General features: G+C 50.7%; 2 protein-coding genes and 2 non-coding genes across 7 annotated transcripts; 1 reads left to right on the forward strand and 3 right to left on the reverse strand.

The window, feature by feature from the left end:
• The first annotated feature begins 8,155 nt into the window (after positions 1 to 8,155).
• Positions 8,156 to 24,036, forward strand: B3GNT7 (UDP-GlcNAc:betaGal beta-1,3-N-acetylglucosaminyltransferase 7). The gene is made up of 2 exons (XM_044456239.1): positions 8,156 to 8,207; positions 22,771 to 24,036. Exons 1-2 carry the CDS (start codon positions 8,197 to 8,199, stop codon positions 23,960 to 23,962), a joined length of 1,203 nt encoding a protein of 400 aa, XP_044312174.1. The 5' UTR covers positions 8,156 to 8,196; the 3' UTR covers positions 23,963 to 24,036.
• Positions 24,037 to 34,823: 10,787 nt separating this feature from the next.
• On the reverse strand, positions 34,824 to 45,628 carry NCL (nucleolin). 4 transcript variants are annotated; one of them, XM_044456224.1, is made up of 15 exons: positions 45,477 to 45,628; positions 43,388 to 43,498; positions 41,694 to 41,970; positions 41,129 to 41,275; positions 40,313 to 40,510; positions 39,958 to 40,041; positions 38,957 to 39,083; positions 38,274 to 38,410; positions 37,913 to 38,036; positions 37,440 to 37,576; positions 36,964 to 37,087; positions 36,699 to 36,850; positions 36,483 to 36,609; positions 35,397 to 35,611; positions 34,824 to 35,288 (listed from the first exon to the last, which is right to left on the reverse strand). In XM_044456224.1, the coding sequence occupies exons 1-15, from the start codon at positions 45,492 to 45,494 to the stop codon at positions 35,206 to 35,208; spliced, it is 2,061 nt and encodes a 686-aa protein (XP_044312159.1). In that variant the 5' UTR covers positions 45,495 to 45,628; the 3' UTR covers positions 34,824 to 35,205. The 4 variants fall into 4 exon arrangements, with proteins under 4 accessions (XP_044312159.1, XP_044312158.1, XP_044312157.1 ...); XM_044456223.1 differs by having other exon boundaries at positions 38,957 to 39,086; XM_044456222.1 differs by having other exon boundaries at positions 39,958 to 40,044.
• Positions 40,131 to 40,211, reverse strand: LOC123036810. Its single transcript, XR_006417213.1, has one exon. It is a non-coding gene; the product is annotated as a small nucleolar RNA SNORD20 (small nucleolar RNA).
• Positions 40,787 to 40,852, reverse strand: LOC123036809. Its single transcript, XR_006417212.1, has one exon. It is a non-coding gene; the product is annotated as a small nucleolar RNA SNORD82 (small nucleolar RNA).
• Positions 45,629 to 70,080: the final 24,452 nt, after the last annotated feature.

Below are 70,080 nucleotides of genomic sequence, written 5' to 3' on the forward strand. Positions count from 1 at the left end.
GCGGCTGTGAGCGATCCAGCCAGTTGCCTGGGGTGGCCCCTGCCCCCCCCCCCCAATTGAATCTGCTTTCCCATCCTTCAGGGAAACGGCAGGCGCAGTTGAGGTGCGTCAGGGTGGCCAGTTGTCTTCTGTTGGAGAGGACTGTCCTTTGTTTGGAAGTTACCTTGTATTGGAGGAACTCTAGACCCATGGGAAGGGAGGGCAGAGAAGGGGTGTGAAGTAGCCCACCCACAACAGCTGGGCAGCCAGAGCACCTGGCTGGGTCTCCAGATCACCTGGCCTTACTATTTGCATTATAATTATCTGCAAATTTGCATCTGAATGGCGGGAAAGTGTAGCAGGGAGAGTGTCAAGCTGGGGCTCAGGAGATGCAGGTTTAAGTCTCCACCTGGCCATGGAGTCCACTGAGTGAGTCTCAGCCTGGCCTACCTTGCTGGGTGGTTGTTGTAAGTGCAAAAGGGAGGGCCACCTTGGATTCCTTCCAAGAGGAAGAAAGGCAGAGTATAAACGCCATGTAATAATAATAGTACATTCTGAGATGTCAATTTTATGCCAATCAGGGTCCTCGGTTCTGATGTCAAAAGGCCAAAATTCAGCAGGACAAACAGCTTCTGCAGCAGGATAAGTCCATGCTGGAGAAAGGTGGACCTGTTGAATTTCCACCTTGCTGTACAGCAGGCCGCGCTAGCGGTTCTCCGCTCACTGAATGCAGTGGTTTGATGCCTCCTGAACTATGCACGCGGTGAACGCCATAATCCAAAATAAGCACTTCAGAGAAGGGGCATCTGATTTGGCTAAAATAATAACCAGCCCAAACATTCCTGGCAGAATTAAGCGTCGAGCACAGAGGCTTTCTGGGCTGATAGCGATCTGTTCATTTCATCCTGGCTGACTCTCAGTTCATCCACACTGGCATGTAACTGAAGCACTTCTGGATTTTCTGCAGAGCTGAGGGGGTTGCAGAGTCCCCCTGGCTTAAGGAGAACACGGGCATTGTCCTGCCACCCCATTGCTGATGACAATTGAATATTAACAGTGTAAAAGAGCCCCGCGAGATCAGGTAAAAGAGCCACCTACCATGCAGTCTTATACATGTCTACTCAGAAGTAAGTCCCACAGGGCTTGGTGTCCGGCATCCTGTTCCCAACATTAATCCAAGGGGTGCAGACTATAAACATCCAAATAGGCAGTCAGTTCAGTTCTGAGTCAGTTCAAATCTTACCGCTTCACCACTGTCCTAAAATATTCCCATATGCTGCATCTCTTAGCGGTCAACAGTCCACATCCCCAGAGATACTGAGCTCTTAATGGCGGTAAATTATGGGTCAATTATGGGTCAATTAATTAACCTACAATTTGCAGTGGGGTGTTTTGAGCACATTCTGCAGCATGTTTTGAACATTCAACCACCATTCAAGGGCTGCCACAGAAGGACAGTGCAGGGTGATTGTGGATTCAAGACCCCACAGTCAACTTCACTACTAATGGTAGGTTAACTGTGGGTTGTTCAAGCCACAATTAACCTATAGTGTCCAGGTCCAAATGTTACGCCATATCCCAAAGGGAGGTGGACGCGCTCAATGCACACTGCCACAAATCACGGATTAGTCGCCACAATTTGCTGTCGGTTTGTGCAAAGTGTGTCACACTGGGTGCCAACAGATGTGGCTGGTTCGTTTTCTCTTCTTGGAGTGTCCTAATGAATTTGGAATTTGGCCTACTATACAAAGTTGGTCTATTCTACAAAAACGCATGAAGGATTCATGATTCTGTAGATAATATTTCTACATAAATGGACAGTATGTAATTTATTGTGTTTATGTGCCATCAAGTCATCTTCAGCTTATGGAGATCCCATGGATAGACACCCTGCGAAAGTCCCTGGCAGGGTCCCACTCAGCTCTTGTAAATTCAGGGCCGTGGCTTCCTTTGTGGACCGGATCCACCTCATGGCTGGCGGATTGTACGAGGAGCGATAAATACCAGGACCGACACCTTCTCATGTAGTTTCTCCTCGATTTGAAAGTATTCTGCTTATTTTAATACCTGATTGCTATGCATGTAAGTTTTGCATAGTTGTGTTTGACACTACTCCTGTTAGCAGTTCAGCCTGGAATGTAGCCAAAAAGGGGCCGCTGAAGCTTTGCTCCAGGTCCTGCCCTTCCACCCCCCACCTCCAGTGACCCACTGAATTGGGGTGTGTGTGATGGGAACGGTCCTGCTTTCTCACAGTTGAAAGAAAGGCACTCTGTGTAGTGTCAGGGGAACCCTTTCTCCTGTTACTTCTCAGACTAAGGGCACAATCCTATGTGAGCTTGAGAGGAAAAAGGCCTACAAATCCCAGGAATTCTTCCTCTCTAAACTTAGAAACACAGAAACAGAGCGAGTCAGAAGGGGCCTCCCGGGACATCTAGTCTGACCCCCGGCTCCAGCCAGCTCCACTCAGGACATGCCCACCATGTGCATGTCCAAACTTAACATAGGGGTGCACCCTATGGGTCTCTCCCTTGACCAATGGACATGGGAGTAGGCCCATAGTAGTCTGTGAGGCCTACTTTTGAGTAGACATGCATGGGCATGTGCTGCTAGATCCATTTTCCCATGGTATCCCATGAAGGTCTTGGGGTTCTACTTCCCATAATACAGACCGATCGGTTCTCCAGACCTTTTTGAGCTCTTCTGAGTCCTGAATTAGGCAAAGCTGCAGAAGACGCGATTGCAAGACCTCTCTGGGAGTCTGTGCCTTTAAATATGTCTTGAGAAAAACCTGCAGGAAATGCTTTTAAGGATATTGTGAGGTCTTTGATCTTCTTAATGCCACACAAGGAAAGGCACTCCCAGCTTAAGGTCATTGAAGTCCCAGCTTGAGGTAATTGAAGCTGCCTTTGTTTTGTTGTGTCATAGCATGCCAATGGTGAACTTTTCCTCACCTGCAAGGAATGGAGTCCCCCTTTGTCTGAGAAGGGATGACACAGGGCCCAGTGCATCCTGGTGCTCAACTTTAAACCAGCCGAAGGACAGGTCAGGCGGTTTATCCTGGAGAATCACCCCAAAACTTTTCCATGGATCCAAGCAGTGCGACTGCCTGCTTGCATTTCAGCCTTCCGCTCCCTGCTGACTTCCAGAGGCTCCCCAGCCCACACCGTCCTGGGGGACTAGACTATGGTGGGGCAACACATAAATCAATGTGCATTTCTCTCCACCTTTCCACCCCACTGGGGCCAGGTGACTGATGACTATCCCGTGAAAGCATGCAAGAAGTAGAAAAGAGCAGGTTAAAACATTAACCCGTTAAGATTAAAAGCATAATCTAAGAACACAAAAAGAATCAGCCCATCAGGACAAAAGCCTATTATGGAATTCACTGCTACGGGAGGTCGGGATGGCCACCCATCTAGATGGCTTTAAAAAGGGGCTGGAGAACTGCTCACCAGCAGAGATGGCCGGTGGCCACTTGCTGCCGCCTTTCCCGGGTGTGGCCTGCGGTCGCTGTGGAGCTTGGGCAGGGGGAGGTCTTGCACCCCTCCCGCTGGAGGGGCCTGTGGGCAGCCCTTGGCCTGCTCCAACTCACTTTCCTTCTTATTACTTGTCACCCTTGCATGCCACCCCCTAGTCAAAGACTCTCTGGGCAGCTCACAGTGTGCAGTATAAATATATTTAAAATACAGATAAGAATAACAATAAGAAACAAAACCATAAAATGTAGTAAAATGAAAATACATTATAAATACAACCTTATAAAGAGGAGAAACGTAAAGACAATATGGCCAAGAACAGTAACCAATAGAACAGTAAACCAGCAGCGAACCAGTGATCCAATCTGAGAACAGACACTGCATAAAAATCGACCTGAGGTTCCTCCAGAACTGGGCACACAGGTGGGCAGAGGCGCATGGGCAAATCCTTCCTCCAGGGGAGGAAGACTCTTCCAGGGCACCTGGCAGGTGTGTTTCTGAGGATTTTATTTAAAATGCCGGCTTCCCGATGGAGCCCTTCCTTGGGCAAGCGAGCGCAAGAGGGGCAGCCCTTCTGGCTGAGCAAAACCAGGGAGCCCGACTCCCGACTCCGAGGCCCAGAGAGAGATGCGAGAGAAGAGCGGAGGGCGGCTGCGTTTCCTCGCTACTTCCCCATTCATTACAGGGGCCAGCCCAGCCGGGTCCTGGTTCATAGAGTTGTTTTAATGCGGGGGGGATGGAAAGCATTTGTGAATCTGGAAAAATTCGAACTTGGGGGAGAATACATCACACACTGACTGAACATGCCCTTGCACAATGCCACATCTTTTACAGAAAGCAGCAACACGCCGATATCCTGGCTGTGCCTGATGGCCAACTTTCCACGTCTTTAAAAACTGCTCTGCACAGTGTCGGCCGGACCGCTGGCGACCCCGTGGCCGTGCCTCCGCCGGCCTGCACTCTGCCCCACCTGGCAGGCCGGCCACCTGCGGCCATCGCCGGAGCTGCCCTTTCCACGGCAGCGTTGCGCTCGGCCGGTGTGTGGATGGAGCCCTCGGGGTTCTGGAGGCGGCCTGCAGCTTCGCCAGAGCCGGCTCTGTGCACTTGGCTCCATCGGAGAACAAAGCCCCTGGGCCCGGGCTGATCAGGGACTCGTGACAAACGGGACACGGAGAATCAGCTGCTTCCCAGCGGTGGGGGTGCTTCGATTTTCCTTCTCTCGTTACCTCTCCGCACTCACTCAAGTGCGCCCTTTGACACTCGGTCTGTGCTCCTCCCTTTGACCAGGATATGCCCTCTGGGAAGATCCTGGAGGAGGCAGCATGCAGGGAGGAGCAGAGGCAGCGGAGGAACAGCGGTGTGGTGATACGCTGGACCTGCAGGCTCTCGAGACAGTCCTGCAGCCGTGCGCCCACGAGCCCTCCTGGCCACTGATCTCTGTGCCTGCTACTTCTGCAGACGCTCCACGAAACGGCAGTTCTGAGCTTAATTCCAGATTCCCGGCAGGCAACGCGTGAGAAGCCAGTAAAGGGAAGCACGGCCGATGGAAGCAGAAAGTAAAAGCAAAACTGAGAAGGAAGCAAAGTATGTCTGACTTTGAGAGCTGAGATTCCATAGACAGAGACAGGCTTAAGGGGTTCCTGAAGAGCAATGCGGAGCAAGAGCCTAACAGCAGACTCCCACCCATGTTCCCCAGCCACTTGGGCACCTGAGGACACTGCCGTGGATCCTGGCAGCTGCACATCACTATCAAAGCTAAAAGCCACGGCTAGATAGCCTTTTTCTGGGGATCCCCCCCCCCCCCCCCCCCTTCTGAAGCCATCCAAAACAGTGGCGCCTTTACTGCATCCTGGGGCAGCGAATTCCAAGGTTTGCCTGTGCACAGTGTGACGTTCCAGGAGTCTCTTTCCTCAGCTGCAAGGAGAAAAAGTGTCAGCTTTCCCACCCGAGGCATTCATGGTGTGATTGCAGTTTGGGAGCGCTTTGCATGACAATGTCTATAGCCATCCCCCAGGGCCTCTCCTGTACTTTGCAGCCATTTTACTGGTGTGGCCTTTTGTTTTTTTAAAGAGGAAGGCATCAAAAGTGCATTTGGGCCATTCCGCTCTTCCACTGAGCTACCAGGTGCGTAGGTAATGGAACAGGTAAAGACACAGACTCCTGGGGAAAATACTTGTAAAGGAGGCAGTTTTGATCCTGCCAGCAACCCAAAGGGGAAGTCATGGTTGAAAGCGCAGAGTTCATTTCCACCAGCAGCAGCTCTCTTGTGAGCCTGATGGATTCTCAATCCCCCCTCCAAGTCCAAGGCTTCCTCAAATGCGGTGGATTGCAACAGCCAGCTCAATGGTGCTTTTGCTGGGGAACAAACCCATAATGGTTTTGCTGGAAAATCCATTTCTTCCTCAGGTGCAGGAGTCCAGCCAAGCTCAGAAAGAACAGGGAAGTGGAACGGGCAGGTGGCGGGCAGGTGGCCTGCTGATCAAACAGTCACTGTGCTTCCACCCTGCGAGCCCCTGGTCCTTTCCTTTACACCGTGGCAGAATAATTTTAGAAGTTCCTCACTCTGCAGAGTGCTGACAGAAGAGCTTTTAGGTGCTTCAGGAATGGTTAAGCCAGCCTTTCCCAAACCAGATGTGACTTCAGCTCCCATCATCCCCAGACAACATGCCCATGCGGCATTCCACTATGGATGATGGGGTTCACTGTCCAACAACCCTTCGCTGATAGAAGAAACCATCCAGCCAGTCCTGAGGTGCCCCTGATGGTTAAGTGAGACACGGGGCTGATGACTGCAGTTAAGAATTCTTGGGAATTAATTGATAATTTCAATTAATTGAAATTAATTGAGACCCAGTGTGGTGTAATGGTTAAGGGCATGGGACTGGGACTCAGAAGATCTGGGTTCGGGTCCCCGCTCAGCCATGGAGCCAACTGGGTGGCTTTGGGTCAGTCACAGACTCTCAGCCCAACCTACCTCACAGGGTTGTTGTTGTGGGGATAAGATGGAGGAGGAGAAGGATGCAAGCTGCCTTGAGCTCTTTGTAGGAAAGAGGCAGGATATAAATCGCAATATAAATAAATAAATTTCATCACATTTTAAAAGCAAGGTCCCTGCTCTTTGGCAGGGCTCAAGGGCAAAACAGAAGTTGAAATGTGACTGCAGTTGAAAAGTAAATGCAAATTTAAAGCTTCAAATTTAAGTCAAACTTAAAATTGAAAAAGGAAGCAGGTTAGGTTTCCAAGGTCTGGCGAGGCTCACCACAGTAACAAGGAGTTTGCTGAGAGTAAAAGGAACCAGAGATAACAGGCCCTTAAAGTGCATTCGATCAATGAAATATTTCTTGTGCATTTGGCACGGGCTGGGATATGATCGACCGAAATTGGACAAAGCTCTAAAATTATGGGCAGCTATGAAACTGCGGTAGTTTTCACAGTGGAAGGCACCACGGGTGAGACTGTAACGGAGTAAATGGCTCGGAAACAGGCGCCACCATCACCCGCGCAAATCCTGGTTTTTCTGACTCAGCCGGCCAATAACGCTTAAAAAACCGGAGGGGCAATCTTAGCCCGGCGCTTGCAATTAGTACAGAGGAACTAACCTACCTGGGCATAGTTATGCAAACAAAGAGTGAAAAAGTGATCTTATCTCACTGATGCTGATAAGTGGGTGATAAAATAAATAATGCGGGGGTTGGGGCAGCGGTGATCTTCTGACTCACATTCTTGCTACTTTCTGTTCCCTCTACGGCGGTGCTCAAAATTTCCATACTCCCGCACCAAGTAAATGGGTCTATTAAAATGGTTTAACAGACTACTTAAACAAGTGGCCAATTGAACTATTGTAATCCCTCTGTATCCCTGCGATGGAGCAATTCCTGTAGCCACGAGAGCCAGAAACCGGTCTATTCCGTTTCCTCGAGGTAGCAAATTCTACGCAGGTGGAGTCCTGGCTCGCATCCTCTGCAGCCGCCACGGTGCAAAGCATGCCCGTTTGCACTGAGCCACACGAGAACTCGGCAGATTCTCGGGGGGGGGGGGTCGGGTCGTGCCGTGCCGTGCCGCCCCGCGTGCGAATCGTGCAAAGGATCTGCGCCATTCCGGCGAGGCAGGATTTGGTGGCGCGAGGCAAAAGCCGTTTCTGCGACGAGTTTCCGCCGGCGGCTTTCCAAGCTCCCAAATCACGCTGTTTTTAAAACGCGGAGAAATAGGAGCGCCTGGAAATGTTCTGCGCTAGCGCCTCCGAGCGACCGTTACGCGGGGGGGGGGCGGGGGAGAGAAGCGGCTCTGCCGGCGCGGCGGGGAGTGCGAGCGCGGAGGACGCGCCCCGGCACCGCCAGCAGGTCAGGCGCGCCCGCGGCTGCGCGGACTCCCCGGCGCTGCTGGGCGGGGACGGCCGAGGCCCGGGGCTGCAGGTGGGGGGCTGCGCGCAGCGAGGCCGCGGCTCCGCTCGCCCCCGCCCCGCCCCGGCCCGGCCCGAGGGTGGGACTTCGGACGCGGCCCCGCCAGGCGGGAGCCGCAGGCGCGCCGGAAGGGTTAAATACCTGCGCGTCTCCCGGGCTGCTCGCCTGGCTCCACCTCGGGCGGGGGACGCCCGGTGGGCGCGGGAGGAGCGGCGGCGGCGGAGAGCGCAGGCGGGCGGGCAGGCAGCAGGCAGGCAGCGGCCCCGCCGCCCAGCGCAGCCCAGCGCAGCGCAACGCAACGCGCGCCCTTCCCGCCGCAGCGGCGCCGGCGCGCGCCCAGCATGTTCCAGTGGTAAGTGGCGCGTGGCGCGTGGCGCGGGCGCGTCCCGGTCCGGTCCCGGTCCCGGTCTGAGCGCGGGTCCCCGCGCCGCCTGCAGCTGGGATGGGGACGGAGAGGACGCCAACTCCTGCTCCCGGCGCGGCGCCTTTAGCCCCTTTCTTGGAGCAGAGCGGCCGCGGATGATGGGAGTCGCAACCCTGCCCCTCCGGAAGCTCCGGCGGCCGCCGCGTCTTCTTTTGGAAGAAACTTCTCGGGAAAACTCCGCTCATCCTCCGAGATCCTGCGCTAAAACCAGTAACCGGGCGTTTCTTTCAGGGTGCAGAAGGACGTTTCCAACTTTTGTGGCCGACGCAGAGCTGTCGTAATGGGTGTTTGGGGGGTTTTTTCTTCTTCTTGGTGTGCTTGTGGCTTTTGATGTAGTTAGATTGTTTCTTTAAGGGGTTGCATGGCGAAAGAGCCAGCAGAGCAAAATTGCTCTGATGCTCCTTTTTAAACGTGGCTCTCAAGTCTTTGGATTGCAACCCTGAATTTGCTTGCTCGGAGTTTTGTCGTAGGGAGGCTGTATTCCGAAATAAATGAGCTGATGTGATGTTCCAGGAAAGACCAAGCCCGTCCTGTAATAATCAGTAGGAATCGCTCGTAAGTAACCTGGCTTGGGTTCAAATCCTTGCACAGCTGTGTAGTCCAATGGCTTGAACCTCTCGACCTAACCTACCTCGCAGGGTTGTTGTGAGGATAGTCATTGGGGGGATCCATGCCCAACACCTTGGAAGAATTGGGTAGAAATATGGTACCGTTTGTTGCTTAGAGCAGGGATTGTACAGAGAGCCGTCTTGGGCTCGGCTTAAGACTAGGCTCTTGCTGGTCTCATTTACCGACGAAAAGAGCACACCCTGAACCTGTTAACACAAAAACACCACTGATGTGTGCTTTTCTGTGTTGCTTTGTTTGCAAGAACCTCATCAGACCCTGAGGCCCACCTGCAATCTACCGACTCCTGCTGTGGGCTGTTGGTGAATTGCACGCCCCCCTCCCTCTAAGACTTTGGACACTCAGTACTTGAACCGGATGCTGTGGGTTTGTGAGAGTTCTTCTGTAAAGGCTTTCCAAAAATGCACGGGTGCTTGGCTGCCTTCTAAATGTGATTCAGGCCATAAAGTGACAAAAAGTTGGCAGCATTGGCTCACTTCCTTTTCTCCTTCATCAGTTTTTTAAAAACGTAAACTTTTGCTTTGCTGCTATCCGAGCACAAGAACCTTGGAAATGGGTTGTGCGTTGCAGTGTCTGGGTGATGCAACACCGCCATTAGTGGAACAAATCAGGAACCCGTTTGTTCTCGTCAGCATTCCCACGAAAGTCCAGCCTTAGAGGCTTAAAGATGCATTTAGGCTCATCGCAGCGCCTGACCCATAACAAGGCCCCAAGAGAGTCGCTTCTCACAGCTTCTTGTTCTGTGATAGATATTACGCTGAACGTTGCAAGATCCCTTCTTGTCTGGGCTCTAAAAGAGTCAGGAAACAGCCCGTCTGCCACTCCATGAATGAGCACACAAGCTTTGGAGATTCTGCCTTGCAAGTCCGTGTGCGATGGAAATCTTTATCTTCCTGACACGAAGCTGAACTTTCCATTTCACCATTTCTTCTGAAGTTCCCTTTATTTCTTACTTATTTCTAACCCAATGAGCCACTTAGTAGAATTAATTTCCAGAATGGAACGAAAAGCACTTCTGACTTGCGGGTTTTTTATTTTTGTTTTTCATGTTTGCCGTATCCAAGCAAACTGGCTGCCTAGAGCCCTGATTTCTGGGAATAAGGTGGGGTGTAAATATCATCACCATCATTTCTATAGGAAAACCATTATTGCTGGGAAAACTTTCTGCTGCTGATCATGAGAAGATTCCGTTAACGAAGATCAAGCCCCACCTCTGCAAAGCAAGAGCACCTTTTTATCTGGGTTCTGTTTACAAGAAATAGGTCGTCCTTCCAAATTCTTTAGATCAGCGGTAAAAACGATAGTGACCATTTTGATTGTACAGGATCATACAACTAACCAGCTGACAACTTTTTTAAAAAAGTCAAATGCACTGTTCTTAATGACCATTGGGATAGGATTGGCATAAACACTGAAAGGGAAGTGAAACTCTGCGGTTTTTATGGATCGAAGGGGTGCTGCGTTATAAAATGCATAACCGGTCATGTACAGAGCCTGTTTTCTTCACTGCATAACAGTGTCCCGCAGGTGTGTGTGTTGGGGGGGTGCTTTAGTTCAAAGTGTGTTGCCTCCAGGCGTGTTTGATGGTGGCTGCATGTCTCTAACTGTGAGCAATGCTGTGGGAATTTGCCACACCTGGCAAAAGAGATATTGAGGGCTGGTGTTGTGTAATCTCTGGGCCAGATAACCGTTAGCCACAAACTTATTTGGTGCCTATATAAAGATGGCTCTCCTCTCAGGCTCTTGGGCTAGAAGGGCATGCTAATGTAGCAGAGATTCCTGGGGGAAAGCGATGGAAAGCACTTAACCTTCTGAGCTGCGCTCGGCAATACCAACTCCACCGGCACCAACTTTGCTGGCCTTAAGGCTGATGTGTTATGCCCGGATCCTTTATTTGGCAAATGCCCCATGAAAGAGTTTCTGGGTTTGTCTCGGCATGGCCTTCCCCAGCCGAGCTGCCTCGAGATGTATTGGGGCTGCGACTTCCCCAGCTCCCAGCCAGCACGGCGGTCGGTGACAGGCTTGGGTGTGCTTTTGAGACACAGTGCTGGAGGAGAGACTGAAAGAAGGACAGGCAAGGGGGTCCTGGAGCTAATTGAGCCTGGACTTTCCCTGGAAGCCAAAATGACTAAATGGAGGCTGTTGTACTCTGGGCACCTTGTGGGAAGGCCAGACTCCCTGGAGAAGACAATCCGTGCCCAGGAAAGGCAGAAGAACTAGAAGATCAGCCATAGGGGACGGCTCAGCCCCATGAAGGAAGCCCTACCTTGAGCTGGCAAGAGCTGAGCAGGGCTGCCTGGGACACGATATTCCAGAGAGGATTTATTCTTAGGCCGCCATAACTTGGGCCAACCTGAGGACACATGGCAACATCATGGCCATTGGAAGTGACTTCTGGGAACTGCGGGCCCACCTATAAGAAGATGGGGGGAGGAGCACCTTGCTGTATCTGGCCCAGGGGCCATCTCGTCCGGTGTCCTGTTGGCAAGTGATCTTCCAGCTGCTCACAGGGTTCCTCCAGACGGACCTGCGGGCAGCGGCACAAATCTGCCCGATCCAGATTGGGGTCTATCGTAGCATCCTCCGAAAGTCCACTCCCTGACTCACACTGCGCTTCGTGCAAGGGCTCCTTGCATCCTGGCTAAATCCTCTCCCACCAGTCAGCTCCATGGAATGCCCCCGTGTCCTGCCCTTAGGAGACAGGGAGGAAAACGCCTCCCACCCCACTCTCTCCTAATTCTGCACGCCACTCATGGTGTGCCTTCCCTCGAAGCCTGAGCCATCCCAGCAGCTGCCCCCTTTCCTTGTGGGAGAGTCTCTGTTTGGTGCCATCGCCACCTCTGCAGCGTCTCTGGGCAGGTGCAGCGTCCCGAACGGCTTGCGGTGTCCCGTCCGGGAGCCTTTGGCGAGGGCCTTTGCTGAGAGCCTTCGGAGCGCCCCAAGCATGCGCTGGAGGAGGGAGGCCAACATGCCTTGAAAGAGGAGGCCGTGTAGCCGCCCCTTAGAGAAACATCCCCGGACCCAGCAGCTGCCCCCCCCACATCAGCAAAGCACTGAAAGAGGCCGCGTTAGGACACTTCTGGACACTCTGGAAGGGAATGGCATGTCCCGCTCCGTTTCAGTCCAGCTTCAGGCCTGGTTTCGGGGTAGAATCGCCTGGATCAAATCCCTTCTGTGGGAGAGGGACGTGGGATGGCGTGGGGAACGCGACTTGGTTCTAGCGCGATCTTTCTCCATGAGCTTGGACCTCCTGGGAGCTGGTGGCCCCTTGCAGGGCGATTGCTCCTCCCCGAGGGTTGGGCGGCAGGGAGCTGCAGTCTGGCTGCCCCGGCTTGTGCTGCGGAGGGCCGCGGGCACAAGGCTCCCCAAAACTGGCGGCCACAGGGCATGCGCCTGCCTTCAAAGCTACCCACAGCCTATACCAAGCTGCTGGGAGCGGCAACTGGGTGGTGTGTCACCAGCGCATTGAGGTCAGGAGATTTTAGCCGGGAGGGGCTGTTCCTCTCCCTCACCAGTGTCTCCAGGAGGGCTGGCTGGATAGATCAGACGTGGATGGGTGCTTCTCCGCTCCGGGATTCAGGGAGCTTACTGGCTCCGGCCGGGGTTGCGTTCTTCCTGGAAGAGCAGGGATGTGCCTCGGAGAGGCGCCCAGATCAGTCACTGCGGTGGAAGCTCCGGGCCATGAAGCGCCTGTTCTCCCGTGACTGGCACGCCGGTGGCACATTTTCCCAGCCTGGGGTGGCCGGGCCCCGTGATTCATGCACCGGTGACCTCCTGCTGCATTCTTGTCACCCGCTGCTTGCGGAGCTTCCGCTGACGTTGGCCCAGAAGCGGGACCTGGGGCAGAACAGGATGGGACAGGATGACGTGAGCGATGGGTTATGTAGATATTCTGCCCAAAGGGAGGGAGCTGCACTGGCTTTCTGTTCCTCTCCCAGGCCACCAGGAAGGTCTTCTTGGGACCATATGAAGCCTTGATCAACCTGGGGCCACAGGACAGGCAACTCCTCCTGGGTAGGCCTCCCAGAGAGCCGTATGGATTGGGGTAAATGTTCCTGATCGTCTCCAGCATCTTTTGAAGGTGCCCCTTTCATTTAGGCTTTGTCTGATATCTGGAGCCTGCGTCTTCTTCGCACGGGTACCTTTTAAGCAGGTGTCTCAGCATTGCGGTGCAGGACTGAAGCAGGGCCTGTGCATCCTGGCGCCAGGGCTGTAGGCGCAACTGTGCCGCTGCCCTTTTCTTCCTGAGGTCTTAGCTGTTGTCCTGCAGCTCCTGCAGCACAGTTATTTGCACGAGCAAATATGTGTTTTTCACACCAGGTGCAGAAAATCGTGGCTATTTTGACACCCCCAGGGAGATGGGAGGCTGCAGTCTTGGGCTTCAGGAAGGCATCCCAGAGGGCCTAGGATCCCGCAGATTGCTCTGTGCCATGACAGAACAGGTCTGCTGATACTGGTGTGGACAACACTGGGTCCAGACAGCAGGGTGATCCACAGTCAGGGGTTGAGTATGCGTTGAAACGTGGCTTGTTCTTGAAATGTGTATCGTCCTTGAAACGTGTTAGTGTGTTGTTTGAACCTAGTTTGTTAACCATGGAGAACCCACAGTTCACACCCCAACAACAAATCATGGATTCTTTCCATGGGGAGTTTTTGATTATCAAACCATGGTTTGTTACCATGGCCGGGTCCAGACAACACGATAATACCCAACACATCTCCAAACAGCATTTACCACCAGCTGAAGAGTTCCCAGGAGTCCTCTTTCCTAGGAATTAGGAAAAACTTCATATGGAAGCTCCACAAGCCCCCTTTCCCCTTCTGAGGAACAGGCCTCTTGTAAAAGCACCGGGGCGTCACTTGACCTGAAGCGCTTGCTCTGTGTTGCCACAGGGACCCCTTGCAGCGCCCGTTCTCGCAGTCACAAGCCCATGTGCTCTCCGCTGCCCCAGCCCAGCCTCTGTGAGGCTGGCAGCGAAACTCGGGGGGGACTGGGAAGCCTGCGGTTGGCCGGCCATCTTTCCTGCTAGTGCAGGTTTTAGGGCTTCGAACCTGCAACCTCTGAACCTCCACCGTCCTTCTGGAGCAAAAGCTTTCTTGCGGCTCCGTCGGGCTCTGAGAGCAGGAGAGCCTGGGGTTGGGGTAGCTTGCTTTCTTTCCGTTGGAGGTGGTGGCAGGAAAGAGAAACCGAGCGAGTGGCTGGAAGTGGGCGTAAGGGGAAAGGCTGCACCGCACCGTCCTTAATGGAAACCCTGGGGAGGGCAGGCTCTCTTTTTCCGTGCTGCACAGCCTGGCTCTGTCCACATCGGCTCTCCCCTCACACCTTGACCCCCGGCTAAGAGTCGAAGACAGGTCTCTGCGCTCTTGTCTCGAGTTTGCCGAGTCTCTTTCCTTGGGGAAGACGTTCCCCTAGCCCCCGGCAGATTCGGAATGGCTCAGAACTGCACCGTATCCTTCGGGCATCACACCGAAAAACCAGAGTTTGGAGAGTTGGAAAAAAGTGCAGGAGAGGACAGCTAAGATGACCACGGGGCTGGAGCAACTGCACTGTGTCCAAGAGGAAAGGGAGGCCTTGGCTGGACACTCCAGCCCTTTCATGGGAGTTGCGGTTCAACACGTCCCCTGCAAGCACCCAACACATGTTGCCGCTCCTCACTGTGGGTGAAGCAGCTCCTCCCGTGTCTTGCAATCCAGGGCAATGGGTTGGATCCAGAATTTAGCTGGATCAGCTGCGAGAGGGGAGGTGGGCTTCCGCACCCCTCCCTTCCCAGGGAGCCACCTCCAGCTCCCCAGAAAAGCAGTGCATAGGGTTGGGAATGGAGGGGTCTTGGCCCGAGAGTGCGAGGGGAGGGTCCCACAAATCAGGCGGAGAGACCTGGCACCAGAGCCCTTTCCTTTCCCCCAAGGAAGGCTGATCCTGGATCCATCCCGCTGATTTGTTGCTCTGACTTGTAACGAAGTTTGTTGGGCTGATAGTTTTTCTTGCCCGTCCTTGAGATCCTTCCCTTGGTGATGGCTGCCTCCCATCCTTCTGGTTTTCCTTGCAAACTCTGCAGCAGTGGGACAGGATGCTAAATGAGGCATTTTACCCCTCGCTCATTGGAATCTCTCTTATCCTTGTGACCTCTTGTATAACCTGTGGCCTCACAGCCCTGATCTAACTCTCCTCTCAGCAAAGCTGCAGCTAGCTATTATCCTTGCTTTTCCTCCGGCAGCCTTGGTGGAAATTCAAAATATGTTGTCAAGGTGTGTCAAGTCAGGGAGAAGTCAGGAATGGGGGCCGCTCTGCGATGCGGGCTCTGTGTTTTCAGAAGGCCACTGGGTGTGTTTGGCTTGCCAGTCTTCAGTGGCCAGGACAGAAAAGGGACAGGGTGGGATAAGCAGCTCACCCCAAAATACGCAACTTGGTAGAGTTTCATAGGCTGTGAGGAACAATCGCAATGAATCTCGACAGGGTTTTGAATGCACATTTCTGCTCGAAATGGAGCAATTTGCAACCCCACAGTGCTAAGCACGCTTCCTCGGGAGTAAGTCCCATTGAGCACAGTGGAAGTTCACCCTCGGCATGCCTAATGCCCGCCTCCACCCCTGCGGCTGATCCCGCTTCAGCCCGGATCCAGCAGTGTGCTGGTTAGCCCCTTTTCAGCTGAAATGGGAGTAGCAGGTACATAGCTTCTGAGTTTGCTTCAAGGGCCAAAGGAGGACGTGACACATCTAAATCCAACCTGCAAGAGTTTAACAATCCGAATTGCATCAGCTGGGGAGGTAGCAGGGTCAGGGCAGGTGTAATGGAGACGGGACCCCCTCGCCTTCCCTGCTGTGGTCACTTCTGAAGGAACTTCCTTTGGGGACCCTCCCTGTTGCAGCATTGGGGGCCGATACCAGCTTTGGAAGAGGGGCCTTAAGCGCCTTCTGCTCTGCCTGGGAACCCTTTCCCCACCTCCTCCGCCCCACAGGATGCACCTTGGTAGTCCTTAGCATGTCCCTAGGGGGGCGTTGGCGCTGTAGCTGCCTCTGTTTCCTGGCTCTCCATCGGCCGCCTTGCTCAGCTGGCGCTCTCCCCCACTCGGCTTCATGGGTGAGGGCTTTAGCGCATAGCTGCACCATCCGTCACCCCCCCTCCCCGGCCGAAGCAAGGCGCCTGCAGTCCAATGCACATCGCACATTATTTCTGATGCGGGCAGCTGCGTGGTCCTGCGGGATCAGTGTTGGGGGTGGGAATCCATCAAGATCCCTTTGTGCCCAGCTCTCTGGGGAGCAACTGCCTGCACACAAGTGCCTTGCAGCCTCGGAAGGGGATTCGTTCGTGGACCTGCTCTCAGCTCGGCTCGCTTCCTGCACGAGGGCCGACGTGAGAAGTCGGGTGGGCAGAAGAGGATGAGTTCCGGGAACGATCAGCACAGCCCTCCTCGCTGGGAGCTCCCAGGTGCAGTTCAGTGGCTGCACTCAGGCACTGTGTGAAATGCTCCGACTGGCATTTGAATATTCCTATTGGATATGGAGACGAACACAGGCCTCTGGTATTACTAATTGCAATACCAGTGCAAGCCAAGCCTGCTCAGTTCAGGCAGAATGGCTTGGTCCTCGGGCTCGTGCCCTCTGTGTCTCCCAGCGGTGTGTGAACTGTTGCTTCCTCATCTGGGGTGCCTTGGGCAGGTTCTGCTTTTTCAGTCCGCTGCGCAATTGGTAGTCTGAGTTCACTTGCTTGGTGGGCGGCCAATCACTGTCCCCCGGAGGGGCCCAGGTGGGGGAGGTTGCCCAATGGCTCTGCTTGGCATGCTGCTTAATGGGTTTTGTAGTCTGGCACCACTAGAGAGTCCCAGGTTGGAAAAGGCTTCCTGAAATTTGCATCAACTTCTGCGTCTCCGTTGATACCTTCACACTGCTTAAAAGGTGCCCAGTTAAACTCGCTGCAGAAATCCTTCAGCCTTCACCAGAAGTTGGAAACAAGCAAGACCATCTGTGGCAGCCTCTCTAGTGTTGATAGGATGCATGGCGTGAGGCAGGTCTCTGGTCGCCACAGAGGCATATAATAGCAATTCAGCAGCCAGCGCTTTCCCTAAAGCATACTGGGAAGTGTGGGTCCTATCGGTGGGTCCTCGGCCTGTGCCCAAGGGTGCTTACCCATGGCCCCAGGCCTGCCTCCGATGCTCTTTCTCTCCTCAAATGGCTGTGCGAACTGGCCATATGGGTGTATTTGTGGAGGCAGAAACGAGCATGGGTGCTTTGCAACAGGCCCGGCTTGGGTGCTTTTCCACCCGGCCCATAGAACGGGTGTGAATCGATGTGGAAATTCAGGTACAAGGTCGGGTGTGAGAAAAGGAGGACCCTCACTGGCAGCTGCATGGGGCGCTTTTGCACTGAGGCAGCCATGCGAATCGTGGCTCTTGGATTGCCGCAAAGAGAATAGAAATGAGGGCGCAGAGAAGGGACCAGGCTGTAGCCACTGCCTCTCCCAGCAGGATGCGAATTTGGTAACGGGCCCGGGCTCATTTTCTAGGGGAGCTCCTTTGGAAAGATCTAATTGGCAAAAAGACCGTGTGTGTGTCTGGATCTGGTAGCGTTGGCAGGGTCGGTCCCTGGCCCTGCTGGAGTGCTCCGTCTACTGGTAAGCGCCAGCTGGGAGACTGGGGAAGCTCTCCTTCCTCCCGAACGGTGGCCAGGACTTGCCTTTGGACTCTGTCTTGCCCGAAGGTCTCTTGCTCTGATCTCGGTGCCTCTGTTGCTCGGGTCTTGTCTCCGGCTGCCCCGTCTCAGTCCCTGACAAGGTGGCGGCGGAGCTGGAATGCCAGCCTGGAAGAAGGAAAGCCCTGCTTTCCCCACTCAGCCGAGTGGTTTCCTAGGGGACCCCAGGCCAGCCACCACCGCTCCGCCAAGCCTACCTCTCAGGGATGTTGTGAAAAGATGATTTGGAGTAGTAGGGTGTGGAAGGCAGCCTCATGTGCCCCTCTCAGCTCTGGGGGGGGGGATGGAGGGAGAAACGCTTGCTCCACACTTTCACTCCCCAGCTCTGTCCTCCGTCAGTGGTGCTGCAGTTCGGGGTTCAAGGATGGGCAAAGCCAGGGCCTGGGTTGTGTCTTTCAGATCTGGTGGCTGTGGCGTGCCCTGCCCTCCCTCCAGCAGGGCTTCTTCTCTCGCAAGGGAGACCAACAAAACATCATCGCAGCTTCTGCCATGGCATTCAGTCTCCACCACACCCTTTTTCCTGAATGGTGGGTGTGTTGACATTCAGGCTGGTGCCAAAGCTAGGCTGGCCCGGCCCCCTTCCCCAGAATGACCCGTGCCCCCCTGGCTGCTGATTTGCGGGTGGCTCCTGGCTTGTGTGTGGGCTATCATCACACAAGGCTGTAATTCCTCTCCTGAAGGCTTTAAGCTCAAATATACTGGCGTTTTGGGCTCGCTACCTTTGTCTTTGGGCCCCTTTTGACTTCAGCCCCTGCAACCACTGGACCACGGCCCCAGAGAGGCTCTTCGAGATTGAATTAGACCCTCATCCCGAAATAAGTCTCAGCATCCCTGCTGCATATGGAACCATGGAATGACCTTCCCTGAGTGCAGCCAGTTTGGTTTGCTGGAGACCTCTGTCCTGCAGGGCGGGGGGAGGTGAGGGGGCAAAGTCCATGTAGGGATTCCTTAGGCAAAAGCCCGAGAATGGAAGCGGCAAGGTTCTCAGATGCTACTGCACAGACCCACAGTGAGACTGCAGCACGTGGGACATTCTGGCTTTCATCCCCCTGACACGGATGGGGCGGCGGTCCATCCTTCCGCAGTCACAGTCGCTCACAGATTCTTCAGACGATGCTGGCATCCTGTGGTTTTGCTTTTCTTTTTAAACAGGACTTTTGCTGCTGAGAGAATGGCATAGGATTTAAAGAAAGCTATTTTCTTTTGTGCATTTGTGCCGTTGGGCAGGACTGCCTAGCAGTCATGGCATGGCAAAGCAGAAAAGGGACGACGGAAGGATTCAGGGTCACCTTTCTTGCAAAATCAGTGGCGAAAAGAGTTTGGAACCTCTTTTGGGGGTTGCTCAAAGCTCTCCGTCCAGCCTCTTTGCTCCACATCTCCCAACATCAGCTGTGCTGGCCAGGAATGATGGGTGTTGTAGGCCAAAACACCCAGAGGTTGCCCATCTTGGAAACTAGGCAAAGCAGAGGTGCAGATGATGCCGGCTGACAGAACAGAGAATGGTGTGGAAAAGTGAAAAGATTTCTCCCCAGGGTAGCCAAATGTGCTTGCGCTCGTGGGCCTTGCGCTGATAAAACCGAAGCAATAAATCGTCTCACGGGACCTTAAACGGCTGACAGATTTAACTGGGGTGAGAAATCACTCCATGGGAAGTGAAGAATGCAAGGCAGCGGCATGGAGAGGAAAGCTAGAATTTCTATCTGGACTGCCCGAGGGGGCCCCCCTCCCCACCACCTCCAAGAAATGCATTTCTAATTGGCTTTTGCACTGTGCGTTTATTCAGTGCCGTGAGCATCAAAGGGGCTCCGAGGGTGCCCCCCCATCTGCCTCATTCTTACTTTTGGGGTGGGGGAGAAGTGTCCCTGGAGAGCTTGAGGTTGGACGGTTGGTGAGCAAACACACCGCCTTCTATTCAGGGACGGCCTCACTCTGCAAACAGAAACCGGACGGCTGCTGCCTCCTTTCTGCCGGTCGCGAGGTGATGCAGCAGCACAGGTGACTGGAATGTGAGGGATTTGGGAACGTCGGAGGCTGGGGGCAGCAGGCGGAAATTGGACACCGCCTGGGTAGAGCTTCAGCTTTACGGATGGAATCTGCTTCAGCCGGTGGTGTCTGCTTCTGTCTCCGATGGACAGCCCAGAGGGTGGGAAGGGGAGCCGTCTTGAAGAGCGGTGCCCAGGCATCGGGGGCCGTCGCATCCGCCAAAGACCGTGCTGTGGATCGGCCTGCTTCTTCGGGCGCGGGCTTAGATGTGCGCATTGAAGGGGGCGGCTTCCCAAAACAATCGTGCATGGTGGGGGGAGGACAGCTGGTCTGCTGTCCCCCCGCCCCATGGTGGTAACAAATGACCCGTTTCTGAAAGTCCCTAAAACTTATCTGGAGGGTTTGAAAGGCTGAGCTTGCACTGGAAGAAAGGACTTGCTGTTCGGAAAGGCTGCAGTGAATAAATGTGGATTGTGGGCACTTTGGAGAAAGCTGCTCTTTCTACACCTTGGCTCCGCAGACCAAATCCGCCGCCCCGCTTGGGGTCCCTGTCCAGCGCTGTGGGGTCTCCAAGACATTCACAGCCCCCTTTCCCTTCCCACTGATCCTTGGGTGGCTTATCAGCTCTTGCACAACATTCCCCCAATTGTCAAAAGGCAGATTGCCCACCTACGGCAGTGAGAGTGTCACATACGCGATGTTTCTGTGGCCTTCTGCACGCTTCTGGGTTGTGCCCTGTGGGGGGCCTGTTGCTGGCAAGGTTTGCTAGCGAGGCTGCTCCCTCCTGCCCCCCAGTTTATCTGGGAAGGGGTCCTGCCCGCTTCCTCAGTTCTCTTCCAATTGCCTTTGTGGGTACATTGGCGCATTACGGTGCTCTGTGGTGGCATCTCCCCAGCCCTAGTTGCTTGGGGGCAGTGGTGAAGGAAAGATGCGCTTGGCATGTGCTCAGTGGCACCCTTCCCCTTATTTCAATTCCATGTCATTTGTGTAAATGCAGGATTGATTTCTGGCAGTGAAACATGGGTTCAGGGACTAGTGTGGAGGGAGTGCTGGCTCAGGTTAAGTTGTGTTTTGCTTCTTGATAGAATACTGCTTTGGCTTCATGAGGACTAGTGTGTTGTGTTGGAGAATAGCCTCTTCTTTGCCTCCACACCGCACACCCACCTTCTGTCTGCTGCTCCGTAGTGCATCCTTCGGACTTGACCCTGCATGACCCTAACGTTGGAACGCCGTTTGAGCACAGTTCGTTCCAGGGAAATACGCTCCACGGCACTTCGTCCTTCAGATGCAGGTCTGCAGGAGACGGAAACTGGACGAACGCAAGCAGGGCTGATGCATTGCCGGTCTTTTAAACTGCATCTCAGACTTGCTTTATTCTGCTTTTCCGCTGCAACCAACCTCTCCAAAACGATTTAGAGTAACAGTAAATCAAAACCTCAGTTTAATTCTTTGTCGAATAAACAGAATAGCTTGGATCCAGATTTAGGCATGAGCGATGGAGTCGACCCGCCTTAACCTGTGCAGCCCACTGAGAATGCTACACTGGGAGTAGGGAGACCCCACTGAACGGGGCTAGCAGTGGCCCGTGTGGGGAAGGAGGGGTCTCCCAAACTCGGGCAGAGAGATTTTATGCAAGTGGGGCGCTCCCCTTTTGGGTCCAACCCCAATAATCGGGGTGGGAAATGGCTGGCAGGGATCCTCTGCAAAAGCGAGATGAAACGGCTGCCGCGTGGCAGCCGGGTCTAACCTGGCGTGGCCGAGGGGTGTCGCACGACATCAGCTCATAGCCGGCTGTGGGGGCAGCGATGGGGCTGCGGAACTCCTAGGCAGGCCCTGCGAAACGAAGGAACCGACGGGTGGGCCATGCCTGGAACTGAACCCAGCCGTGCTTCCAGTCTAGGGATTTTGTGGCATTGCCCCCCTTCCTCCATGGAATTTGGGGCGTGTGCTCAGGGGAAGTCAGCTTCCACTTGCAGCCCTTCCGTGTTTCCTCATAGAAACACAGAAAACAGAGCGAGAGAAGGGGCCTCCCGGGCCATCTAGTCTGACCCCTGGCTCCAGCCGGCTCCGCTCACAACATGCCCACCATGTGGATGTCCAGCCTGTCCTTGAACACCCGCACCGATGGGGCCTCAACGACCCCCTGTGGGGGCCCATTCCACAGCCTCGGGGTCCTGACTGTCAGGAAGCGCTTCCTAGCATCCAAATTGAGCCTTGGTTCTCATGGCTTCCTCCATCGAGGAAATAAAGATGGAATAACTAGTTGATGCCTTCTATTGCTGAGCCCTTTTCTTTATTTATTATAGTTCTACCTCCCCGTTTTCCTTTCAAGGGACTCAAGCTACCTTACATAATTCTCACAGTCTCATCCTCACAACAGCCCTGTGAGGTAGGCTGGGCAGAGAGTCAGTGGCTGGGGGGACTGGACCCCAGAGCGCCTGAGTCCCAGTACTGTACTCTTAACCAGTGTACCACATGGGCTCGGAGCCCCCCATCTGGAAGCATCGCTAGTCTAAACAGAAATGCCTGTCTTTGATATTTTTCTGGATAATCTTGGTAGTATTGCTTTTAATGCTCTGGAAGCTGTAGTTCTGATAAGCATATTTGACCTGTTATTTTTAAAAGTATGATTAAAATAAAAACGGCTCTTGCATAGAATTAGCCATTTTTAGTCTGTCTTCCAAAGAGATTGGGGCAGATGCCTAGGAGAGATTTTCCATCCAATTTCATCAGAAATCTCCCTCCATGAGAGGTATTTTGGACTAGAACCCCCAGAACCCTGGCCATTGGACATGTTGTCTGGGGCTGATGGGAGCTGTAGGCTAAAGTATCTCGTGAGCCAGTTTGCCTTCCCGCTGGCTTGTCGTAATAAATGCATCAGCCTTCAAGGTGCCACCGCTCTCTTCGTCACTCAGAGGAATGCCGTGGTGTGTGGGTGTCTGTCTTTCTCCATGTAAGAGAAAATCAGATGCACGAAAGGGGATTTGACCAGTTTTTGACCCTTTCAAAAGCTGCACAAAGTTTTAAAGTTTGAGCACCAGCAGGCTGGGGGTGAGGAAGCCCCTGGCACTGGCTGGCAGCTGAATGCAGTCAGGACCTGTGGTTCCTTCCCCACCGCGCCATCCGGGCTAAGTTGCATGGAGGCTTCAGGTTGCCCTCACCTCTGATCCATTGTTCTCCTTTCCTCCTCACACAGGAAGAAAACCGTCTACAAAAGTGTCGTCTTCTCCTTTGCCCTGGTGGTCGCCGTGACGGTGCTGCAGAGGCGCATGACCTCCACCCAGTTCTTTCAGGGCCAGCCTCAGAAAGAGCCCATCTCCCAAGAGCCCGTGAAGGCTCAGAAGAGGGATGGCGTGATCTCCAGCGCCAACAACTTCTGGAAGAAGGACGACTCCTCCCTGAAGGACGCAGAAGTCCTGGAGAAGCAGGTGACCTCATGGGATGTCGTCACCATCAATTGCACAGCCAACCTCAACTTCAGCAAGGACGACTGGTTCCAAGGCCTGGAGCCCAACTTCCGCCAGTTCCTGCTGTACCGGCATTGCAGGTACTTCCCGATGCTCATCAACCACCCGGAGAAGTGCAGCGGCGAGACCTACCTGCTGATTGTGGTGAAGTCCATCATCACGCAGCACGATCGCCGGGAAGCCATACGCAGGACGTGGGGCCAGGAGAAAGAGCTGGGTGGAAAGAAGATCCGGGTCCTGTTCCTCCTGGGTGTGGCGTCCAAGGAAGAGGAGAGGGCGAATTACCAGAAACTTCTGGAATACGAGAACCACATCTACCGGGACATCTTGCAGTGGGACTTCTTGGACAGCTTTTTCAACCTCACGCTCAAGGAGGTGCATTTCCTGAAGTGGTTCAGCATCTACTGTGACAACGTCCGGTATGTCTTCAAGGGCGACGACGACGTCTTCGTGAGTCCCAGCAACATCGTGGAGTTCCTGGCAGACCAGAAAGGGGACAACCTGTTCGTGGGCGACGTGCTCCTCAAGGCCAGGCCCATCCGCAAGAAGGAGAACAAGTACTACATCCCCAGCGCCCTGTACAGCAAGAGCACCTACCCGCCCTACGCAGGCGGCGGCGGCTTCGTGATGGACGGGCAGCTGGCCAGGAAGCTGCACAGAGTGTCGGAGAGCCTGGAGTTGTACCCCATCGACGACGTGTTCTTGGGCATGTGTCTGGAGGCCCTGAGGGTGACCCCGGTGGCCCACGCCGGCTTCAGGACCTTTGGCATTGTGAAAAACAAGAACAGCAAGATGAACAAGGAGCCCTGCTTCTTCCAGAACATGCTGGTCGTTCACAAGCTTCTTCCACCGGAGCTGCTCGTCATGTGGGACTTGGTGCACAGCAACTTAACATGCTCCAGAAAGCTCAACGTCCTTTAGCTCGCCCTCCCCTGGCTGAAGAGAAAAGCCAAGGGGAGATGCGGGGTGCTGGCCGTTGTGGGGACGCTCCCAAAGTCCTCTCTTCCAGGAAGGTGGGAGGGAGGGAGGAGAAACCCTGTGGGGAGGGGAGGGGAGGGGTCTGGGGAGTGGGCCATGGAAAGCTGTCCTCCTCGCATTTTATTTGTCCCCCGGGGTGGGGATTTTGGAGGGCGCTGGAAAGGCCGGACAGTGGTGGGCGGGTCCTTGCTGAGAGGAGAAACGCTGGCGCGAAAGCGAACTGGGCGTCCGTGTGGGGCGTGTGGCGGGGCCTTCCGGATTCTGCCTCCAGCCTTCACGCGAAGCCACAGAATGTCCACTGCAGTGTGTGTGCAGAAGCTGCTGGGCAGAGGTGCCCCCATTTTGCTCTTTGGGGGGCAGTCTCGCAGCGAGGGCTGGTCCCAAAGCTACAACACTGTGTGTAGGTGTGTCGTTTCAGCAGGCGTGTGTGAGATCTTGAAAGAGCAGATCTTGGGTCGCCGCCGGAAGTGCAGAAGCTTCGGCATCATTGTCCCCTCTCTTACCCCAAGGACTTTTCTGGTGGGAGATTAATCCACTCAAATGCCAGCGTGCATTTTTGGACACCTTGCTGCCACACACACACACCTGAAGGCAGAGGTCGCATCAGGTGGCACAGAAAACTGATCCTCTGATTCTCGGCAGAGTAACCTCAGATCAAAGCTTTGCATCTGCAAACGGAGTGAAGGCACATTTTTAAAAAGGAGATGTTGCCACCTGGAATGAGAGCCTCCTAGCCAGAGAAGTACAAGGGAGGCTTGAAAAATGTGGAGCACCCCCAAAATTCAAGGGGACCAGCCCAATTCTTTTAATTTCTTTTCCTTTTGGTGAGCAAACCCGATGGTGTTTGTGGCGGCAACCGAGGGCTGCCAGGGTGAAGATTAGTCTGTGGGAGATCTAATTTCAACCCCTTTGCATTTCTAAAACAGCCAAGGATGGCTTTTGTTTTTATTTATTTTTAATGCCTCCCCCCATTTTTTGCCCCCGTGGGTGTTGGTGTGGCCAAGAGCAGGTAATCTGTGGGGAAGTGAGGATGGCCCCCGTCCCCCCAAATTTGCCCACCCCTGCTGTAGGACTTGGGGTGGGCAGCTTGTGACCTTCCAGATGTTCTGGCCTTCCACTCCCCTCAGGCCTGGCTGGCAGATCCAGTGTGGGGGATTATGGGCATCGTAGGCAAAAACATCTGGAAGGCCATGTCAGCCACCCATATTATTGGTTCTCCCCTAGAAACTTACATTGCATCCCTGTGGGGAAGAGGTACAGCCCCAGCAGGTCTTCCGTTGGAAAAGCTCGGCATTCCCATGCGTGCGCGCGAGCGCATGTCTTTTGTCTTTGTGCTTCAAGGACAAACCATGGACTGACAAAGTCCTGCTTTTGTCCCATGCGCAGACTCACGGCCTGTCTGCCAGGAGGTGCGTTTGGGTTCCGTCGCATGGCCAAGACATCCCTGAAGGTGTTTGCGCAAGACTCGCCACCTGCCCCAGGATGTGGAGCCAACATCTTGGCGAGGTCGAGTGCCCTTTGTTCTGCTGGGGAGCCTCGGTCCCCCTTGGGCATGGAGGGACACCTGCCCTCTGTGTGCCGGTTTGCCCTTCGTAGCAGCTTGTGTGAAGGGCTGGGCCAACGGCGGCTTCCCCGGAGGTTTGGCAGGCAAGCCCCAGCTTGCATAGCCAAGAGTGTGGACCGTGGCAGCTGCAGGGGAAATATATTTCTCTCTCTCTGCGGGGCCACCAGTTGCCAGCCTCCCATGGAGGGTGGTGGGCCCATGGAGCTAGGCCCCCCGGCCCTTGAAAGCTGTCGTCTCGCCATTCCCAGTCCACCCGAAGCAGTAGCCCTGCGCAGTGCCCTCTTCTCCTCCTGCAAGAGGGCAGCCCTTCGTGCAACGGCAGGAGAGGCAGAGCCCAGTGTTATTCTATTGTCCGGCGCTTTCCATATTTAAAACACATGCTCCTGCAGCGCTCCAAGCATGAAAGGCCAACGTGCGCAGACAACTATGGCGGCTGGAGGCATGCTTTCTCTGGGAAAATCTGGACCCAAGGAGACCACTCTTTGCTGGGCTGCCACACAGAGTTTCACAGAAGAAGCGTGTCTCAAAATTTTCTCGGAGAGGACCAGCAGAGTACCCTTTAGCTTCCCCAGTTTCTGCCACAGGATCTGCCTTGACTTCCCCATCAGGAATTGTAGTTTGGTGAAGGGTAAAAGAATTCTGTTTGCAGCCCTCCATTTCCTCTCTCCCTCGCAGACTACCTTTTCCAGAGTCTTCCATGGCGTTAGAGAAGTGTTCCTGGCCAGGGAGATGATGGGTAAAGCAGTTTAAAGCTGGGATGTACCGTCAGTGCCATTGTTTACGTAGTCCGCGGTGTCCTCCACCAAGCAGTGGACAGGAAGCCCGCAGGATAGTGGCCGTGCACCGAACAACACAGGCTTTTAAAACTCAACCCTGCGCATGTTTACCTGAGTGCAGTGCCTTACGGGCTTCAACAGAGATTGGCTCTTGGTGGATGCAATGACTGCCCTGCAGCGGCTGGTCACTTCTCAAAGACAGAGGCCAAGCCACCAAAATATTTAACCTTAAGCCCATACAACGGCAGTGAGATCTGGAAAAACCAGTGTACTGGGGCAAAACAGAGGCCTCGGGGCTGCTCACATTCCCTGCCAAAGTGTTCGTTTTTGTACAGGGTTTTTCCCCGATCCCAAAGCTGTGGATTTGCACAGGATCCGTGCATTAGACTTGCTGCCGTGTTTGTTTGCTGGTACTCTAGATGGGCCAGGCTAGTGGGCATGACGCCACTATTCTTGCTGCGATGAAAACTTGCTTGGTTCACTCCCATTGAAGTCCAGAGGTATAGGAGTCTTTGCCTGGACTGTGCTCATTAAGGACACAAAACCTTGCATGTGCAGACAGAAATGCCAATTTCTTCCAACGTGTCACAGCAGAGAGCCAAACTGCTTTTTCTGAGCAAAACATGCCTAGGAGCGCCCCATAAGCACTGTAAAGCTGGCAGGCTGGAAATGACTCTCGCATCTTTAAAAACGTACTCCAACAAGAACCAAGATCAGACTGAATTCAGTCTGCTTCTTCCAAAGCCTAGATTCAGAAACCGAGTCACAGAACCCTTGAAATGTTCCCAGATTTTGGGGGAAATCCATGCATGCAGCTTTATTTTTGCCGGTGGCCTCCATATTGGAATTGGGACAGTAAGTGGAAATATGAAAAACAAGGCATTTGGGACACACCTCCCTTCCCCCAAATATGCCAGTGGCAAACAGAAGTTCAAGCTGCTCAAGGACAGCTGTTTTGGATGGACTACAACAAACATTTCATTGTACAGGAAATGACCATTCTAAACTGTGAATTTCTTATTTATGATAGTGATTTTCTCCTGGGCAGGAACACCGAGTGCCTCTTGATACGTTACTCCCAAGTGACTGCTAAGGTGCCCTCCCCATGGGGATAATGGGCACCGTATCCTGCCAGGACGGAATCCAGTGATTGCTGCTGGGGGTGGAATTCTCCTGCATTCTCTATTTATGAGAAGATGGGCCCGCCAGTCTCTCCAGCATTTAACTTACATGGCTCTACATCTGAACGCCTATTTATAACTGCTACCGGCGGGCACTCCGTGTCTGCGCACGCATGCCTGTCTCTGTGTTTGGGAAGATCTCTGTGTTGCTGTGACGCAGTGGAGCTGTACATACCAATATCATAGGATATATGAATATTTTGGTTTTTAAATAAAGTTTTGTGTAAAAAACCCAGCAATTTGGGCACAAATGCCAAACCATCTCTCGTTCTCATTGTGTTGCTTGTGGGCTCTTTCATTCACATCTTCCAGTCTTTGGGGCCTGTTCTGGAGAGGGAAGCCTAATTCCCCGAGACGTGTGGTGGAAAGGAGGCAGTGGAAACAACTGCTGGAAACCCGTAGGCCTTGTGAGAAGTGCTCTTCGCAAGGTCAAGTGCTTTGGCTTTGGTCATTCCTTGTATTTTGTAAAGAGGGAAGGGTGCCAGTAACTTGACCAAGCCTAGAGCTGCGAGGAGGAAAGCTTTTGACTCCTGGAACAAGCCTTCCCAGTGGAGGGAGAAGGGCTTGGAGGTCCATGGGGTGGTGAGCGAGAAACTGGCAGGGTCTCAACGTGTGACTCGGATGAGAGAGTTTTCTGTGTCCCATTAGGATCTTCAAGTGTGAGTGAACGTGGCCAAGATTTCAGGCAATCAGCAAAACCTTGGGAGGGTTTTAAAAGGCAAGTAGGCAAATTCCTGGAGGAGCAGGCCAGGAATAGCTACCCCTGATGGTAAGATGCTCACCTGAACCCGTTGCTGGAAAACATGGGTGCGGAGCCCCCCCCCCCCCGCACCATGTTGCTTGTGGGTTGCCTTTGGTTGGCCACTGGGTGAGTAGACGGGGAGCCGCTTGGCCTGATCCAGCACAGCTCTTGCGTTCTCGGCCTGTGGGAACCTGCCTCTGGAAATTCTACGAAATTGAGAATTCTGTGGAAGAGCATGTTCTGCTCACACAATCGCATTACAGTGGACGGAGACCTTAAGCTCCCAAGCTTTTGTGAAGCAGTTTTGCCCCTACAGCCCGAAGGTTGCCCATTCTCTGACTTGGCACAACTGCCAGCATCCCCCAGCCAGGGCAGTTCCGCTGATTATAGGATTTATTCCGTGCCTTTCTCTTCTGGCCTTTCTTAAGGATCCTACAAAGCAAATGTTCCAGATACCACATAGGAATGGAAAGCATTTCCTTTGTCAGAGCAATATGTGGAACCGGCTGCCTGGAGAGGTGTTGGGCGCTCCCACACTGGAGACGTTCAAGGAGTACCTGGACAGCCACCTGAGTGGGATGGTGTGAATCGGTGTCCTGCAACAGCAGGGGGTTGGACCCGATGGCCTTCATGGCCCCTTCCAACTCTACTATTTCATGACTGACATTTGCAGCCCAACAGTTGGCAATTCAACAGGGTAAGTATATTTGGGCTGCAGTCAAAGTCCCTAAAACACCTCCATTCCAGTGTTGGCAAGATCCATTTCCATTTCCCCCAAACTGGCTTACTACAGGCTACAACTCCCATTATTCCCAATTCCAATCCCCTCTCCTGGGTTCCAGTTCCTTGGTAGAAAGGCAAAGCTCAACCCAAAGCGACCTTTCCTTTTTAGCCATGCGAGCTACAGCTGAAGCAAGTTGTAGGCCAAAATATCTGGAAGTCCAAAGGTGGTCCACCTCCAAAGAGATGGGGTCTCTAGCCTGAACCCTGAAAAATGATGGGAGGGCTGTTAAAAAAAAATCCAGTAAAAGAAACACTAAATAGACAAAACCGCTAAGATCGAAAACCCACTGGGTGGAGGATAAACTCTTTAAAACAGATTACAGTATTAAACTCATTGAAAGTTAATAAATTACCAGGCCGGATGATATGCTTCCAAGGGTTCTTAAAGAGATAAAATCTGAAGTAGCAAAAGCAGGCAACATGTCACTTAGATCAGCCACGGTACCACCGAACTGGAGAATGGCCAATATAACTGGAATTTTTTTTTTTTTAAAGGACCCAGCGGGGAATTCAGGGAACTACAGGCCCCTTAGCTTAACATCTGTTCCAAGGAGATCGGTCGACGGTATTACTAATGATAGAGTCAATAAGCGCATAGAGAGATGAACCTCACAGAAGAAGAATCAGCATGGCTTCCACAGGGAAAAGTGCTGTCTCCCCAACCAGTTAAGAGATCTTAGAGAAGGTTAACACAGGAATTAGGCTGGACATCCAAAGGGCTTTTGACAAAGTCCACCAAAGACTCCTGTGCAAAAAAGGAGTCATGGCATAAAAGGAGGGGTTGTTCTTAAAAGGGGCATCAAAATGGCCAACAGTAACTGATCAAAGGGTTCTTGGAGTTGGAGCGGACGGTTTGTTGAACAAGTTGACCGCTGTGTGGCTGGCAATAAAAAAGGCAAAGTCTGTGTTAGGCATAACTAGGAAAGAAACTGGAAATAAAACTGCCAAGAATGTACAGCCCTTATTCAAATCTTTGGTGCAACTGCAGTTGGAATAATTTGTACAGGTCTGGACACCACACCTAAAAAGGGTGTTATTGAGTTGGAAAAGGCACAACTGAAGTGACCCAGGGGCTGGAGCAATCCCACCATGAACAGGTACACTAGCTAGGACTGGACTCGAGGAGAACCCAAGTTGCTTGGCGCGCTGCTGCCACCTAGCGGCCGGAGCGGGACACGCTGCGTCTTCCCTACCATTTGCTCCAAGGTCTTTTGAGTAGCATCCTTCAAAATGGCTGAACGTCGGAAGGACACCAGAAAAGCCATGCGCCCCTCCGCCGGGACCATGCCTGCATAGCACGTTTCCCTTCATTTTTCTGCTCTTCCAAGAAAAACTCCTTCCATCCAAGATTGCATTATATTCTTTGAAGGTCTAACACCCCCTTTTGTTCATACATATTCAATAAACAAGCTCCAAATATCATTAAAATCATTCTTTATCTGTCCTTTTTCACTCTATAATCTCACAGGTCAACTTATCATTAACTGCTATATTCCAAGCTTCGTTATACCATTAAATTAGCTGAATGTCCCATTTTTGCCTTCCAGTTCTTTGCTATTATCAATTTTGCTGCTGTTACTCAATTTTATTCTTTAATATTCCATTTCCATTTCTTTTCACCAGATATTAACAATAATGCTATTTCAGAATCCACTTTAAGTACAATGCCTTACTAATCTCCTTAAAAATCATCATCCATTTTTTTTATATTTTCACAGTCCTACCGCCTATGGAAATAGGGACCCTTTTGTCCACATCTCCAACATAAATTATAATATTTATTATTCATATAAAATTAGAATCCTTAATTCTAACTGACATAATTTTAATATTCTTTTATCTCATATTTCCCCCATTCTTCCTTGTCTACAACCTTCCCTAAATCCATTTCCAATGAAATGTTAAAAAGATCATCTATATGGCCTCCCCGTCTGATAAAATCTTATATCTCTCCCTTGTTCGCAGTGCACCAGTTATGATGGTTGTGTTCGTGGATAATCGCCCCATCTTTCACAGTGAGAATGCATGTTTATATAATCGGATAAATGATCAGCCTTCTTCGTCTTGGTTCCCCCCAGATCCATAGGACTGCAGCTCCTGTTCTTCCCAGGCAGCATGCAGGGCTCCAGGCTGGGAAATGGTCCACGGCTGGGAAAATCACACACACTCACCTCCGTGGTGCTTCTGTATTTTCAGTCTTGCCCTCAGGGCCATGCAGCCCCAGGCAACTTGGGAGGCCAGGACAAAGCATCTGGCGGGCACTCCAACCCTCAGCATTTGCTATGCAGGCCAGGGATGACGGGAGTTATAGGCCCAAACATCCAGCTTACCTTGCCTTAAGGTTTTTATTGTATTTATTTATTTGGAATTTTTGTATTCCAAATAATTTTGGAATACAAATAATAATTTTTGCCTTGGGACGGCTTCCAACATCATGAACAATCATACAGATAAGTACATATAAAATCTGGAAACATCCTGGCTAAAAAATTTAAAACCAATAAATAATATTAACAATTATTAAAATAACATTTAAATAAAATAAAAGTATTTATAAATACTTTTATTAAATACATCAGTATTTGAGAACTGATGTTTAGCTTTGAAACACAAAGCTAATGTAAAAACGTCCTTGCAGTCCAGGGATGGGCAGGGAATTGACCTGCAAATTTTGGACTTCTGCTTCTGGTGTTCCTGGCCATTGGCCAGGCTGTGAGGAGGTTCCGGGAGCTGAAGTCCGACAGCCGGACCTCTCCCTTCTGCCTGCCCTGGGTGCTAGTCCAGCTTGCTTCTTGCTGGCCAGCCAAAGGGCTCATGCAAAATGTCCGGTCAGTGGTCGAGCGGACAACAAAGCATGGGATACTTCTGAAGAAGCAGAAGGCATTCGATCGGGACCACATGCATTCTTTCAAGCTTGTCCCCTCCTGAGAACATCATCCTTTTTAGCAATAGGCAACCATTGGCTGTATTGATTTTCTCTACCACACAATAGCCAAGGTCCCTCCGACACACCTGTCATGCCGACGATTGCTGCAGCAAGTTGGCTGGACTGGCTCAAGGACTTCGAAGGTGAGGACAGCAAGTGCCAAGACCCGCTGCTGCCTCCCGAGACAGCAAAGCCAGCCGAAGTCACCGCCACTCATTCCTGAATTATTAATTTTTTAAAATTATTAATTTCTATACCACCCATTTGCTTTGTGTGATCGCACCCATTCCAAGGGTTTTCTCATTCCGGCTCAGGGTACGCGGCTGTTCCTTGGCGCGCTCAAGTCTTCTGACTCGGGCAGGTCATCCGAATCCCTCTGGGCTCTGCTTCCACATGCAGTGGCATGACGGATGGACATCACTCTATGCGGGGCTTTCGCTGCAGGAAACACATGCAAGGAAAAGGAGGCTGTTTGCAGCGTGGGTGTCCTTTATTTATTTATATTGCAATTTATAGCCTGCCTTTTTCCTACAAAGGGCTCAAGGCAGCTCACATCATTCTCCTTGACCAAGTGAACAAAGAATGCATGGAAGTCACATGGAAAAGCAGCTCAGCCTCCTTTCCACAGACAAACAAGAGTGTATCATTTTGTGGGGCGGCTCACAACACCCCTACCCTACCCAATGGTCAGGTTACACTATACAGATCTGGCGCAAATAGTCCAATATGCTTGCCAAATTGGTTAAGGGCACTTAAAACTACAAACAGCCTTATTCTCTTTCAATGGGCATTGGTCTCCGTGCCCAATTTTCTGAACATACAATAGTTTACCTCCAAGCCATGACAAAACAGTTGCAGTGCTTGGGCATAATAGAAACCTAGCGGAACGGAAAGAACCAGCAGAATACGGGTTGGATCCAACACTATAGCAGAGGTTGGATGGTTAGAGATGGCTGGGCTTGTGGGCCACCAACATCTGGAAAGCCTGTTCTCCACCTCTACGGAAAAAAACATACTGGAGGCTACCACTCCATTCAGCAGAGGCAATTCAAGCTAAAAATCTGAAAACAGGAAATATTCTTACACGGAATGTCTCTGAAAAAGCCACAGCACGAAGGATGTGAGCAGCCTAAGTGTTACATCTTGCAGAAAAAGGTGATTTAGCATGCAGACCATGGCCTGGGGTTATGTAAAAATGGCAAGAACGTTGCCATCGGTTCAAATGTGAGTGGATCACTACCAAGGAAAAAGAACATCCTTTCAGAGGAGGCGACTTCAATCAAGAAAGGTTGGGTTATTCACAGCACAACTGTTGTTTATGCTGAAGTAAAGGTAACCCATCAGAGAGAATGCCTGTTATTAAGAAAGGAAGCGTCACTTCCGAGAAAGAGCAAGTCCTGCCAGAATCAGAAACACTGACCTTTTGGCCAAAAGAACACACAGTAAGTGTGTGATGCATATTGAATCCAACACTGAAGCAACACCTTCAGATGCCGGACTGCTATGGGGATGAGACGACCACCGGATTTCAAAGAACTATCTGCCAAATGGACGAAGGGGGGAGCAGAGGAAGTGCATTCCCATCCTTGAACACACGCTTTCAGAGTCTACAATTGTGACGGCAAGTGATGAAGATCTAAGCATTTTTCACAAGTTGCATCTAGTTATTTGCCTACAAATTCTTTCAAATGTAAACCCAAAATGGCTAATGTACCAAACATGCTTCCTGCAGAGGAACCACTTCCTTATCAGAGAAGTATTAAAGTGGCTAACATCATTTAAAAAAAATCTAAGAAAAAAACCAAGAAATTGCAGGCCAATAAGTCAGATATCCATTTCAGGTAAAGTTCTAGAATGTATCAAACAAATCTACTGGAGAGCCACATAGCTTCTGCAAAAACCAGACTGGTCTCACTATCCTTTAGTATACATTGAGAGGATTAGCCAATTCTGTTATTCAGAATATTCAGGGTTATAAAGCAAAAGCATTTGCAAAGAATCCTCCAATGTGACATGAAAATAGCTAGTGAAAGTCAAACGTGCCATGTTGCAGCAAAAAAAAAAAGTTAACTTCTCGCATACACTGATACAGAATAAGCTGGCAGTGACAGAGTAGGAAAGCCGATCTTGGGATTACGGTGGTTAGGTATACTGAAACTTTGACCCAGTGTGTGGCAATTCTGAAACAGGAAAGATTTAAGTGCAGGGCTATTCATTAGGAATAACACAAAATTAACATCCTGCCTTTATAAATCAAATTTATGGCTCCACTGGTGGCTGGTATGTGATCTCTGAGACAAGATGTTGTTCTGGGCTTTTTAGTTTTGGGGAGAAAAAGCAGAGAGATGGAAGGGCACAACAATACAACTAAGTAACAGGCCACTTACCCACCCCGCCAACAAAGTGCTTCTTCAAAAAGTACCTCGACTACAAAGTAGTAGAACATGTGACCCTGTCTGTCCACTGAGGCTTTAAAAAAATTACCCAAAATGAAGATCGTCAGGGCCACTGATTATTTCTATGGAAACAAGCATGGGATGGTGGGTAGTGTAGTACAAGGCCTGTGGGGCGGGGAGGGTTCTAGTCTCCACCCACCCTGGAGCTCACAGGGTGACTTTGGGCTGGTCACCGCCTCTCAGCTGAACCTGCTCTTGGGTTGTCGTGAGGATAAAATGGAGCTGTGTGAGCCATCTTGGGCCCTTCCCAAGAAGGAAAAAAGGCAGGATACAACAGCGGCTGAAATATACAAGGCCAAGATTGCGACCAAACTCTGGCCCAGTTAGCTTGGAAATTCTCAAAGTTCAGAGGCTTCAATACATAAACATACAAGCATCTGTTTAGGCCCTTTAATCTGTCCAAGACAGTATGCCAAGACACAAATGATAAAACATTTTGCATTTTTACAGCAAGAAAAAAAAAACAAAAAACAAAAAACCTACAGAAATGTATAAGGAAGTTAATTTTGTACATGGGATAAAATGTTATAAATTCAGGACAATGCACTGACACGGGTCAACTCCCACATTTCTTGTTGCTTTTAAAAAGTTCAGATGTGTGGCCAGGCAGTCGAACGGCTGTTTCTTCATCGAAAGGGATTTTTCCAAGTATCTCAAAGGGGGGACTGCAACGCATCTTGGAATGTCCTCAGAAGGCTCTCATTTTGTGGTGACAGAATTAAAAACCCCAGAGTCCTTTCCATCAGGAGGAAAACTACTCAGTCATCAAACTTGATCTTCTTTCCTTGTGGCTTATGGTCACCACCACCACCTCTGCCTCCCCGGAAGCCACCGCCTCTGCCTGAGAGAGGGAAAAACACACCAATTTAAAAGGGATACAGCTCCGAAAATACTCAGCACATTGCTGAACTATGGATGATGAGTCCTGTGAGGCTAGCTGTGCGTTTACCTCCAAATCCGCGGCCACCACCCCTGCCACCGAATCCTCCTCTGCCACCGCGGCCGCCTCTGCCACCACGGCCAAAGCCGCCACTGCCACGTTGTCCGTCGCCCTTGGGCTTGGCAAAATCAAGGGTCACTTTGTTTCCGTCAATCTCCCCATCTTCCATGGCTTCCTTTGCTGCCTTGGCATCTTCTGCAGAGCTGAAGTCCACAAAGCCAAATCTACAGAAGGCAGAGAATGGTTTCAACAGGAGAAACAGGGTCAACTGGTTCTTAACGAGGCATTTGCAAGGGTTTTCTCCATTTGTTAAGGGGGGAAAAAAGCACGGCACGTTTCACAGATGCTCCCCCTTCACCCAGTTTGTGCTGCTGCTCATTACTTTAGCTGGATGCCAAGTTCAGGCTGCCATTGCACCAGAGAGCAACTGCCACAAAGAGCACAGAGCAAATGATGGATGGCATTTCAGGAAGTTCTTCTGAAATGTCAAGTTTGGGCTCACATTTAGGAGACCATGGAGGTCTTCCGAAGCTAGAATGGGGTCAGCCTCAGATTTTGGAAATTCTGTGCAAGGAGGGTGTGATACTTGGCTATGGATGTGTGATTCTCAGAGGCCAGGGGCCAGACACTCTCCACCTTGGCTTCTACTAAGTTTCTGACAAGGAGGACCACCAAGAGTCTGCATACTGCAAAACCCCCCAAGATGGGAAAGACCCCCCATCCTGGCTTTGCTCTCAGCACGCCTGACACCACTTTGCTGCAGGCCATGGGATTTGCAGGCACCAAGCCTACAGTTTGTCCTACAGCAATGACCAGTCTCAATTTGAAGGCGACAAAAAGCAGCCACAGTCATTGCTGCAGTTTTAGTTTTCTTCTCGTGCGAATCCATTGCCTGCCACTGGTTTAGAGCAGGAAGGAGCTCAATGAGAAGTCAAGGGGAGCTGTATTCTAAGTTGCTTCAACAGAACCACCCCGCCAGTTTAAAATTAAAATTATTCGAGATCAAGCAGTGGATCAGCAAGAGCACTGGATGCTTTTCTGTTCCAAAAGCTTGTGTTGAACGAGGCACATTCAGGGTCTGGTTTTTACACATACCCTTTAGAGGAGCCGGTGTCTCTGTCAGTGACTATTCTTGCGCCAATGGAGCCGTCAAACGACTCGCGCAGCGTCTCTTCAGTCGTGTCTTCAGACAGGCCTTTGACAAACAGTGTTTTGCTTTGTTCTGAACAGGAGCACAGAGTTTCAGTACTGCAGCTTATCAAGTGTCCCACCGACCCCATGTATTTAGTTTGGACACTGAAGGCTACTTACGACTAAATCCTCCTCTACCACCGGAGCTTCTGTTTGGTCCTCCCTGATTGCTGAACTCTAACCTGATCGTTCGGCCTTCAATCTCTGTGTTATTGCAGGAGTTCATGGCTTCCTTTGCGTCCTCAGTTGTAGCAAATTCTACAAATGCAAAACTAAGCAGAGAGAGGCTGGGGTCAAGCTGGGAAGTAACGGTGACAGCAACCCACACCATTTCAGCTGGGTGGCTAATGCCCTGTTTATTCCCCCGACTATCAAATTTGCTTACCCTTTAGGCCTCCCCTGGTTGTTCTGAGGTATCCTGATTGAAGAAGCTTTCTCAAAGACCTCCTGAAGAGATTCTTCTGTTGCATCATATGAGAGGTTGTTCACAACAAGGGTCTTTGACTCACCTAGGCAAGAGACGGATTTCCACATTAAACATGATTTTGGAGAATAGATCTTCACTTGTTATGAACAGTAGGAGATCTTAAGCCTTCAGTTAGAAGGGAAGAAGCACCACTTTGGTGGCTTTTAGGCAGATGCATTTAGGTAGCATGTAAATATTAACAAACAAGTAAAAACAGACATTGGGAAACCTTTCGTTCTTTTCACTGCAGGAATGAGAGCAAAAGCACTGCTCAGCCCGCAATATGCTTAATTTTGTAGGCCTCCACGGGGTGGCATTTTCGTTGCCATGATGCTTGGGCTTATCCTACCAAGCTGGAGACCAGTTGCCACAGGAGCCCAATGGGGGCAGTTTACCTGCTTTCCGACTGTCCTGCTGGCTCTTTTCACCCGTGTAGTCAATGACAATGGCACGGCCTTCAATCTCCATCCCCTGCTTCTCCTCCAGTGCTTTCTCTGCGTCTGCCTCAGATTTAAACTCAATGTAGGCAAACCTGGAGAGCGGGGAGAAAGTTTGGTTCAGGAAGCCTCTAATTTAAGGAATTCTCTTTCAAAGAAACTGTTTCAACAGTGATAATAGCATCCCACCAGGAGACCAATACGAACCATCCAGGGAAGTGGAAAAAGCTACTTATACCAGTGTATCCTGGGGTAGGACAGTGACAGTATAAGAAGTGGCCTCTACAAAGAATCTTGTAGGCAGAAGGTCAGGCCTTTAGGATGCCCTGAACCATACTACATAATATCCTGTTTATACATTTGTTCAGACTGTTACTGAGCCCAAATGACACAACAGTGAACATCACACTACATTCAGAGTAGCTACGTACCCTTTGCTGTTCCCATCCTTGGACACCAGCCTGACCTCCCGAGCATTGTCAAATACTTCTTTTAATTCTTCCTGGGTTACACTGTAAGCAAGATTCCTCACAAAGATGGTCCGTGCGTCTCTCTCTAGGAAAGGGAAGCCATAACATTACTGAGGTGGACCAACCCCTTTGAAAACCCACGTTTCTGGAAGCCAGGAAGGGGTCAGGTAAGACGCCCCACCAGAGACCCCTGCAGTTAAGAGCTGCTCTCAAGAGCTGCTAAGAGGCTGCAAGTACAGCCGGTGCTGCAAGGGGAGCATCATTCTAGCAGAGTTCAATGACAGACTACAGTCTGCCAGTCCTGAATCGCCCTGGTACTCACCTTTCTTGTTCTCTTGGATGCTCTCTTTACTCTTTGCTTTTTCCAGCTTCATTTCCAAGCCCATACATTTCTTTCCATTGAACTTAAGCGCTTTATCCAGCTCAGCTTCCGTGGAGAAATCCACATAGCCAAACTTCCTGCACCAGGGAAAATTTAGTTCAAGCATTGACTCTAAATCTCAAAAGCATCGACTCTTAACTACCACAAAATCAAAAGGATACATAAAGTTGCCTTAATGAGGCCGCTGAAAGCTGCTAATGTGAAAACCCATTTCCACTCAGCCTCCCATCCTAGCAACCCTGGTGCTGGGAAATCAAACCCCTTACGCCGCTCAGTGATCCTGACTGCCACAGTGCTTTGGGACTGTTGAGAGGAGAAGTGGCTTTGGCCCCAGTAACTGGCTTTGGCCCCAGTAACTGGACAGCCACTGCGACTACAGTAGGAGCTCAGGGCTTTGCATTCTTAAGGAGACCCATCACTGTGTCAGATTTTAGATGAGACCAACGTGCATTACTTGGAAAGCTAAATGATATATAATACACCAGCGAAACAGATCCAGGCAACAGTAATTTACACCTTATAACAACGGCTTTACTAGCAGAAAACACATTTTACAGTGCAAGTCTTGCTTTAAAAACCAACCACCTTATTTGCATACAAAGCAAAATAAATGCGAGTCTTACTTTGAGTTGCCAATTCTGACATCTTGGACTTGAAGGTCTTTTTTGGCAAAGAAATCTCTGATGGCGGCCTTTAGTTCTTCGAAGTCCTTGTTTGCATTCAAGTTGCCGATGAAGAGGGAGAAGGCAGCTTCTAGGAAGTTAGTGGAACATTAAGGAGCTGTACCAACAACCTAAGGAATACCTGGAGTGAGGGCTGTGTTGAGCCAGCCAGCATTCCTGCACATCAGACCCAGGCATTTTCAACACTGCGCTGGCTGGTCTTGTGGTTAGAGCACTGGCCTGGGGACCTTTCTAACTGTGTTTTTATCTTGTGTTGTGAGCCGCCCAGAGGTGCTGTGCCACAACTGGGCAGCATACAAATGCTTTAAATAAATAGGAGCACTGCACACATCTCACTAGCATTCCTACTTGAAAGCAAACCCTGGAAGTACTCGTTAAAACAGTGCAACCAAGACTTTTCAGCACCACAACACAGACCCAAAATATTCTCATCCCTTTCTTCTCTCTCCTTCACTCTTCTCAATTCTTCTGTATTCACAGCACCCCTTAGACTAACAAAAGGCCTGTATACAACCGGGATGGGCACGTATTTAGAAATAATGCCTGAGGCAGTGGATTCCCAAAAGCTTCCCTGCCAAAATGTGCCAAGCTACCATTAATGGGGAAGGATAAAGGACTCTATTATTATCCTGAGAATGAAAACTGGCGATCGGTTCCATTATATGGGACTTGCAAGCACACTGATGGGTGGCTGGGGTGGGGTGGGGGGGCTAGCCTCCTTTTGTGAAAGTCAAACCGATTCCTAGCTGCTGAGCCGCAGCACAAGACTTGTCTCTTGGTGATGTTAACAGCTTCAAACCACATGGGGAAATGACCTGCTTTCTACTGTCACCCACAGGTTTTATGTGAAGCAAATGGCAGGATGGGAAAGGGCGCTCTTGGCGGGAACCTCTATTAACTCAGCACGAAGCACATTTTAACATCTCCCATGGGCTACTCACCATCTGTTTTCTTTCTCTTAGCTTCTGGAGTGCCTTTTTGCTTGGTCATTTCCTTCTTTCGTTTTCCAGGTTTCTCCTGCACTACTTCTGTGCAGTATGAAGAGACACAAGTAAGGTGTTAAAAAGATTACACAGGAAAGAGATATAAAGAGAGTGCCAAAAAAACAAGACTGCTGGATCAGGACTTGACTATCTTAAGGAGTGTTCATGTGTGATTCGGATCACATCATTTCAGCGAGAAATCATCATTTCCAGCATTGAGACCAAAAATAAAGGCAATTTTACAACTTGAAAGTTTTGGTGTCTAAACTGAATTATTGCAGAAGCTGGCAGCAGATGGCCATGCTCAACTCACCTTCCTCCTCCTCGTCCTCCTCCTCGTCCTCCTCCTCATCATCATCGTCCTCCTCCTCCTCGTCATCCTCCTCCTCGTCGTCTTCCTCAGACTCTTCCTTAGCAACTTTTGCTGGTGTTGCCTTTGCTTGTGCTGCTTTGGCAAGCACGGCTTTCTTTCCTTTTGCTGGGGTGGTGTCCATGGGCTCATCCTCCGATTCTACAGCCATTTTAAGATCAAGAGATACCCTCAAGAACTGTTCTCCTTTTGCTCATTGCCTTCCCTCCTAACAGAAGAGTGAGCACTGGTTACAGCTCTTACTGCAAACAGGCGTAACAGGCAAGCCAGTTTCTGCCAATATGGTGGCATTGGGCTCGGCTCAAGAAGGGGAAAAATACCACGGGGCTGCTCAAGGCGGTTGGGACTTGTTCTCGGACTCATCAAGAAAGCAGAAATAATGGCTGCGTCTGCTACGGGAGGGTGCAGCAAGGCCCAGCACATCAGCTCATACTGGAGACATCACGAGCTCAGCATTAAGTCCCAGTACTCATCATCTGTGCTGGCAGTCAGGCACTGAGAAAAGAGGACCTCTCTGCCCAGGCAGAAGCCAGAGTTTTCACAGAACGCTGCGGTTCTGTGCCCTCACAGCAGACTAGACTCAGACAGTCCTGCTTTTATCTATTTGATCTAACAGAGGCAAGTGCACCTTCTGCCAGGTAGGCTGCCCCATCCGTGCAGAACTTTTGCTGCTTTTCCACCCCACTGTTATCTTTCACAACTTTTTAAAATGCAAAGCGGAACATCCTGTATACATTTCCCACAGCCAAACTGACTTACCATCTTCCTCATCATCTTCATCCTCATCTTCCTCCTCCTCCTCAGACTCTTGCTTGCTTGATATAGCAACCACAGTAGCTACAGGCTTTTTCGCAGGGGGCTGTGACTGTTTTTTCACTGGGACAGCAGGCTCGGCATCAGACTCATCTGAGGCAAGCAATTACCCGTAATTAATAGCAAAGTGACGCTGGAGCAACTACACAATAGTTACTGAGCCCCATCCTGAAAAGCAAGGAGCTGGGAACTGCCATTCATCACCTGGTCACCTCAAGGATCTACAGCTGTGAAAAATGCAGGCCAGCTCCACCGGGGGGGGGGGGGGTAATTTTGAGCTGCAATATCCCCCCTGATGGACCACGTGGGGTAACCCGTCACTCCTGCACGGCTCCTCTAGAAAGAGTCGCCTCTCCAGTGCGTAGAGTGCAAGCCCCCTCCCCAGCACAGGGCAACGGATGAATATCCACAACACTGTCTAATTCTCTCAGATATTAAGCTGCACTGTTTACTGTTTCCAAGCTAGTAAGCTCCTCTTTAAGAATCTACCACTTTGCCCGGCCCAATTCACCTTCATCCTCATCACTATCGTCCTCTTCCTCATCATCCTCTTCCTCATCGTCCTCCTCCTCTTCACTCTCTTCTTTTTTTGCATTCTTCCCATTTTTGGTTCCTTTGGCCGGGACTGGAGTCTTTTTTGCTGGAGTTGCAGCTGCCTTTTTGGCTGGGGTAGCCACTGCTTTTTTGGCTGGGGTAGCTGCTGTCTTCTTGCCAGGAGTTGCTGCCTTTTTGTTGGGAGTAAGTGATGCTGCTTTTGCTGGGGTAATTACTTTTTTCTGAGGAATTATCTGTGGGAGGAGAAATGTTTCAGTCCGCTAGAGGGTGCTACCAACCACCTTAAGGAATACCAAAATGAAAGAATATAATTGCCACCTATGCCACCTGAGAAAGCGATACTGAGCACACTAACTTATTTCTGAGTAAACACACACTGGACTGAGCTGGAAGACAGCCTCCAAGTACTAGGAAAATCTAACCTACACCACAGAATTAATGAAGAACCTTAATGGCCCTTCAAAGCACCGTTAGGAGAGAGAATACTATCATGAGGATGGGGCATAAGATGAAACGTTGGCAGGAGACCTTCATCATGTGTCCTTCATGTCCTATAATCTTATTTTTGCCTGCTTGAAATTTGATTTCTCAGCTAAGGAAAAAATTGAAAGGCATCTTCACATATGAAAACTATAACTACAACCTTATAGCTGTAGCAGTCTCCAGATCCATTTCAGGGAGGATCAAGACAGGAAAGTCAACTTCACCTAAATTTCTTTTCATTGCTTCTGTAGACTAAATCTTCACAACCACACTTAGAAATAAGATTGATTTTTGCTGTGAGGAACAGCATTCAAAACTACAAGACTTTATATACTGGTTTTATTGATATCAAAAAAGTGGTGAGCCACCAGTCTTATTTATTTTTAAATTTATAGGCTGCTGAAGAGGGCTAAGAAGTGAACAAGATAAGAAGTGAACAAGATAAAAGATCAACTTAACTAAAACTGAACTGAACATTACATTTTGTTGTTGTAGGGAGAGAAGAAACGGAAAAAACTCCAATTGCTGGTAGTAGAACAAGATCTTACAGGCAAGTTGTTAAAATCAGGTTTTAAAATACCTACAGAAAAGGACAGTTTTTGCCTGGTGCCTAAACGAAAGTAATGATGGCGCCTGGCCGACCTCTCTAGAAGTCCATTACAAAGGTGGGGGAAAGGCCACCAAAAAGGCTCTTCTTCGAACTGCTATCCCTTTCATACTTCCTTTAGGATGCTCTTTCAGAAGGACCTCATGCCCAGATCTCAATATAGCATGAAGACCCACTTTATTAGTGGCCCTGAAGATGCAAACTCTCAAACTAGACATTAAATGTCCACCTTTGAGGAAAACAGAAAAGCCAGATACACCTACCCTGATATAGAACTTTTAATTTGTGCACTTTTTTGGACAAAAAACAAGCTTCAATACATCTCATAACAGCATGGCTATTGCAGGTGTTGTAGATTGTATTAAATGGTTCTGCATATTGCTTAGGCAACAATGCCTTCTTGGGCTTCAGTGCAAGGCTCTGCAAGTGTAGTTTATGTATTCAAGCCCTGGGGGAGGAGGCAGCCTACAGAAGTTTTCTTCTGTTTTCTTCACACTTCTTCCTACTGCAAAATCAATTTTTCTGGCAGAAGCAGCCACAACCATATGGCCAAGTCTCACCTCTTCCTCGCTGCTTTCTTCTTCTTCTGAGGAATCCTCATCTTCACTATCATCCACTTCCTTGGGAGGAATGGCAGCCATTTTCTTTGGCTTAACTTGATTTTTAACGTTCTGTGGGGAAAAAACCCATACATTAGGCAGGTGCCTGCTTTTTCAGATCTGAAAATACTATGATTTGCAAGGGCCACAGAATTGCTGAAATGCAACTGCAGGTAATAGGTACCTATTTGAAGATTCCTAAAGTATCACTTACTGACAAGCGTCCCCTCATGTGTTCCTGTTGCAACTGCTAAATTCTTGCACTTGTGTAGCCCCTGTATCACTGCAGAAACTCCTTGACAGTTCCACATGTTCAGCAGTCAGTAAAGCAAGGGGGAAAACAGGCAGTCAGATGCTGGCTGCATGAGTGACCAGGCCCATGCTCACTCTTCTCCAAAATATTGAAAGGCGAACATACAACTTTTAACAGGCGTTCTCTTGTTTTACAAAGGATCACCTTCCTTCAACTTGCTAATGCATAAATGCTCAATAGGTTACTTCCTTTATAGTACAGTAACAATTCAACGAAAGATGGGCACTGTGAAGCCCCACTCATTTCACAAGGTGTTACTCAAAGCACGTGCTCACTTCTTCCATCTCAGTCTTGCCTTTTCCCGAACTGCATGTCGTTTAGGCACTGACTTCACAGAACACAATGCGCACCTTCAGTGCCACCTGAATACCACCCTGCCATCACTGCACCATCACACAAAAAGCAGACCTGAACTTGGCCAGCGTTTCATGGGCCAAGACAAGGAGGTGGCTGGCATGTATGGAGCCACTTCAGGACAGCCTTCTCAAGCCTGGTACGGCTTCAGATGTACTGGACTGCAATTCTCACCAGACTTAGCCAGCATGGGGAAAGATGCTCAAGTACATTAAGTAATTTGAAGAATGTTTTCTGAGAACAGCAAATTGGGTTCCCAAAAGCCACCACGGCTAAGTGGTAGAACATGTATTTATGTGCGGAGTGGCCCAAACTCAATCCCCAACGCCTCTAGTTAAGCGTGGTTTCGGTAATACGGCCGGGAAAGACCCTCTCTGCCCCAGGCCAGCCTCCTCGGCCAAAGATCTTACTCAAGATTTCACCCGGTGAGCGGGCGTGGGCGCCCTTTTTACGTATAGGGGAGGGCTACAGATTAACGGAAAGCTCAAGCCCAGCATGCGGGAAAAGCCAAGCCGAATACCCAGCATCCATCTCGCGGAGGAGGGACGGGAGGAGCCCCAGGCCGTGGCGAGCTTCACCTGTCGTGCCTCACGAGCGGGAGCCAAGGAAGCAGCGGCTGCCCAAGTTGGCACCACTCTCCTGCGACAAGGGAAGCGGGAGGAAAACGGCCGCCGGAGCGGCTTGCCCGCCCGCCCGGATAAAAAAGGGAAGACGGCGAGGCCTTCGTTGCACCACGTGGACCCAAAGCGATTGCCTCCCCCTCCACGTGCGTTCCACACACGGCCGGAATCACGTGACTGGAGGAACGTGTGCGCACGCGCTCCAGCCGCAGCGAGCCCCCCCCCCGGGGGGGGAAACCCCCCCGCCGCCTCCTCGTCGCGCGCGCTGATCGCTGGTTGGCCAGCGCCGGCCCGAGCGCGCGACGTCGCGCGCATTCAGGCTGGGGCTCGTCGGCCGGGACCGCCTAGAAACCCCGCCAGGCGCGCGCGCCTCCTTTCTCCCTCAGTTCCCCTCCAAGCCCGCTTTGAATAGGAGAGTCGAGGAGGGGGAGGGGTGCCTAAGAAGCGCCGAACGTTCCAGCGTGAGGCGCGCGTGCGCCTGACAAGCCAATCATAAAAAGGGGCACAAAAAGACTGAGGGTGGTGCAGATGGGGGGCCTTGAAACGGCAACCCCTCCTTAGTCTCCCTTGCTCTCTCGTGTTTCCCTCACAGATGCGGGGGGGGGCTGGAAACCGCCACGCGGGCGAGGCCGCTCGAGGCGCCCCCTCCCGTTTCGACCGTTCCTCAGAGGCGCGAGAGGGGAAAGGAGGGCGGCGAACATGACGAAGGGAATGAAAAAGAAAGAGCCACCATATTCCTCCCCGACTAGGCCGCGCGTCTCACCTTGGCGAGCTTCACCATAATGGCGGCGGAGTTGTCCGGATGTTGAGCGAGTCCAAAGAGGCACCACACGCTCCCAGCGCCTCGCTCGAGTCTCCGCCTGAACCGAAAAGAGCGAGGTCGACGACTAGCTTAACTCTTTCTCCCGCCCCACGCTCCCGCCTCAACCAATCGGCGGATATATGGCCACCCGCCCCGCCTCCTCGAGAAGATGGACGACCTCTCTTCGGGCTTTCCCGGCGTCGGCGAGTCAAGCCGATGGCGGCTAGCCCCTCCTGACCAATCCGAGGACGCGCCTGAGCTGGAGGCGGGTGGAGGGGGCATGACCAATAGAGAGGCAGCGGTGGGATGTCCGCACGCTGTGATAGGTCTGTTCTGCAGGACGGAAGTGGCGGAAGGGAGGAAGTGGAGCACGTGGCGGTGGCCTCCGTGTTCACCCACGTGGGGGATGCTGAATTTGCGTGTCGACTCTCCTGTGGGCTTTCGGTGTTCGTGGCCGTGCGGAGGCGACGCTGGGTGCCTGAGCAGCCTCGCGCACGTCTGCCTGCGAAGCAGCCTCGCCCAGCACTCCAGGGTTGCCTTCCGAGTAAACGTGCATGGCCCCGCGCGTGTTTCGGATGTGAAATTCTGTGCATACATGCTCGAGTCGACCGGGGCTCCTCGTAGGGTATCGCCCCGGGGGGGCGGGGGTTGCAAACGCTGAAAGAGAGAAGGGGGGTTTGAGGAGCGACAGAGTCGTCTGCACCTGGCAATTCCTTAAAAAAATAAAAAAGCAATATCCAGGCGTGGAGGAGCAGTCGATGAAGCGCTAGAACTGCTCCGTTCACGAGGCGGCTTGGTTTCAGCTCTTGCAGCGTGTTGCGTAGCAAAAATAACTTTGGAGAGTTTCTGCTTTCTTGTCCCTGGTTGGGGTAAGTGCGTCTGGGGGAATCGTGTCACTCTGCCAAGCAGAAAGGAGTATCAAACTGGGCTTCACGCAGGCCTTTTCCCCACGAGTACATCAACGACTGACATACACATTCACTTTCCTAAGGAGGAAGGACAGAGCACATGGCTTGCCTGTCGGATGTTCCAGGTTGAGCCCTGCTGGCATCTCCAGGCAGCGCTGGTGAGTTCGCTGCAGCTCCTTAGTACAGACCAGGCTTCTCCAGTGATTGAATTGGGCATGCTGAGAATTGTTCTCAGGCACATTTGAAGAGCATCAGGTTGGGGAAGGTCAGGGTAAGCCATACTGAGCTAAGTGGACAAAGGTTTGAGGCACTTAATAGGTTCAGAGAACATGGTAAACACAGGCTGGAGACTTGAACCATGGGTGGGTGTTGAAATGTGTTGGCTAACATGGGCGAACAACTTACAATTCACAACCCAACAGCAAACCATGACTTCTCTTCATAGGTTATTTATGGTTAAAATGGCTTGTTAACACTGAGTTCAGACAACACAATACCCCACAGTCCGACAACAACCTGCAGTTCAATGGCAACCCTTGCTCTGCCCTTGAGTGGGGAATTTTCTTTTTTTCCAACTTGTCCGTAGTAAATTGCTTCCTCATGTTCTTTCGCTGTGCTGTGTTTGTAAGAGAAGGTGTGCAACATGTCTCAGTCAACCCTGTGGCTGTGATTTGGAACCAGGCTTGCAAGAGAACCAGCTTTTGACTCTTCAGCCTGTTAATTCCATCTTATTTTGGCAATACTTTAGGAAAATACAGGTCACCATTACCGTATTGTCTCACACTCCCTGGAAATAGCCACCAACATGCCTTGTGTTTGCTGCTGTGACTTTAAAAGAATGCTAGCTAGAAACAAGCAGAAATTCCCCATGTGCCTCTTAGAAAGTCCTCACAGGGAAACTTTCTCCACTTTAAAGCCTAATATCTATTGAGGCAAGGCTTTCACTTTGTTAAAGAATAAGGTATCATTTTCTCAGCCACCCCCTGTGAATCATTTAGTGACATTTGAATTTCCTATTTTGATTTTCCACTTGTTCTTGTATTAGGCAATTTCTGTCATGTCTCCCCTTATGCATCCTTTAAAAAAAAGATGCCTCTTCGATCATTGTCGTCCTCCCTGGCTGTGAAGTCGCTCTGGCCCCTTGACCCTTTCCACCTCTTAGACTGCCTCTGGCATGTGAAGATGCCTTGCAGAACTGGAGGCCAAGTCTAGCAACACCCGCATATCAGACCAGCAATTTTTTTTTAAATAAGTTTTTGTATGCCGTCCCCTCGCCATATAGCCTCGGGACGGCTCACAGAAATAAATAAATATCATACAAATACAGTTAAAAACCCGAAAACACCCTGGCTGCACGATTCAAATCAATAAATATTAAACATTGTTAAAATATTGTTTAAATAAAAAGGTCTTAGCCTGGTGCCAAAAAACAAATAACGACGGTGCCAGGCGGACCTCTCTGGGGAGCGCATTCCACAGATGGGGTGCAAGGAGCGCTTACATCCATATATGCCCAGCCGCCCCCTGAGATCTGCGGGAGAGGCCCTTCTCCGGGAGCCCTCCGTGAAAGAAATTAGGAGGGTGGGTACTCGGAGGAGGGCTTTCTCAGCGGTGGCGCCCAATCTATGGAATGTGCTCCCCAGAGAGGTCCGCCTGGCGCCGTCGTTATTTGTTTTTTGGCGCCAGGCGAAGACCTTTTTATTTAAACGTCATTTTAATTGTTAACAATATTTGCTTATTTATCTGGCCAGGGCGACTTATTTTATATTGTATAATTGTATTTTATTTTAATGTATATATTTTAATTTTTACTTATGATGAATTTATTGTTGTAAGCCACCCCGAGGCTTCGGTGAATAGGGCGGCATAAAAATGTTTTAATAAATAAATTATAAATAAGGCCCTGCTCCGGGTGCTTTGCTTCCTGATGTCTCTCCCGGAGGGCTCCCAGAGGAGGGCCTCTGCTGCCGATCTCAAGGGGCGGGAGGGCAAATATGGACGCAGGCAATGCATCAAAGGCAGGTACAGTCTCTTCCGTGCTGCAGCCTCCCTTCAAGGGTCTCAGAAAGCATTTTCGCCTGCTAAGCTGGTGCTTTGAACTGCTAAGACGGAGCAGGTTGACTCTTGGACCTTTTACATGCATGACTAATGCTCTTCCACTGACCTTTGCCAGCTTCCCAGACAAAGTAGGAATACTGAGGTCTCTTTGTTTGGGGTGAAGAACAAGTTCCAACTTGGTTCTCTTGATAGGAACAGAAGCATCTCGCAGCCAACCTGTGTGTTGGGGGACAGGACTCTTCCTCTGGTTCTGCTACTCTGCCACCCCTCTGCATGCAAACTTGCTCTGTTCAGACCGACGGTCTACAGCAGCCTGGCAGTGCTGGGTGGGGATGATGGGAACTGTAGTCCAGTGCACTCGGAGGGCACCAGTTAGAGGAGACTGGTCTGCATCCCTCAGCAGAGTCTGAAGATTTATTATTATGAATAACATTTATAGGCTACTCTGTGACAGCATTCTAGGACAGCTCACACTATGTCTTTTAAATGGAGTTAAAAAATTCAGTAATAAATAGCATAAAAATATAATGCAGTTTATGAACACAGATAAAAGAGAATAAAACTAAGTGAAGCTGACAGACTAAAAGTTCGAGAAAGTAAATTTTTGGCAGGGACTGAAATGACACCGACGTCAGTGCCAGGCGAATGTGTCTGGGGAAGGTATTTGGCTCTTGGTGTTCCTTCTCTGCAAAGGCCCTTCTCTGTTCAGCTGCCTCATCTTTCTTGGGGACCTGGAGAGAAGGACCCCCAAATAAGATTGCGTGGTCTGGGTAGGTACCTGTGGATGATGGCAGCCCTTAAATGTGTGACTTTAATGTTGCAAAGAGTCATAAAGATCAAAACTGACAGCTTGACTTGGGAGGCCTCCAACTTAAGTGTAATCTGCAAGCCCCTGTGACAGCTAAAAGGCATTGATAGGACAATTGTCCATCTCCAGTTAGACAATGAATAAAGGATATAAATGAAACGCAACTTTTGCCTGGGGGGCTTTGAATTGGGTGTGATTCATGGATGGGCAAATGCATCGGGTGTTTGGCCTGCCTTTGTTGTAGCCCATGCATCCTTATTTTTAATACTTGTCCATTTTGTAATGCAATAAAATACTGGGTTGTGTAGTATTTTATTACTACTTTACATTTATGTCCTGTCTTTCTTTCTCTTGCAAAGACCCAAGATGGCTTACACGATCCTCTTCTCCATTTTACATCACAACAACCAGGTGAGGTAGGCCAGGCTGAGAGTCCACAGCTATCCAAAGTCATTGAGTGAGCTCCATGGCTCTGTGGGGGCTTGATCCTTGATTGCCCAGGTCCCAGTTCAATGCTCTAACCACTAAGCCACACGGACACTTATATTACATGTGTCCTCTTTGTACTCAAATTTCCTGGAAGGAAAGTATACTGCTATGCTTATTTTCACTTTTTCAGGTTTTGGTTTTGAAATTGTATAAAACAAAATAGGAAAAAAAATTGTGGGCCCAAAAATGGATTGAGAGCTAATGAAAGTGGTGAAGCGTGGACTGTGTGCTCATGTTGGCCGGTCTCAGCAGTCATTTCAAAATGAAGTTTCTGGGTTGTTTCTGCTACGTTTATTTCCTTGGCACCTCAGAAGTAATTTACAATCATAGTGAGATGAAAATATATAGAAAATCTAAGCCAGTATTAACAATGAAAACACTGTAGGTGACATGGCCAATCAAGAAGCCCAGTCGAAGGCCTGACAAACGGTAAATTTGACCACCTCACAGAAGCTCGGCATCGGGGCAGCTCTCCCGACTTCCAGGGAGACATTTTAGCCATTTTTAAGTGGGCCCTGTGCGCCCACAATCAGTTCCCCCAAACTGTTACGTGGGCAGGATGGGAGACGAAAGCATACAAATCAGCTTTCAGCGGGTGAGCGGCCGTTCCGCAAACATGCCTCCTCCTCCATTCCAGAGCCTTGCAGGTGGTAAAAACCGCCAGCACTTAAAAGGGGCTCAACGATTCAGCAGATCTCCGCCTGCCAAGACGGCAGCGAGCGGCCGCATCTTGCAGGACTGCCTCAAAAGACAGGCGGTGGGTGCCTTGCAGCATTCTCGGAACAGGCTCAGGAGGAAAAGTTGCCTGCCTTTGCTGGCGGGGCATGGCAGAACCTCCACCCTCCTCTGCTTGCCTCCTCTTCCCCTGGCAGGGTGTAAAGGCAAGGCCCTGCTTGCCCAGAGTCATAAATAAGTGCGGTGTTTCCACGTGCCCTCCCTGGGCGCAGGCACCGTCTGTCGGGACCGTGTGACGAATGCCGGGGCCAGTGAGCCAAGGCCCCTTTCCCCCACCCCACCTCCAGTTCTATCACTCATAGCCCTTTCCCCTTCTTGCCGCCACTCCCCTTTCTCGTGGCCATTCCTTGCGCTGCTCTCGCTTTGCATGGCCCTTTCTCTTGCCCTGGCCTCCCCCTGCTCCAAACAAACAAGGAAATGCAGTGGACAGAAACTTGTTTGAAATGCACGGCTGCTCGTTTGCATGTATAGATGCCGAATTCAGAGCAGGAACTATAAAATGCAGCACAGCTCTCTGTAGCTTGAAGGCTGCTCTGGCTGGCTCAGTCTCTTTTCCAGGAACTGGCTGGAAGGCCCTGTTTTTATTCTTGATGGACCGTCATCTTTATGCCAGACCTGGGCAGGTGAGCAGCTCGAGAGGATCCTCTGGTGTCTGCCCTTCCGGCGGAGCATTTTTTTCTGTCCAAGAGGGCAGGTGGCCACCTGGAATAGCATCTCTGCCAATGCTCCGAACAGGTCACTTGCGAGGGGGTCTCTGAAGTGAGGCCTCTAATGGCAAGGGATGCTTGGGCGGTAGGTGTCCGCTCCTGGGACACGAGGCTTGGCAGAGTGCCCCGCAAGGCTCGGCGGGAGGCCGCGTCTGCCGCTGGCAGGGCGGGCCGGCATCTCTCCCGCTCCATCCCGCCAGGGTGCAGGATTCGTCTGGCAAGTGCGGGCTTGACGCTCAGCCAGCTTTGCATTTCCACCGTGCGTGGCCATTCCGGAGGATTGCTGCTGCCGGCAGTCCCAGGGGCTGCCGCTGAACATCCCTCTTGTGTGCTTTGGGGGTGCCGAGGCCTCAGTGCGCACAGCCCACGAAGCTGCTTCCAAGTCTAGCCAGCAGGACGATACGTGCAGCTCATTCCAGTGGAACGGAGCACCGGACGGGGCTTGGGTTCAAATTTCTCCGCGAACACAACGTGGGCTGAAGCAGCCAGCGGCCGTTTCTCAGCCTAGTGTACTGCCAGGGTTCGCAGTGAGGCTGCAAAGCCTGCATGAGTGCTGGGGGGGGGGGGGGCGCACATGCACCCCCTCTGCAATCCTTGGAGCGGGAGGGCAAAAGCACGTTGGAAGCACCATTGTGCCAGGTTCTGTTTCAGGAGAGGGCAGTGCACAGGTGGGCCCCCACTGAGTCCGCTCTGTTGCCGTCGCCCCCACCAGGGACCCTCTGCAGTGGTGGGGAGGGCCGTATCCTGTGCAGGTGAGGAGAGGTGAATTCTGGTGGCTGGGAAGGGCTTCTCCAGGGAAGGGCGCAGCTGGGGGCAAGATGGGGCCCTCCCACAGCAGCTCTCCTTCCACGCCTGGAGCAACAGGCACCGGCACCCACGTCCAGAGAACTTTCCCTGCAAGGGGAGAACGGTTGCCATCCTGGCCGGCTGGCCCGGCAAGATGCCATGGCTTGATGGTCTCAGGCGCTGCCGAGAGGTCTGGGAGAGCGAGGGTCCCCCGCCCCCCACCTGCTGGCCTTGGAGGTGAGCAGGCAGGGCGGCCGCTTTAGGCACGTTCTCAAGGACGGCTGACTGGGGCTTATCAGAGGTGAAGCAGAAGGGAGGGAGGTTGCGCAGGAGGCGCTTACTCAAGGCCAGGCTCCCAGGTGGGCAGGCGCTTCGCAGGACCATCTGGGAGGTGCAGCCGGTGGGAGGCGACCCTGAGCGCCGGGGTTTTCTGGCACGGGCCAGGCCGCCCTGGCTCTTCACCCCTGAGGAGGTGTCCGCAGAGGCGGGCAGCCCAGCCAGAGGATCAGCACGCAGAGAGGAGAGGGCTTGCTTCCGGAAGGCCTTCCTGAAGGGATGGGGCCCAGGCAGGTATTTGCCTGGAGGCAAATACTAGATTGGGTTCTTTTTGTGGTTGATACGGGTTCTCGTTTTTTTATTTTTTATTTCTTGGTTCGCTCCCTGCAAGCCGTCCAGAGACTTTTTTAGTGATCGGGATGGCATACAAAAACCTTAAACAACAAACACACACCGCTCTGGGCATGCTCAGAGGTTCATTCTGGTGTGTTTCGGGTCAATAAAGAATGCTCTGCTAGGGAAGCCATTTGTGGCTTTTGAATGCTCAGAGGAGCAAACCTCAGCTTCACCTTTTGCAGCAAAGGCATACAAACAGAATACATTTAGCGTCTCTGCCAAGTGCATGTGGATTGCACACAGTGTATGTGCTGGGAATCTCGGTGTGTGCATTGTGTCCACCACCCCATGGAAGTAATCGGAAGATTTGGTATGATTTCATTTAAATCCAACCCCAGTAATTTCTCAGGATAGCCCCACTGGGAAACAATATGCCAGATTCAGTTGGGGGTGCTCGATCAGATGGGGAAGACAATTCTTACTTCTGTCCCCTTTTCCAGACTGAAATAATATTTATGCATAGCTCAAAGGTTTCCACGAGATGGCAAGAGAGAGCTGTTTCATCTTTTTGGTGTGGAGCCTCACTGCAACAGGATGGGTACTTAAAAACACACACACAAATGAAACCCAGCATAAAACAGCAATGTTGTTTTAAATGAGGCACCCACTATTCAACTGAATACACTGTTAAAGTGGTTTTAAACTAGCAAAATAGCAGGCAGGTTGCCTGGAGCCTGAGATGGGGCAGATAACTGAATCAGCATTGGCACAACTGATGAGTCTCTCTGCTAAATGCATTGGAGAGGTGGGAGGAATTTCTTCTCACCTGATGCAGAAAAGAACAAAACTCTATATTAGAGTCCTGGTTTTAGCGGATCTTCATAGGGACCGATGAACACTGTCTCCAGGATGGTGGTCGTTTATATATCATTAAAAAGAGGAAATGTCCTCTTTTCTGATGGTGCAAGAGAGGATACCCATTCACATAAAATTTGCATTTGCTAATATATGGACACAGAAATGTGAAAATAATGGCTATAATTTCAACTGAAATGCAATCTATATCTTACCCTGGGACCAGGGGCTGCGTGTGCTTGTCAAGTCTGCAATCCAGGTGATATTTTTTGAAGAGCAACTGCACGGCTCTTTTGCATATCCTTCTGGTTCAGGGTCTGGGGTCGAAGGCAGGCAAAGCTGAGGACCCTCGGTTTTGTGAGTCATGGGGGAACATTTGGGGACAAGCCAGACCTGCGTGTAAGAGACAAGCTCCAGCTGAACTAGAACAGAACCAGCCTGCTGGCACGAGGCGTTAAAAAGGTGGCAGAGCAGCTCTTAAACTGAACTCTGGGAGAAGTTGACCGAAGCTGGGAAGCATCTCTGGGGGATGAAGATGGCAAAATTTCTGAGTGCAAGAGGCCTGAGGGTGAGGCATGGGAATGGATAAGCGATGCGCAAAATCACTAGGATTCGCCAAACATCCTCTTGCTACTTGGCTTGTGCCCAATTCCCTTTTTTGTGATTGCTGCTCACTTTGCAGGAACAGGAAATTTGCAGAAACCGAGTAGCAATTAATTGGGGAATTTCTGCAAATTCCCTGAGTTGCACCAATTCATTCCACAGACTGGGACTGCAGGTGGCGCAGTGGTTTAAACCACTGTGCTGCTGGGCTGGTTGATCGAAAGGTCGCCGGTTTGAATCTACACAACGGGGTGAATTCCCGTTGCTCCGTCCCAGCTCCTGCCAACCTTGCAGCTCGGAAGCCTGCAAATGCAAGTAGATGAACAGGTACCACTTTGGTGGGCAGGTAACAGCGTTCCGTGCACTTCAGTGTTTAGTCATGCCGGCCACATGACCAGGGAGACTGTCTGCGGACAAACGCTGGCTCCCTCGGCTAGGAAATGGAGATGAGCACCGCCCCCGAGAGTCAGGCATGACTGGACACAACGTCAAGGGGAAACCTTTACCTTTATTCCATAGACTAAAGTGGGCCCGATTCTGTCAACTGAGGAGATTTGTACAAGTTAGGAAGTGGATGCAAATGAAACTGGGAATCAGGAACAGGACAAATGAGAGCAACACTTTTGACAATACGCAGGTATTTTCAGTGAGCCTCCGGCTTGCACTTTGGGCTCCGAATGGGGCATGCATGCAAAGAAAAATGGAATGGTCACTCATCCCTACCAAGGATCAAACTGGAATATACGCATGCCAGAAACATCCGGGGAGGGATCACCATGTTTCCATGCAGATGCTTAGAAGTCGCCAAAGCAAAATCAGAGGCTTGGAATGACTGGTGCAAAGGAGATGAAATGAGCATGATGAGAACAGGGTGGAAATGGAGAACTGGTGGGAGACGGGAAGGGCACGCTGGAATATAAACCAGGACGGAGAGGGAAGGGCACGCTGGAATATAAACCAGGACAGAGAGGGAAGGGCACGCTGGAAGAGGCGTTGCTCACTATGTTAAAGAGGCCATATTGCTGAACAGACTAGAAACCTTCAAAGGGCAGACTTCTCCATAGAAGTGATGTGGGGGACCATACTGGGTTTCCCAAGTAATTTAGTCCTAGGAAAATCAGCTGCGCCCCTACCTGGAGTACGACTGCCTGGCGACGGTGATACACGCGCTGGTGACTTCCCGCCTAGACTTCTGTAACGCGCTTTACGTGGGGCTTCCCCTGAAGACGGTCCGAACACTTCAATTGGTGCAAAATAGAGCTGCCAGGTTGCTGACGGGGATGGGGCGTTATGCTCACATGACTCCAGTTCTCCATCAGCTTCACTGGCTGCCCATTGAAGCCCGGGCCCAATTCAAGGTGTTGATTATGACCTATAAAGCCCTAAATGGCTTGGGTCCGGGCTACCTGAATGAGCACTTACGTCCGTATATGCCCGACCGCCCCCTGAGATCAGCGGGAGAGGCCCTTCTCCGGGAACCCTCCGTGAAAGAAATTAGGAAAGTAAGTACTCGGAGGAGGGCTTTCTCTGCGGTGGTGCCCAACCTATGGAATTCACTCCCCAAAGAGGTCCGCCTGGCACCGTCGTTACTGGTTTTTCGGCGCCAGGTAAAGACCTTTTTATTTAAACATCATTTCAATTGTTAAAACATATGATCTGGCCAGGGCAACTTCTTCTTCCTTCTCTTTTCTCCTCCTATATTTTTATTTACTTATTTTATACTGATAATTTTAATTTTATATTTGTAACTCAGTGTATTTTTTGTATTTTTGTATTTAATGGTAATTTATTATGTGCTATTGTATTTCAATGTATTTTATTGTGTTGTAAGCCGCCCCGAGGTTTCGGCAAGGGGCGGCATAGAAATGTAATAATAATAATAATAATAATAATAATAATAATAATAATAATGCTTTCATTCCCCAGAACAGGATTACTCAGGTGCTCTTGAGATATGAGTTGTGTTCCGATGATTCTGAGGAACACTCCAGCTCACACAACTAGGCCACGTGTAAACGCTGGCATTCCTGGAAGTGGATGCTCACCTCGGCCCTCTGCATGAAACGGCACCGCTGGATGTTCTGCCTGCAGTGAATAATGCAGATGTGAATTTACTGCAGATCAGGCCAAGAGCAAGATTCCACCCAAGGTATCTTCCAGTCCAGCTTTTCCCCACCAGGTGCCTTCCAGGTGTGTTCGATGGCAGCTCCCGCCATTCCCAGCTGCCCAATTAGCTGGGAATGATGGGGTGTGTAGTGCAACACATCTGGAGGAACAGGAAGAGCTGCCCTAGTGCAATGAGGATTGTCACCAGTCACCAGAGGAAAGCTTTCCTGAACACCCGAAAGGAGCCCGGAGCGCCTTAGCTTTGAGCCCGAGCGGATTGCCGTGGAGCTGGATCTCGGGCATAGACCAGTCTTGGCTACACTCCCTTGGTGTACGGTCTGGGAGGACTGAAAAAATCCAGATGTTAGGCGATTTCATTTCCCCCTATCTATTACTGCCCCTTAGACGGAGCTGCCATGAAAGGCTTTTCTCATGCCTCTCCTGCCACAGGGAAACCAACAAACCCTCTTGCTCCACTGTGGAAGAGGTCAGACTTGAAGCTGTAAGAGGCTTCCACGAGATGCTGGGAGGCAGCTCATGGATTTTCTCAAAAAACAAAACCAAACCCTTGGTACTTTCGGTGTCACCGACTTGGATTAAAAACCAGGTGTCATTGTGGCATGATGCAGAGAGACTTGCAAAGCAGAAACAGAGATCAAACATAGACCTTCCTTCAGAGAGGTCTGAAAGCTTTCCACTTTCCCAGCTGGAAATTGCAGCACTGTTTTGATGTTTTAATACGGCTCTGTTGCTTTTATCTTTTCCTGTATTATCGAGTTGAACCCGGCCTTCACCCAGCGGGACTCCTGCTTGAGTGCATGGACTTCCCTCTCTCCTCCTGCAGCCTCTCACCTTCCACAGAGCCGCTCTGCCGGGTCCTTTCGGCTTCAGGGCATCTTGGAGACAAGTGTGTCAATAAATCCTGCACTCTGAGCGATCCGGGAGAGATTCCGGCCTCCTCTGTGTGACAGCCTTTCAAGGACTGGTCGAGCACTATCTTATCTCCCCTCCGTCTTCTCTTCTCAAGGTTAAATGTGCTCATTTCTTTCCTCTCTCCTTTGGGGGCTTTGTCCCCAGTCATCCCTGTTGTCCTGTTCTGGACCCTTTCCTGCCCCACATGCCTGCCCTAATGCCACCCCATTGCAAAGGGGAAATCCAAGCTACAACTTTCTAATCTTGGGATCCTCGGCACACTTCTGATCAAGTGCTCCGAGGGGATGTTTCACCGATAATCAGGCATCTTGCTTTCGGTCATTTGCTCATCAACAGAATTGGATTTTCCTGTTTCCCCAGCTTGTGTTTGCATTCAGAAGTGCAAACTTGTGCAAATGTGCCTTTCTGAAAATGGATAAGCCCCTTCCCCCAAATGTGCAATTTATGTTTCATCCCATGGGAGAAAACGCACATTCGCAGTATGTATTTTTTTACTTATTTCTGTTGCAGTTTTCTGTGGATAAGCTTGCAATCCATTCTGGAAAGAACGAGTCGGGGGAATCTGGGAGACCAGAAACAAGGCAGCCTTCTGTGGAATCCATGCAGCAAAAGGCACAGAATTCAATGAAATCCAAACTCAGCTGAATCCCCTTGTGAATTTTCCCAGCAGCCCTCAGACGCAAGCCTGCCTTCTCCAACCCCAATGCCAGGATCACCTGTGGCTCTTGGGGCTCAAAAGACCGACCCCCCCCCCGACCCCTGCTTGCTCCAACCAACGAGACCAGATCAAGCATTCCCCAACAGAGAGCTAGCGACTTAAGATTCCTCTGCTGATGGATCAATCTATCTGCAAGATTTATATCCCATTCCATATTCTGGTAGAGAGATTCTGGAATGGGGAACAATAACAAAACAAAACAGATACAAAGAATAACATAATATATTAAAATGGGATCCATAAACCATTGGTCTGGTCATGGCTAGTCATCCGAAGAAGGCTTCTTGAAAGACAGAAGTTTTCAGGAGGCACCAAAGCAATACAGTGCTCCTGACCTTGCTGAAGGCTCTTCTGCAGTGGGGCTGTGGGTCCGTATGGCACCACCAGGAGAATGTCCTCTAACGGCCACAGCGATGGGGCAGGTTGTTCAGGGAGGAGGTGCTCTCTCCTCCCAGGTGTCCTGGTCCTAAATCTCTCAGGACCTTGTACGTTAGTCCTGGAACCTAAACCTGGCCCAGCAGCAAAGGGACAGCCAGTGGGGCTCCCTTGCAAAGGAGATTCCTGCTGAAAAGGGGCAGCGGCTGCATGCGGAGCTAGTTCCGCGGTCTGGAGCAGCCTTGAAGGCAGCCCTGGCTCCAGCACATGGCCCCCCACCATCCAGAGCCGAGCCGGCCGGCCCCAGGATCCCTGCGGCCAAGTGCTCTCTGTCCAGGAGGGGCTGTAACTGGAAGCCAGTTCAGGAGGGTGAGTGGCATTGCAAGAATTGCTGTCTGTTCCAGGGACAGTGGTGGAATTAGGACTATGGCCCTGCTCCTCGAGAGGAAGTGCATCCCGGTGAACCCCTCTCCTGCACCCAGGAACACGCGCCCAACGGATGTCTCTCTGGCTGGGATTCAGCTGCAGTTCATTGGTCCTCATCCAGGCCATTAGTAAGGCTAAGCACCGGTCCAGGATTTGCACAGCCTCTCCGGATTCTGGGGTCCTAGGGCGACAGAGCTGTGTGTCTCCAGCTGGCTGATGGACCCCGTTTCTGCAATTGCCTCTTGGCCCCTCTTGCATTTGAGCGACTCACACAAATGACCACAAGGCTTAAAGGCCCCCTCACGAAGCTCTCATGGGGCCGGACTCGAGACCCAGTGCGCAAACACAGATTGCTTTACAAGAAGGCGTCCAAGTTCCTTCTCCAAAAACTCAGTGGTGCCATGGGACAGGACTTTGGGGTGCAAGTCCAGGGTCCCAGAGTGCAAAAGTAGAAGGAAGGCTCAGAGTGGCTTAACCATGTTTTATTGTTTTTAGCCTCAGTTTTTCCACATATAAAATGGGTCCATTATGGAGCGAGCACAGTATAAATGCACCTGAAACAGCTGTTTGGATGCAAATGATACACAGTGCTCAGGTCAGTCCTGGAAAGATCAATGTCCGAAGATCAATGTTTCATTGTCCTAAGACTTGAAGGAGATGAAGAGTTTAGTGGGACTTCCGTTTGAAGGTATCCAAGTGAAACATTTTACCACTTCTTGCTTTTAAAATAGGCAGTGAAAAGAAAGGCTGGCACAAATGTGATCATTTCATATGAGTGTCAGAAAAATTAAAGGGGTCTAAGCTGAAATTTATTCTTTTCTCTCCGAACAGGAGCCTTTCACAAGGGGAAATGGGAAATTTTGTGAGGCAAAACTTCTTCAGGAGGCAAATGGGTGATTTTGTTAAAAGCATTAATAATTCTCACCGCTTTTGCCATCTTGTTCCTTTTAAAAAAGCTTCTTGAAATACTTGTGTGTCAGGCTATTACCTCCCCCAAGGAAGTTCTAGAACAGTGGATATTTGGTGGCTTTATCAAATTAATAGGTGGTTATTGGCAAAAGCTGTGGGAAATTAGTTGCAAATTGTGGGAATTAGATTGTAAAAAGGAGTCACTTGCACCAACAGATGTCCCTTTCTCCCCCTTTTCTCTCCCATAAACTGTGAGCTTCCTGGGGCAGGGATCTGTTTTCCTCAAGCATATTGATGGTAGTTATTGCTGTCATTAGCCACATAATTCAGTTGGTTCAAAATAGAGCTGCCAGGTTGCTGACGGGGACGGGGCGTTATGTTCACATGACTCCAGTTCTCCGTCAGCTTCACTGGCTCCCCATTGAAGTCCGGGCCCAATTCAAGGTGTTGGTGATGACCTATAAAGCCCTAAACGGCTTGGGTCCTGGTTACCTGAAGGAGCGCTTACATCCATATATGCCCAGTCGCCCCCTGAGATCGGCGGGAGAGGCCCTTCTCCGGGAACCCTCCGTGAAGGAAATTAGGAGAGTAAGTACTCGGAGGAGGGCTTTCTCTGCAGTGGCGCCCAATCTATGGAATGCGCTCCCCAGAGAGGTCCGCCTGGCACCGTCGTTATTTGTTTCTCGGCGCCAGGCGAAGACCTTTTTATTCAAGCGTCATTTTAATTGTTAATGTTATTTTTATTTTAAAGTTTTTTGGCCAGGGCGACTTATTTTATATTGTTATTTTTTGTATTTTAACTTTATGTTGTGAGCCGCCCCGAGGCTTCGGCGAATGGGGTGGCATAGAAATGTTTTAATAAATAAATAAAATAAATAAATTAATAACTAAAGGATTCTTTGCAGGGTGATCACGGAAGCAGTATAAAAAGAGACAAAGCTGCAATGGCGCAGGCTTCTTGCTGCTTTAGGGACAGAAATAGCAGGCAAGAATACCAAAGAATCAAGCTTGGTTAAGCCCAGAAGGGTGGAGCAGAGGTGAGCATGCTCAGCTGGGATGCTGGAGATCTGGGTTCGAGCCCCTGCTTGACCGTGATTCTCGCTGGGTCACATTGGACCGGTTGTCCTCATGCAGTCTGGCCTACCTCTCAGGGTTGTTGTGGGTGCGAAACGAAGAGGAGGGGAGCCATGGACACTGCCTTGGGTTCCCTGCAGGAGGAAAAAAGGCAGGATAGAAATGCCGTAATGAACACATCACCCAAGCAGCTTTCCTCAGTGCTTTTTGTGGGTGTTCTATGCCGATGTGCTGCCTATGCCCCACAAAAATGTAATAAAGCACAGAAGGTCCACCTTTGGGTGCCTGTGCCAACCAACGTGGAGCAGATGCTTATCAAAACTCTCCTTGGGTGCAAAGCCTTTCTATTCCCGGGCCTTTAAAACAGGTTTTATGCAGCAAAGGGATCTGCTGCTTTATGAAGTTACTGTTTCCTTAGGTTTATTTATTGTTATTTATTGTTAGGTGCCCTGGAAATTGGATGAGATCTTACTTCTTACTTTTATTACTGAATTACTTGATCAGGTTTTATTATTATTATTTAAAATGTTGTTGTTACGTGCTGTCAAGCCATCGCCAACCCTTGGCCACCCTGTGAATGAGAGCAATCCAGTGGGTCCTTCCTTTAGGAAGTCCATCCTTCTCAAATTTGGTCTTTCTTTTCTTCTGCTCTTTTCTTTTCTTTCTTTTCTTCTCCTCTTTCACTTTCCCTGCCATGCTTGTCTTCTCCAGGAAGTCTTGCCTTCTCCTGGTGTAGCCCAAGGCTTATGGTCTCAGTTGTGTCGATTTTGCTTCTAGGAAAAGCTCTGACTTGATTTGCTCCAGGATCCACTTGCCCAGCTTTCTGTCAGCTCACAGTATAATAAACCTTTCAAGCTGCAAAATCGCCTGTGAAACAGTAGGAGATGTGGTAATTTTCCAAGTAACATTTTTTGGGGGGGGGGGGTTACTAATCTGCATCGCACACAGCCATTTTCTACCAAAGCGTGGCAGAACTCCCCCCAGGACACAACCTAGGAAAGGAAGGCTGTGTTTGGACCGAATATGTGCTGAATATGTGCCTTCCACACACACATTTGGACTGCAGCACCCAGAATTCCCAGTCAATGGCCCTGCTGGATGGGAATTCTGGGAGTTGTGGTCCAAATGCCTCTGAAGGCCCCCAGGTTGGGGAAGGCTGCTCTGGAGCACCTTTAGTGCTCTGGAATGATGCCTGGGAAAACACATGCCGGGGCTCAGAAATACTCAGAAATCCCATTGAATGAATGATGCCAGGGCTTCCCTTGTCAAGGCATGTATTGGGTAGTCATGCTCGCTCACCCCTGGAAATTGGTGGGTTCTTTGCAAGATGTCAGCACCTTCTGTGGCCTCTCCTGTGTTTCGCAGCCCTTTCATGGCCTCTTTTAGAGTGAGGTTAATGGGATATTTTCCTGGATGGCGCCACAACTCTTTAGGGAAGCCTTGACTGAAGTGTGAATTCTGCTCTGTCCCACAGCGCCACCTTGTGTTGCATAGCGGAACACGCAGGAATTTTAGAAAGGAAGAGGGGAAAAACCCCAGAAGAAAAACTTTCATCTGTCATCTGTCTTATGATTAGAAGAAGCAAATTGTTTTGCTGACTCAGACTGCCACGTCTAGTTGGATTTTCCTGGGTGCTCACTAACCGGACATGTCAGTGACCTTTTGCTGGTGTTTGTTTCCATCAAACATCTGATGCTTGAGTTGAACGTGGAGGTTCCATTTTGCGATTATGTCTCATTACTGTCAAAAGAGCATCGTCCTCCATAAATTGGTCTTCTTCCTTCTAAAAGAAGACGATGACAACAATAACATATTCTTTTCTCCACTAATTTTCAGCCTCTATTTTGTTGTCTGGACTTTGCCGTGAAAGGACATGATATAATCATTTTCCCCATCATGATCCTGTAATCAGTTTCAATTCTTCTGACTTGGTAATATACTGTTTTAACCTGCAGAAGATAGAATTTTTAATCCATCAATGTGCCCTCCTTAAGGGCAAAATTATCTTTGCAATCTTCTTATTAATTCACATCCTCAGAGTGTGGGTAGCATTTTAATATTACATGAAACCTCCATTTTCTCCTTCCACAAGCCCTGATGAGAGACGCCTTCCCATTATCTCCGCGAGGCTCCAGGGCTCTGTATTATAATAATATCTCCCCTTCTCCCCGTGTCTCCCAGTATCCAAGAGACACATTCTGAAAAGCAGCCCTTCTCCCGGAAGACATCCTGCTTCCAAGCCAGAAGTTCCTCGTGGCAAACCCGGGGGCCACACATTCCTAATGGCAACACGTAGATTCCCAGCGGATGCACGACACCACACAGCTTCTCTGGTCTCAGTGAAGCCAGGCATTTGCATTAAAATATGGTGGCAACGCTCTGCCAGCTGTGAAGTGGGAGCTCACATCCAAATCATCTGCACCACGGCTGCTGCTCCTGATTGCCAGAACTCTTGGCCTGGGTCCCGGACTGTTCTTGTGCGAGCAGAAGGGCAGCGCTTGCGGCACGGGGTGTCCTTGTCCTCCCCTCCCCATTGACGCCCCCGGTGCCCTCCAGATCTGCTTGGAAGGGGCCTCCAACCCACCGCACCAGGCAAAGATGGCTCCCAGATTCAGCATCCCAGCTCTTGAGGGCACCTGTTTCGTTTTCCTCCAAATTAAGCAGTCCTGGAATAGGTCTGCAAGTTTGCAAAAAATTCTTGTAGGGTGGAAAGCAGGTGGGAACACCATGCCACAAATTCTCGCCCGAATGAGCCACCAGCAGTAAAAAGCCATTGAAAAAGACACCGTCCAGTATCTTTCTCCAAAAAAAGGAACAGAGGAGGGCGGTGTGCCGAATGGCATGACCTTCCAACATTTTATCAGTGCTTTTTCAGTGTGAGTTGAGAGCAAACAGGATTGGAGTCGGATGCCCGGGCTTGCGGCTCACCGCGGCTGCCGGTCTGGCGGCCTTGTTTCCTTGTGGAAATGCCCAGCGCACATGAAGTACCATAAATGTTCCAAACTGCGGTTTGGAGGCTCTCCAGGCACCTGTCTGGCTTGCCTGCCTCTGGCCACCTGCGCGGCCTGTTTGAGGATGCTGCCCAGCGGGTGCTCAGGTGCTCTCCTTGAGCAGACCTTTGCAACACCTGTTTGCAAGGCTCTGCTCTGCCTCGAGCCTTTGTGGAGCACAACCCGGGCCCAGGCCCACCTTCTGCAAAGTGGTGCCCTCCAAAGTGGGGGACCACATCCCCTCGGAGCCCCGGCTGGTGCTTGTCCTGGTGACGCGCCGGAGCCAAGTAGTCGGGAAGCCTCGATGGCAGCCCGACAAGGATCACCAGGTCCGGTCAGGAAAGGCCCCTCTCGCCTGGAACCTCAGCAGTTCTATTGAAAGATCACCCAGGACCCCTGCAGTTCTTTACGACCGCATGTTCCCGGGTCGTGGTTCTCCCCGCCAACTACGAAATCACAGCCCATGTACAGACACTTCTATAACCTGCTGGTCACGTGCACCAATACAGAGTGTTACGTTCCAGGTAATCTGAGCACCATATCATCCTGGTGTCTTCAGGCATGACAGTGTTCTGAACCGATCAGAAATACTGGTAACAATAGTCTGGAAAACGTTTCTGAGGGCTTTATTGACCTGTCAGTTGAGTAGACCGCTGTGCAGTTTGGATCCTGTTTCAGCATGCAGAAGTGTCCGACGGAGGAACCATTCAGGGAATCTGGTTCGACAACTGCACTCGGCAGGGGCCTGGCTCTGCGGGACTAGATGCTTAGGTGGGCCCATTCAGAGACAAATGGACACCTTTGCTCCAGTTTTTCTGCAGCTGATGAGAACACAGGTATTTCCCCCCTGGTAGTGTTAGCATCCAGCAGCTTCTTAGCCCAGTTAAGAATTCCACCTTCCAGCAGCAGTAAACAGTGACCTGGCTTGGGATTGGGGTACCTTCTGAGAAAGGGGTGCAGGTTTGATCATATAACACAAAGGCACATGTAAGCGACCTTTTCCTGCCAGGATTTGTCTGAATTGTCCAGCAACAGCTCATGCTGAACTGGTGTGGGGCGGAGGGTGGGGCAGCATTTCAGTTTCTTCGGCTTGACCTTGAGGCAGAAATGCTTCCTGTTGGTTCATCTTTGGTCACCCTCGCAGGGCTGGCAGAAGACGAGAGGCGCCCCGCCAGGCTGGGAAAAGCTGGGCTTAGGCAACAGCACCTGGGTGCTTCAGGAGCCTCCCTTCAGACCGTTCAGTTCACTGGAGTGACTCGAGGAGACGGTGGCTCTGAGATGAGCCCTGACCGCTGTTTTATTTAGGGTTTTTCTGTGTGATGGTTTAACCCGCTGCTTTATCGGGGCTTCTTTCATTCTGCTAAAACCGGGCAGCTCACCTGCTGACCGGGACTGACATTCCCCGGCCGGTTCAGCGCCAGTGACGTGAGCTGCCGGGTACCGCCTGGGACCAATTCACACGCTCGTGACTGCGTGCAAAGCCCTGAATGGCTTGGGGCCGGCGATCCGAGGGAGCGCCTTTCTCCATGTAAACCCTGCCAGTCACTGGGATCATCACCTGGGCCCCCCTCTGTGCCCCCCCGAGTGAGGTGAGCAGGGAGATGGCAAGGAGCAGGGCCTCGTCCTGCACTGCACCCCAACTGTGGGATCTGAGGCTCGGCTGGCATTAAATTCTTCAGACACCTGCTGAAGACGTTTTTGCTCCGCTGCACTTAGGCGGGTGGCTCTGTTGGGCTTTGCTTTTCATGGATTGTTTTAAGGTTAATTAATTGCTGCTCCCATTTTACAACTTCTCGCTGTTACATTCTCGTGATTTTCAGTTTTATGGATCGTGTATATTTTGTATCATCGGTTGCTCCTTTGCTCTATGTTGCGCCCCTCCCCTTCTCAGTTTCTTTATCTTCTTCTTATTAATTGCTTATTCTCTTGGTTGGTCATTATGGGTTTTATTGTTATTGTTGCTTTTATTGTACTTGTTGATGTTATTGCATCATGTTGTGGGCCTGATTTTATGTAAGCCACACAGAGAGAACGGGGCTAATTGGGTGGCATATAAATCCAATCAAATGAAAAAAAAAAAGTTTCCAGTGCAGAAAGAAGCACGGCTGACACAGGGGTCCTTTCCAGGCACGGGCTTTTGTTGGCCTTCCAACATATTCCATTAAACAGCCGCAAGGCAGTGCCGTGGTAGGGCTGCCGGGGAGGTCGGAGTGAAAAAGAGGCTTTTGTTCCACGTTTTCAAAGGAGCACCTGGCTCTTCCTGCTCTATAACAGCTACGAAAGTGGCTGCAAAACCTAGGCAGGCCGTGGAGGGCAGCATCGCCGCAGTGAGGCCGGCAAGGGGACTCGTGCAGACGCCACGCATGGCTCAGGCAGAGAGTTCCTTGCTCGCTGTGCTTCACCCACGGAGCTCCAGCTCATGAGGAAGCTATTTGCTCTTGGTTTTTCACAAAGCTGTTTATGCTCTTGCTTGCACTGCACCGTCGTTAACTTGGAAAGGCCTTCCAGTCTGCTCTGCTCTGATACTTCTGCATTTGGCAAGCACAGCAGAGTGAAAAAGCTCTGCAGTGCGACTCGGTTGAGATAACCCAGTAACCTACGCTCAGGCCTTGAGTATGAGTTGAGAGTGGGTTGCTATTGAACCATGAGTTGCTGTTGAAATGTGGTAGTTGTATTGTCTGAACCTAGCCAAGATAACAACCCTGGCAAACTACCCCCCATTTCACAACCCAACAACAAACCATGGGTTGTTCATGGGTCATCCATAGTTAACCACCCATGGCTTGTTAGCACAGCTGGGTTCAGATAACACAATAACACACATTTCAGCCACATCCACAGTTCAAGGACAACCTCCGCTCAACCCATGCTTAAACTCTGAGTATGGGTTATTAGTGTTGTCCAAAGTCAATGGGTTGCATCTAGATTAGTCATACAGGAGACCCATTGAAAACAATTGGTTGTGAATTCAACTTGAGCATCCGCTGGGAGACTTTGAGCCAGCCACGGACTCTCAGCCTAACCTACCTTACAGGGACATGGTGAGGATGAAGAGGAGAAGAGGAAGAATATGATGTACCGCCCCGGGCTCCCAAGGAGGAAAGCCAGGATAAGAATGCAACACATAAAATTGAAAAAATAATGTGGATCGTACGTACCGGAGAGATTCGCCTGGCACTGCCCTTGATCTCCTTCTAGTGCCAGGTTAAAACTTTTTTATTTGCCAGATATTTTGATGATTAACTAAACATAGGCTTTATTGAAGTTTTCAAGCTGCTGTTGTGTTCCAAGTTGTATAAACCTTCTTGAGTTGCTGAGTCCCATCTATTCTGTCTTTACCGTTTTTATTGGTTATTAATGTCATTTATTCTGCTTCATATTGTACACCACCTAGAGAGCCCTACGGGGTATGGGGCAGCTTATAAATGACATTATAAATAAATAAGTCCCAGCGATGTCCATGCGTGGCTAAATCTGGCTCCTTCCCTGTATATTCTCCTCATCTCAATGGGTCTGCTCTTCAGTGTAAGGGGATCCCACCTCTCCTCCAACAGTCACCCCCAGATGTCTTGGAATACGATCTCCATCCTCCCCAGCCCGCATGGCTCTTGCGGCCCAACGCAGCCAGAGCCCATGAGGGTGGAGAAGGCCACTCGCACACAGCCGTCCCGACCACCCCGCCCCCATTTCCGCACCCTGGCCACCGATGGCAAAGCTGATTTCACCCCCCCCCCAAGACAATTTCACACCCCAGTTCTTTGGCAGGAGCTGCAGGCCCAGCACCTTGAGACACAGGACGGCGCGAGGGGCGGAGGGAGGAATCGCTGGGCTATGAACACCGCACCGGCTTATCATAATTGAAAGCTGACGGACAGACGGAGGCCAGGTGCCCCCCGCCCTTTAATGCCAATTGCGATTTCTCCGTTTTCCTCCAAGCCCTGCCTCATCGAACGTGGCACCAGAGAGCGACACGCTCATCTTAACAGTTACCGGCTGAGGCAGGTGGTTGGTTGTGGCGAAGTGGGGATAGGAGCTGTCCATGAGCACTGAAATCTGGAAAATGGGTCGCACTGCGGCGGTGGAAAAGGCAAGCACAGTGCAGACAAGCCTGCAGCCTGCTCAGACGGCTGCCGAAGGGCATTTTTCGATCAGCGTGCAAAGGAATGTCCCCTGCAAATCCGTGTTCTCTCTAGACCTGGCGGCAGTCATCACAGAAGCTTGGGATAACATCTTTTTTTATTATTTTGCAGTAACTGCTCACTGTCCCCTGTTCTAATGCGAAAAGGACTCAGAAGCAGCTTGGTCTTGGATGGACGCGTAGATGCTTTTAATCCCCTTTTTGGAAGAAAACGGAGGTGTTCAAAATGGTGCTGGAGGAGCGTTTTAAGAATACTTTGGACTGACAGAGAGAGAAAGGAGGGGGTCCTCGAACAAGTCAAGCCAGAGCGTTCCTTAGGAGCAGCAGCGGGAAACATGAGGCTGCCCTTCTTCGGGCGCATCATGGGAAGGCAGAGCTCCCCGGAGGAGGCCGCCATGCCAGGGCGCGTCGAAGGCAGAAGAAGAGAAGGGGAGCAAGCAAGTGATGCATCGACCGCATCAAGGAGGCTGCAGCCTGGACTTCCCAGAGCGGAGCAGGGCTGCAGTGGACGGGACTTTGTCCGTAGGGTTGCCCCAAGGAGGAAACGACCTGATGGCCCGCAGCGAAAGGGCTCTTCGGGTGGGATGCACTCCTCTTGGGCCACTGGTCACATCCTGTGCCTGTCTGCTGAGAGGCTGGATGCTCCGAGTGGGTGCCCACACACACAGCCCCCACCCCGGCTACTGCAAGGACCCCCAGCAGCGCTGTGTCTCTGCTCCCGCCTGCAGATAGGAACTCTTCGGTGCTCCTCTCATTAAAGTCGGGGGGGGGGGGGTTCCTGCAGCGTGTGCACAGATCTGCCACGGTTGGGGGCCCAGATGTGGTCTGGTGCAGGACCGATGGGGGCCCCTGTGCCCCCCATCCCACCCTGCGTCTCTGGTCCATCTCAGCCATCAGCTGACTGGGGTGGGAACTGTAGCCAAGCGCACCGGCCAGGGCCAGGTTGGGGAGGGCTGCCAGCAGGGGCCAAACTCTGCGGGGGCGGGGGGGCTCCATGGCCCTGCAGCCTTCCAAGCATCGTTGTCTCCCTCACTCCTGGAGGCAACTTCCGGCCAATCAACCTCCAACTGCATCTCTAGATACTCCCGATGGGTGAATAAATATGATCTGCAGGGCCGCTGAAGCAGGCAAGGAATAAGGGACTCTTCTGTCAATTGATGGAGTGCCATCTTGGCATTCGGGTCTGATGCCTCTCTGGATCGAAGGCTGCATCTTATTCAGCAAAGAAATATTTTCCGTAAAGTCAGATGCCTCAAAACCTCTTCAGGAGGAGTTTAGAGGAGTCAGCTACACGTCGGGGGTGTGACGTGGCCAGTGCGTCCCTTCAGCCTGTGTTTTGGCAAGGCACAGTAGTTGCCCCTTTTGGACAGGAGGCCATTACAGGGATAAATGCTGTCCTGGAACATGGCTGTATGCGCGTTTTTAAAGGGCCCACCTGCTTCCTGGAAGTCAATGCGCGGTTGGTGCGAATTGATTCCCTGTGTGCTTTTGACAGGCAAAAACACAAATCTTTCAGCTTGGGAGAGATAAATGTTTCCCTTGCACACTGCAAAGGATGGAGGGCCTGCAGTGCTTTCGGTATTTGAATGGGTATTGTACGAACGCCACCAGGACATGGATACTCATGTGGATATTCGTCCTGCAATCCTATGCACAGTCACACAGAACAGAGGCCTAGAATTCCCAGCGTTCCGGCGGGTCAGGCTGGCCTTGTAGGCCTTTCTTCCAGCTAAACATGCAACTTTGGTCTGCTTTTGTTGATTTTTATGTATCGTTTGCAGAAAGCTGTATTTTCATGCCTTGTATTCAAAAACTGATTCCAAGCATGGAATGGTAGTGGGGGACAGGGGAAGAGAAATGTGAGTTTTGCCATTCACAGCATTTGGAGTTACTGATTTTTATTTGTTTTTTTTTTTATTTGTTTTTCGGCGCCAGGCGAAGACCTTTTTATTTAAGCGGCATTTTAACTGTTAATATTACTGGATTTTATCTGGCCAGGGCGGCTTATTTTATATTGTATTTTTGTATTTTTGTGCTATTGTATTTCATTGTATTTTATAGTGTTGTAAGCCGCCCCGAGGTTTCGGCAAGGGGCGGCATAGAAATGTTATAATAATAATAATAATAATAATAATAATAATAATAATAATTTTTTGTAATTTAATATTATAATTATTTTTGATTTATTGTTGTAAGCTGCCCCGAGGCTTTGGCGAATGGTGCAGCATAAAAATGTTTTAATAAATAAATAATAAATAAATAAAAGACCAGACTGGGGAAGACCAGGGTATAAGACAGGGCTGGGCGGCCCACCAGCTGCACGTGAGTCACCGCC

The sequence above is a fragment of the Varanus komodoensis genome, unplaced genomic scaffold (assembly GCF_004798865.1).
Source record: "Varanus komodoensis strain SLA01 unplaced genomic scaffold, ASM479886v1 scaffold82, whole genome shotgun sequence".
Classification (NCBI taxonomy): Eukaryota; Metazoa; Chordata; class Lepidosauria; order Squamata; family Varanidae; genus Varanus; species Varanus komodoensis.

Excerpts from the sequence above, each read along its gene's own strand:
- NCL (XM_044456221.1), bottom strand. Across the intron at positions 39,087-39,957 it reads TAAGAGAAAGAAAACAGATG|AAGCTGCCTTCTCCCTCTTC; the intron begins GTGAGTAGCCCA and ends CTAACTTCCTAG. Across the intron at positions 36,610-36,698 it reads TGGTAGAGGAGGATTTAGTC|AACAAAGCAAAACACTGTTT; the intron begins GTAAGTAGCCTT and ends GCTCCTGTTCAG.